At 34.1% G+C, this 72,089-nt stretch overlaps 1 long non-coding RNA gene and 2 pseudogenes across 1 annotated transcript; 2 read left to right on the top strand and 1 right to left on the bottom strand.

Annotated features, from left to right (window-relative positions):
- The first annotated feature begins 34,563 nt into the window (after nucleotides 1-34,563).
- LOC120587981 (uncharacterized) lies at nucleotides 34,564-39,087 on the top strand. The gene is made up of 3 exons (XR_005649112.1): nucleotides 34,564-34,659; nucleotides 37,218-37,326; nucleotides 38,693-39,087. It is a non-coding gene; the product is annotated as an uncharacterized LOC120587981 (long non-coding RNA).
- A 3,997-nt stretch (nucleotides 39,088-43,084) lies between these two features.
- On the top strand, nucleotides 43,085-43,203 carry LOC120588415 (uncharacterized; annotated as a pseudogene).
- Nucleotides 43,204-49,309: 6,106 nt separating this feature from the next.
- LOC120587980 (pyrroline-5-carboxylate reductase 2-like) lies at nucleotides 49,310-50,182 on the bottom strand (annotated as a pseudogene).
- Between the last annotated feature and the right edge of the window lie 21,907 nt (nucleotides 50,183-72,089).

Below are 72,089 nucleotides of genomic sequence, written 5' to 3'. Positions count from 1 at the left end.
CAGGGCAGCATTAATCAAAAAAGCCAAAAACTGGAAGCAACTCAAGTGTCCATCAAGAAATGATTGGATAAACAAAATATAGTATATACACACAATGGAATGTTATTCAACAATCAAAAGGAATGGAGTTCTGATACGTGCTACAACATGGATGGACATCGAAAACATACTAACTGAAATAAACCAGACACAAAAGGAAAACTATTGTGTGATTCTGCTTATATGGGGTATCTAGAATAGGCAAATTCTTAGGGATAGAAAGTAGAACAGAGATTACCAGGAATTGAGAGGAGGGGGCAATAGGAAGTTATTGCTTAACTGTTGCAAAGTTTCTATTTAAGATGATGAAAAGGTTCTGGAAATAAATAGTGGTCATGGTTACACAACATTTTGTATATACTTATACCACTAAATTATACACTTTAAAATTGTTAAAATATCATGTTATGTAAATTTTGTCACAATTAAAATAGTGAAGTAAACTTTCAGAGTAAAAAGTAAAAAAAAAAATAGAACATGTCATTGTTATACAACTAGACACAAAAACATAAAATAAAAAATTTATGAAGTTTGATAAATACAGAGAGCCTTTCAAATAGGCCTCTTTACAGAAAAAAAAGAGGGCCATAAGAATGTATATGCTTTTCTGCTTTGAATTTTTGTTATTATATGTAATCAAGATTTCTTGCCTTACTCCATGCTGATTGGATCACTTATAAATGAAGATCACAAAAATTACACAACAAAAACTCCTTTGAGACACTATTTTCCACCATTTAAAGATGTTTGTGGCTCAATACAGCTGTCTATTATTAAATTATAATTTAATGCATCTGAAAAATAGTGTGGTAAACAGAATAGTGGCCTAGTGTGGTAAACAGAACAATGGCCCCCCAAAGATGCCCCCTCCCTGATCCCTAGAATATATGAGTATGTTATGGTTATATAGCAAAGGGGGTTTACCAGATATGATTAGGATTATGAAACTTGAAATAGAGAGACTGGCCTGGATTATCCAGGAGTACTCAATCCAATCACATGAGCCCTTACAAACAAAGAAATTTCTCTGGCTGAAGTCATAGAGATGAGATGCAGCAGAGGAGAAAGGCAGCAGACAGATGAGACAGAAAAATATGACATGTGTGAAGGGCTTGAACCCCTGTTGTTGGCTTCAAAGATGGGGGAAGTGGATTGTAAACCAAGGAATATAGTCTAGGAGCTGAGAAATGACCCTAGGACAGCCAGCAGGGAGATGGGGACTCAGCAGTACAAACCCATGGAATTGAATTCTGTAAGTGGATGGATTCTAAAAGAATCTGGAAATAGATTCTTCCCTAGAACCTCCTGAAAAAACAGCCCGATGACACTTCATTTTTGGCCTTATGGGACCCAGAGTCAAGAAACCAGCCAAGCCTACTGTTGTTTAAACAGCTAAGTTTGTGGCAAATTTTTTTATGGTAGTGATAGAAGCTATACAAATAAGTCAGGAGACACTGGAATGCTTGTAAATACATCTAAATTTCTTCCCAAAATATTCAGAATTTAGCAGCAACCAAAAGAGCATCATTTCTAAACATTTTCACCTTTCCCTTAGGATGGCTCCTTGACATTTAATAGTCTTTGAAATTAAGCAACATAAGTCCAAAATTTCTGAAATTCAGTTCCTTTTCCCTGGGTATGTTTTGACTTTTTCTAAAGGCCATCCAAGAAAATCAAGTGACAAAAGAAAAATAAGAGAATATTGTTATTTTTTCCCCTAGAATGTTAGCAAAAATCTCAATCTAAATACTGCATATTCGATATTGAATAATAATGACTCAGGAGATGATTTCTCACTTGCAGAATAAAAATACTATCACTTGAGAGAAAACAAATTTGTCCGCTTTACATGATAACACTCAGAGCACTGTTCATTTTGGGATTTGCTCCAAGCCTCAAGGTCAGGATCACTGAGTTAACTCCAGACATCTAGAGGAGGTATCTCAAGGATGGAAATTGCACACAGGTATGATTCAGATGCGAGTGAATTGAAATAGAGATGTACTTTTTCCTTTCTGACATATTCCTGCCAATCCTGAGTCTCATCCAGAACCTTAGTTTTATATTTCTCTATAAAAGATTACTATAAACTTAGTGGTTAAAATGACACACATTTATTACGTCATAGTATTTGTAGGTCAGGAGTCCTGCTACTGGACTGGAATCCCTGCTCGAGGTGAACCAAGGCTGCAGTCAAGGTGCTGGCTGAACTGTGTTTTTCCCTTGGCTCAGCTAGAAATGTTATCTGTGCCTTTCAACTCAACCAGATTGTTGCCGAATTCATTTCCTCACTGCCGTATACCTGAGAGCCCTGACTTTTATTGGCTGTCAGCTTTCATCTGAGGCTGCCCTCAGGTCCTACGATAACCAGTGATTCTTTGCTATGAGACCTGTGGACTTTCTCAACACCACTACTTACTTCATGGAGCCAGCAAAGAGAAGCTGTAAAGAAAATTGGCCTGCAAAACTTATACAATGTGATTTAATCACAGGAGTGTCATCCAATCACCTTTTCATATTCTATTAATTAAAAACAGGCCACAGGTCCCACTCAGGTCCAGGGGAGTGTATTGTGCAAGGGCGTGAGTGCCAGAAGGCAGGAGTCACTGGGATCACTTTAGGGGCTGTTGCTCTCAGTTTAAGATTACATGATTTGTGTGGTTTTTCTATGCTTAGCAAGTGAAATGATAACCAGACTTAGGTTGAGTTTTTAAATACCTATTCTCATTTAGAGGTAAAAATGGCAAGCATTGGCTAAAAGCACTGGCTCTGGAGTATTTAAATAGACCTGGAATCAAATACCAGTTCTAATGTGCAATGTGGGGCTATTTAACTGTTGTAAACATTGACTTACTCTTGTAGAAAATGCAGATAAAATTACGTATCTAATAGTTTTTCTGTGAGAATTAGCGAATGTAACAAATCTAGAAAAGTTATAATACAAATGAACTATTTTATATATTCTCATTTAGATATATGTTCTCAAAGTTAGTATATGGGCAAAAATAACGTGTTTTACAAGGTATCTATAGCATAAAACAGTCTGTCAAACAAATGCAAATAAGAAATACCAAACATAAAGCTCACATTTTAAATAATCCCTTCTCTAGAGTTAGATTAAACTGGGTGGGCTTATTTATTTATGTGTATGTATTTAGTAGACATACAAAATAATTGAATGCCTCAACAATTTTTTCTTTTTGTTTCTTCATTGATTCCCCCTTTAAATAATGACTTTGTCTGCATGAAGTATGAAACCATGGGGGTATGTAAATATACAAATCAAGTGGCAGTAGAAGTATAATTTTTCTAACAACCATTGTTTTGTTATGCCATGTGGGCCCCATTCCATTTCACATAAATTGTTGGACTATAAAATATGCTTTATGGTATGAGTTCATGTAACAACTGAATTTATTTTTGTCAATTAACAGCTGCAAATGCTGCTGAGATCCTTTGGCTAATACACTGCATTTAGTTCATATTACAGCATCCGATGCAGATCACACCAGGCAGGGCATGGCTGTCTTGCAGAGAACAATTTTATTGTAGTCATTATTGCGGTTGGGAAATATATCCTTTAGCTTTTTATTACACTTCACTCATCACAGACATATTGATAACTAGGTAGGTAGGTAGGTATGTAAGTAGGTAGGTACTTCTTGTAGGTGATTTATACTATGTCATTTTGGCAACTGAGCCATATTTAAAGTGCTGTACTGAGAAATGTATTCAATAGAATTTTATAAATCAGAGAAAGTAAATATTAGAATTGGGGAATAAAGTTAATTCTTGATTTGATGGTTTAAGTCTATTCTTGTCTATGTCTTTACTTCTTTTTTTCCCTTATAATTCTTTGTCTTTCACAACTATTATTAAAATGAGCATAAAATTCAAGAAAGAGATTCAGATTTGTAGTTCAAAGACCTGGGACCAGATCTCAAACTTAAAAAGCAATCATTCTGGTAAATCATGGAATTCTTTTTAGCCTCACTTTCTTTTTCTGCCCGCACGCAGTGGTTAGAACGATTAAAAATGCATAAAAAATGTAGTCGGTGTGTCTTAACCTAAGTATATCTTAAGGTCACAGGGGTATGAATATGTAACCCTGGCACTCTGGGGCTAAGTCTGAACCAGCCACACACAAAACAAATTTCTTTGATTTTCTAGTTTTTAAATGAAAAAAAAAAATACATATCACTTTTAAAATCTATGACTTAATATATTGCATTAGCTTCAATAAAATTTTGTTTTATATTTACCTCCGAGTAAAATTTATGTCTTGCAATGATATACTTTGGCTTTAAAATTTTCCTGGCATATGGCTGCTTTGTAAATACAATTGCTTTGTAAATTGTAACATCTTACACATTTGAATTATTTTCATTGATAAAGAAGAAAATACTTTTTCTGTGAAACAAACATAATAATTTTTATTTCTCTAATAAAAGAATATGCTTGAATGAGATTAAGGAAGGCCAAAATATATGATAGAAGGATAAATATGAATATTCTGTAATGGTTACTCAAAATACCCTTAAAGTAGTTATTAGCAACAGACGGAAGAATATCTTAAAAATTATGTATCAGAACCTTATGAAATAAGTATCTTTTAAGCAAGGTAAATGTTTCATACAGCTCGTTGTGAGCAATAGCTTTAGATATCATCTTATAAAATGTCGTGAGCCTTTTACTGATCATGGCAAAGTAACTGAAGGGCACAATTCAATTTAAATAATCCAGTCTTATCGATAGTTATTAGGCTATTTCTAAGACCAATGGTGATATTATCCGCTTTAATTTGACACTCAAGATGAAGAATTGGTTCAAGGTACAACATGATTTGCCATGTGGGAGCTCACCAGATTATTCACAGCTTGTACCACCTATTCCACAGTGCCTAGTGGTGGAAGCCAGGACTCCGTTGCTTTCCAAAAGTGCACATTTATCCAGACACCTTCTTCACCCAAGAAAACCTTAGGTCAGTGAACATTTAAATGTCACCATCTGACCTATGTCCATAGGGCTTCTTTGCACTTCAAAATGATTGAAAAAATACAAGGCCATCTGGAGTGTATAGGTCATGTGTCCTTATGTCCCTGCTCCAGATTTACCATGGTTATGTCATGGACTAGTTTTAAAAATATGGGTTTCCAAGGAAGCTTGATATATGATACAATAAATAGAGGTGAGAGCATAAATATGAAATGGAGAAAATTTACAAGGTGACTATACTCTTTCAATTTTTATGCTTCTACATTATATCATTACAATTCCATTCAGCTGTTCATTCTTTTAAAGTTGGTTAAACTGCTCCATTTAAGGATTTATGGACTAGATTCCCTACAAATATGGAACATAATTATCTGTGAATTATATTCTAAATATGGCAGTTCTAACTCATTTTCACTTGGGCCTCAGAGATAGAAATAGAAGGTCATATTTATGTTTACTTGAGCTTACTGCATCTAACAGATGATTTTTATAAAACAGTAAAAAAAAATCCTATCAAGTGATCTTGTTGAAAGATAAAACTAAGTGTAACTTCTATTATCTTATTTTCTAATTATTTGTTTCCATCTTCAGCCCATTACTGAAAAAATTAAATCCTTCCACGTGTGTATACCAACTGTATCTTTTCCAAAGGCCTTTTTAGCTCAGAGTAACTGCAAGTATAAATGGTTCCAATGAGTGCGTTTATCTTCTTCAGTAATTTAACTCTCCATTATGTAAATTCAAAGACATTGAAAAATACCACCCCCATGTTCAGATATTGTTAAGGACCCCTTTATAACTCACGCATCAGCTGGGAGCATGAACTGTGAGAGCAATTTGGTTCTATCATGATGGCCAGAAACCAACCATTCCAAAGTCTCTGAAGATGTGAGCCAGTTTTTACAATAAGGCTGGTTGGCAGAGAAATTGAAAAAAAAAACACAAAAACTGGTCAATACTGATTTATTTTCACCATCTAGTAATCCATTTGGTAGGAGAAATGATTTAGCTATATTCTGCAGATGTTCTTAAGCATGCTTCTTTCTTTAGTTCCTATTTTAATTCTACTCATATTTTTACCAATATATCATCACCCCTTGGGTCATTCATTTATTAAATAAACAAATGTTTGTTGTGTATCATCTATGCGCCAAACATCTCTAGTAGGCACTAGAGATACAGCAATGAACAAACAAGACAAAAATACCTGCCCTTGTGAAGCTTACATTGGGAAAAGGAGGGCATAAAGTAGTAATATAATTAAACAAAAGTGCTAGGTCAGAAAATAAAGCAGGGAGGGAGGTTAGGGAATTTCAGTGTGGGAGGTGGGGGTCACGGTGGCCAAGGAAGTTCTCATTGAGAAGGAGGCATTTGAGGGGAGAGCAAAAGGAAGAGTGGGGTGATCCATGTGGCTATTAAGAGGAAAAAAGATCCAGGCACAGATACAAATACTCTCAAGTGACAGCATGATGTTTAAGGGATAGCAATTAGAGCAGTGTGTTAGAGCAGAGTAAATCAGCAGAAGTTATCAGGTGATGAAATTAGAGAGGTGATGGGAGAAAGTCAAACCACAGTGAGACTTAGGAGGGCCTTTTAGGACTTTGGCTTTCACTTTGAGTGAGATGGAAAATCAGTGGAGTGTTTTGAACAGTGATGAAGTATTTGACTTAAATTTTGGCAGGATCACTTCGGTTTCTGTCTTGAGAAGATAATAAGAAAAGACTAAAGACAGAAATGGGAGATCATGATTCAGGTAAGATACGGATAGCAGTATAATTGGAGGGCAACTGAGTCTGGGGCTTCTGCTGCCTGTGCCGCTCAGCCAATAGACCAACACAGGAGTTGGGCTATTTAGAATAAGCATTTATTGTCAGAGGATCAGTGATCTGGGAAGGCAGCAGGTTAACACCTTCAAAACTGCCTTGCTTTCTCGGTCCAATTAGCGTATTTAAGGGAAAATCTGGGCATTATTCCAGGAGCTATGTGACAGTTCCAGGGGGTATGTTATGCTTTGTGGAGCCGTTCCTCTGGCAACATGGTCCTCTGGTGGTGTCAGCAACAGGAATAAAGACGGGAGTAGTCTGGAAAGAAGGTTCGATCAGAAGGATTGTGATCAGCAAGCCTAAGGGCATTAATCTTAAGTTTCAGGGCAAATTTCTATGGCAGGGACGTTCCAAACTCTGAGTCAAGCTGATGTGGACAATCACTTTTCCTCAGTAAAAGTGAAGCCAGGAATGCTGTGAGGCCCCTACTATGGGGGTCTCAACTGGGACCTTCTTCAGTAGCAGTAGGGCTAGAGAGAATGGGTCAGATTCTGGAAATATTTTGAAGGTAGAATCAACAGGATTTGCTGATAGATCTGATATGAGTGTGAGAGAAAGAAAGATATGGGAGATTCTCAAGATTTTATCCCGAGTCTCTGGGAAAATGGAACTAAAGAGTAAGAGAAATAGATTTGAAGGAAACTCTCAGAAGGTCAGTTTTGAACATGTTAGGTTTGAGACATTAGTTAGATATACAAGGGAAGAGAATGAAGAACTAGTTAGCTATATGTCTGCAATTCAGGGGTGATCTAGATAAGCTATTTAAGACTTGGAGAAGAATCTAAAGATGATATTTAATCCACTGAACCTAAGCAGTGAATGTAGATAACGAAAGAAGTTCAAGGACGTATTAAAATCTCTGGTTGATTTTGGTTTGGTGTCTTTTTGTTTCTTGAATTTTTTGTGTCTTTTAGCTTGATTCTTTTTTGTGGGGATGAGGGAGTAGTACAAGCATGTTTTTTATTATTTATTTTTAGGCTGGCTTAATTCTAAAATCTCATTTGGTATTTAATTAGAGCAAATATATTTTATTGTGAGTTGTATATATATATATATATTGTGTGTTATATATATATATAATATATATATTAAATTCCTAACATATACAAAAAGATGGTACATAACATTTTAATATTGTAGTAAAAATTCCCATAATATATATGATTATCTTATCACATGGTAAGTTATTTTCCATTACTTCAAAAGCAACAAAGGAGAGATTCCTTATTCAAAGCCTGGCATTTTGTGTCTTCAGCATCTGACATGTCTCATATATAGAATGTGTTCATTACATGTTGATTGAATGAATAATGTGCATTCTAATTTATTGAGCATATTAGAAATTCAAAGAAGAAATTCTATTTGTAAAATTGAATAAATAGTATTGTAATTATTCTTTAATAATAAGATTTTTAAGTTATTTTTAATTTTGAAACCTATACAATTATAGAAATATAGTTAATACAGAAACATAAAAAGGAAAATATAACCCAGTTTAAAGAACACTTAAAAACCACTATTAACATTCTGCTGTTTTACTTTCTAATCATTTTATCTGTACTTTAAAAATAATGATTGTTATATATATGTATATTAGTTTAAGCTTGCCTTTTTTAGCAACATTGTAACTTAAAATATTTTCTAGCTATTTTGTTTTAAGGCTATACAAATTTAACCAAACCATTTTTCTCTCTTTTTAAAGATATTCAATTTTTTCCTCTTTACATTTTTTTATTATTAACAAACAATGCTCAATAAATGCTCAAAAACTTACTTTCTGAATTAAAAATTATTTTCTTAGTTGGTATTCTAAATTTAGAATATAATAAAACTTTAAAAAGTATTTCAATATTAGGATCTGTATATTATATCTTTGTTTACACAGTCGCTGCTAAATAGTATAACTTCAGAGGTAGAAAATAAGTTTTTCTAGGCACGAAATCATCATATCTTTATAATATTTTTCAAGAACAAGGTCTAATATTCTGATTTTACCTTTAAATTTATATGTTGACTATATCTGTGCCTAGATCTAGATCTATATTTATCTATATCCAAGGTAATGCAAACATAATGCTTTCAAGAGAAAGTGATAAGTATAATATTTTAATTAAGATTATGAGGTAAGAGTTACATTAGGACCCCTCTCCAGAGCCACTAAACTGAAATGTAGCCTCGAACAATAGCTTTGACGTGGTCAAGCAGTTTTGTGGTTTAAAACTTCTTGTTAAAGCAGAAAATAAAGGGGATAGGGAAGGACCCCAACATAGGCAGGCACAGAAGGACAGCTGGTATAACCTAGAATTCACCTTTGCTTCATTATACGATCATTATAATAAATTAGCATTGCAGTTAAGGCTGTACCCATCATGCACCTGATGTCATGACAGTTCCAAAAAGTCCAAACATGGCAAGAAAAGGAGCGTCCCCCTGATTCCAGAAAAAATCACCTCATTTCCACAAAGGGACCACCCGAAATCATGAATATTCCATCCCTTAGTTAGATTAATGAATAAAATCCCCAGACCCACAGTGAGATGACCCAGCAGCTCTCTCTTGAGCCTGCCTGCTCTCCTGTCTGAGCGTGTACTTTCACTTGTACTTCTGGGCTGACCACTTTTGGCAGCTTGCTCTCCCTTCTGAGGGTGAGTGTTCTTTGTTTTCAAAGCTGACTGCTCTTGGCACCCTACTCTCTCTTTTAAAAGTGTACTTTTGTTTTCAACAAAACTAGCTTGCATGCAATTGCCGGGCTTCTGCCTTCAATTCTTTGTCAACCAGATGCCAAGAACCGAGGTCCAGGAATTCCAGGACTCCTGAGAACCAGTAACAGTATTTGGAAACACCAATAGCAAATGAAGTAATTGCACCACCAGCAAGGGCCAGAAATCAAAGATGAATAAAACAGAACTGCCATGAGAAGTTTAAAATCTAGAGAGGGAGAAATGCAGATAAACTTAGTATAATTACAGCCCATAAACCATAAAGGATTTCAGTCTTTAATCATGTCTCTTGAAGGGCCCAGGACGACACATCTCAAACAACCCATTCATTCATCAGAACTGATTTGGACTCTCTCACACCTCACGCCAATCATTCTTTCCATTCCAGGTTTTCTTTTTCTCAGTTTCTCCCTCTACCTCCAGCTCTTTATTACATTGATTGATTTAGCCTCTGAAATCAAGTCCTACACTCTTGCCTCCACCCTCTCCCAGGATCCTGTTTCTTTATTTACAAAATATCCAAGAAGTTGTATCTTTCCATTGGGGGGAGAAAAGGGGAGTAAGGTAAACAAGAATGCAGAAACATTCATATGATAATGAATGCATAAGCTTCTCTTCCAAAATGTATGCAAATTGATGCCCAATATGCATTTAATTTTGCCACTAAAAAGCACAAATCCCTTTATTTTGCAGTAAATATAATTTCATGTGGTCATTTCTGGAAGTGCTGCCAACTTTGGCCTGTTTGCAGCAGTCGAAATCCTTTTTCTAAGATGTCGGGTATAGAGTAGGGGGTGTTTGAGTATCATGGTTTGAGTATTGGAGTTTTTCAGGAGGACATCCTATCACCATAGGACTTTATAAGTCAAAAACAGACATGTACAGCTTTCATTGCTGTGGATTTGGGATTTGCCACATGCTTATCTCTGAGAGCAGACCTGTTTTCTAAGCCACACTGCCTCACAGGAAGCAAATGAGCAGGCAAAGCTGTCGATGGCTATTTCTAAGAACTCCTATTGGAATTACAGTTGACCCTTGAATAATAGGGGTTTGAACTACATGGGTCCACTTATATGTGGATTTTTTTCAATAAATGCTATAAATGTATTTTCTCTTCCTTATGATTTTCTTAATAACATTTGCTTTTCTCTAACCTACTTTATTAAAAGAATACAGCATAACACAAATAACATACAAAATACGTGTTAATCCACTGTTTATATTATCAGTAAGGCTTCCAGTCAACAATAGGCTATTAGTAGCTAAGTTTTCAGGTAATCAAAAGTTCTATGTGATTTTCAAATGTGTGGGGAGGGAGTGGAATCAGCACCCCTAACCCTGGTATTGTTCAAGGGTCAACTGTACTTATTGTGCTTTTCACCTCCCTGCCTCGCCCTCCCCTCTTGGGCACCTCACTTAATAAAAGTCCAACCACATGTCCCACATCTAAACTATTCAATCATCCTATGTCAGTAGTTTCCTTTACCAATGACTAGAACAGATAAACCACTGATATGACAAAACTGGATATGATAAGAATCTAGGATTCCTGTTTTTTTGTGTGTGTGTTTCTTCTATAAGAATTTACTAAGCCTATACACTGGTTAAATTCTAAATGCTTCGAATTTGTTCATATGAAAAGAACTATGGGAGAATTTTAAGAGTGGATTAAGAGGGCACTGAAGAGAGGCACAGAGGTGTGAAATGTTTTAGAATAATCTAAATTTTAGAAATAAGTGAAAAGGAAATTCAGTAATAAAAAATTAGAAATTGGCAGCTAAGTGGTAAACTTAATGGGTTTTGACTATATGAAGAGATATTAAGTGGCTTGCCAAAGAAGTCAATAAATATTACTTTGGTGAATAAATAAATCTACTGTCACAGCTTAAAAAAAAATCTCTTCTTTTGGAGGTTTTCCATGATTAGGATGGCCAAAGCTTCTGTGAAGTATTTGATATAGTTTTTCTGAGAAGACAAAAAATAAAATATCCTTAAATCTAATTTAGCCTCGTGATTTTATGTATAACTTTATTTATTAGCATGTCTGCATAACTTTCTAGGAGCAGATTTGATTTCTCAGGATTTTTGTAAAGTCTTAAAATAATTTGCAAACTTGTTTACATTTGTTATCAACTATGAACTTTCCATATTTGTTTTTAAAGCACAAATTTCTAAGGACTAAGTTGTTACAAAAGAAATAATAGTTATGAGTACAGAGAATACCTGTTTATCTTTCTTTATAATTCCTCTAGGAATTTACAGGATTTTAATATGTTAATTATCTCAGATCCCCACCGAAATATATGTAACAATAAAAATACTGCAAATGCTGTTAATCGATAACCATTCAAACCATTATGAATCAATTACTCCAGCACTAAGATTTGACACCCAGTGAGTGTTCAATAACATTTGTTGAATTTAAATGACTGGATTCAACAAACTTGGATTAAGCCACCTGTGGTTGTTCATTTCTCTTCACAACATGCATTTTATAAAAAAGCAACAAATTCCTTAATGAAAGTGAGTGTCCCTGAAATCACAATTCTAGCTGAGCCAGTCATGATTAGATAAGATGGTATTTTCTTGTATTATTGAAATTATTGGTACCACCCCTTAGAAAAAAAATATGAATAATAAAAATGCTATCATTTTAACTTTTTTAAATAATATTTAAATCAAATTTGTAGTCAAAGTTTATCATTTGGAAATAAAAACTCAACATAGGAAAAGAAAAAAAACATTAAATGAGCTTATAGCTCTATTAATCCTTGGATAAAAATTTTATTAATTATTTTCTTCAAGTTGCTTCCTGTAATATATATACAGGATATATCCTCTTTTTGTGATTGAGGAGAAAAATAATGCAATTAACATTTTTTTCTTTCATTGCCAGGTTCTTTTAATTATTAATGATACTTTTGTTATAAAAATCAACTGATGTATCTAGCCATCTTAGGCTTTTACTCCAGGTCTGTATCTGGCACAAAGTAGATTGTTCATAAACATTTCTTGGATCAATAAATAGAAGAGTGACTTAACACTGATTTCTATGCTTTTGATAAAATATGAGTTAGTAAACCTTAGCAAAATTATTGAGATAAACTTTTGATTTTTGCAAACTGATCAATGTGTTTTGCACCAATTTTAAAACTTTGAGAAATGTTAAAAAAACAAAACTTTTTTTCCCCCCACAGGGGTAAAGGTGGACCTAGGAGAGCAGTTCGGGTTTTTTAAAAAAATTTCTTCATCTTTGCAATAGCTCACCCTGACAAGGGCAGCATGAATAGAACTTAAGAACTTATTAAGAAACAGCAGTCCAGTAAGGTTTAATTTACCTGCTAATGTCAGGAAATTATATGATCCATTTAAACAGGCATTAACATGTACAAAGTATGTTGTTATTATTACATGGCAAAGTACGTTGTTATTATAACCAGGAATGATATAATACTTGTCTTCTACCTGTACTTCTTATATACTGTTCAAAAAGTATATAAATAAGATGCATTGATTATTGAACAATTAAGAAAAGTAATAAAATTATACATTAACTCAAATTTCACTACCTACAGATAACTAACAAAATTTTTCATACATATTTTTCTATTTTTTTAATGAAGTGTGTATTTTAAAACTTCTTACTGTATGGGAGAGAAAAAAAACTTTTTTCCTCTACCCATCTAAGTTCTGCTGGCTGGTCTAATCAATTTGACATGAGATAGATTCACAGGAGAAAAATGACCACATTTATTATGAATGTACACATGGGATTTCTGTAAGAATATGGGACTTGAAGACAAATCGGGCAGACAAATAGCTTATATGCTATCTTGAACTAAGGAAAAAGGTTGGCATTGGGTTAGTGGTTTGAATTTTAAAGGGAAGGTAGCTAAGGAGCAAACATTTGGTAAACAAATTCTTGCCAGGCCACCCCAAAACAAAGGGACACAGAAGGGAATCTGACAAGCAGATTTTGCTAGGTTCTTTCTCATCTATCACACTTATTATGCAAAGGTGACTTACCTTCCTGAAGTAGGATTTTCTATCTGAATTCTTTTAGGCAAGGAAGGGGAAGGTAAAAGCCTTTCATGAGTTTTTTGTTTCTTAAAAATAATCAGCTAAAAAATAATCAATATCCCAAACAGGAAAATTTGGGGGTAGAAAACTCTTCTTTCCCTCATTAGAAAATGGGACTATTCCACGTGGATTGTTTAAATCTTTTTTTTTTTTTAATTGAACAATGTAGTATGAAAATCTTTTCATGTAATTAAATCAATTCACCATATTATTTTTCTCAACTGCATTATAGTCAGTCCATTATATACATGTACAATGACTTATATCCTTGAATTTTATACTCTTGGAATTCTTTTTTGCTATTACAATTGAATCTAAAATAATGCTAGGGTTAGGGATCTAACCCCTGAACAGCTGAAAATTCAAGTATAACCATTGACTCTCTCAAAAACTTAGTCGTTCCTCAGTATCTGCGGAGTACTGGTTCCAGGACCCCATTCAGATACCAAAATCCATGCTTGCTCAAGTCCCATATATAAGATGGTATTGATCAATGTATACAGTTGGCCTTTCACATTCCTGGACTCCTAAATGCGGATCGAATACAGTACAGGTATTTATTGAAAAACTCCACATGTAAGTGGACCAAAGCAGCTCAAACTAGTGCTGCACAAGGGTAAACTACTTAAGAAATTTTTAACAAACAATCTTGTATATATACTTTTCATTATTTTTCTATTTTTTATTATGGATTCTACATATCAAATTAATCCCTTATTGATTCATATTTCTAACTGTCCATCCAGTGTGGCTAAATGATTCATTTGGACTTCTACATGTAATGTGGTTTGTTTATTTCTCAAAATCATGCATTGAATAGCATCATTTAATTCTCTGACTAAATAATAAATGAAGAAAGCTATTTCGTTGTTAGCCACCAATGCATTCTCTTTTTGAATTCTCACCGAATGCTATGATATAATAACTGATACTATTTTTCCTTTATAAATAAAGATACTGAGATGCCTAAATATCTTGCCATAAACAAAGCTAGAACCCAAGACTCTTTCATTCATGAGCTGGTGCTTTCTAAACTGTATGTCATTCAACTTTTTCTGCTAAATAATAACATTTCAAAATTTTGTATCCTAGATATTGGTATTTTATAAAAATCTATTCCCTACTTGTATCTTTTGCTAACTGTGTTTTCATTAGATCAGGGATCCCTAATCCTCTGGTCGTGGACTGGTACCCGTCTGTGGCCTGTTAGGAACTAGGCCACACATCAGTTGAGCGGCAGATGAGCAAGCAAAGCCTCATCTGTATTTGTAGCCACTCCCCAACGCTAGCATCACCACCTCAGCTCCACCTCAGATCATCAGGCATTAGATTCTCATAGGAGAACCGGTCCCTGGTGCAAAAACAATGTTGGGGACCGCTGGTTTGGACCATCATTTTTTTCATTACTGATTTGCAGGAAATCTTTAAATGTAAAGCAACAACTCTGTTATACTACATTTTCGTCTGCCTTTGGATCTTATTCAACTTTGTTCAATAAAAGTATATCCAAAGGATTCTGCAAAGTTTCCATAGGTTGCAAATCACTGGGTTAGACTGTTCAAAATCTGTGACTTCCAAGTAAGTAAAATACTACTTGAGTTAACATGGCTTAACACATGAATTCTTCTGAAGGATCTCTTCCAACTTGGTCCTGTTTCTCAGGATGTTCCAAATTACAATCTGTACATTAAGCAATTTTGCTTAATTTCTCTTCCACAATTTTCCTTTTTTGAACAATAAAGGTCCTTACTGGCCTTTTTTATCTTTCCAGATAAAACATGTCTTTCTTTGTATAAAGTGCTTTAACACACACACACCCACACACACACACACACACACACACACACTGGCTAAGAGTAATATTTTATTTTGAAAAAATCATTTCAAGGCATTCAATTTTAGATCCAGGAATAATGATCTTTAAACTCTTTTACATAAAACAAAAAATGGATAAAAGATATATATTTTGAACAAGTATAGAGATCTATGTCATTATCAGATTAGAACTTACTTTGATGAATTGTCCAAATAAAGGGAAAATAAAGGATAGTAAGTGTCATAAGAACTGCTTAGCCTTTTCATGAGCTCTTGAAAGCAATTTCTAAGTAAAATGAAGTTTTTCCTTTTTTGAGTACTACCTTAAATTTATTGGAAAGCTTCCTAAAGTTGTTCAGCAGGAGTTCTATAAAATATATCTTTAACACCATTTTTCCTCTTTTCTCTCATCTAAAAACAGCTTGAGGATACTTGCCCAGTTGGTTGTCATTTTGAGAGGGCCTTTTAGTAAACATGTTCTGAACAGGAACTCTCTGGCTCTGTAAGAGACAGCTGGCTCTTATTAACAAACTTTGCATTACAAATAGAGGCAGGCACATCACACGTGGGGGCTTATGCATCTACTTTCCTCGCATTCTAGGCAGGTGTTCTTCCCACAGAGGCCAACTCTAAGGCACTTTTATTTTAACTATAGATGAATTATAGGAAACATATGCTTTCCTTTTGAGAGCACTGAGTAGCCTAGAAGCATAGTTACCCAATTTTAACCACAAATGTGGAACTGTCCCAGAGCAGAGGTAAACACAGGATCGAATATTCTTGGGAAAGCAAAAATAAATAACTAATAAACTTTATGAAAAGATGCATAATATTACTAATAATAAAAGAAACACAATTTGGTAGAGATTTTGCAAAGATTTCTGGTAAGGGTTGGTATGGAGAAATATACAGTTCGGTGTAAAATTTCATGTTTATATACACGTACATACATATGTGATATGCACATGATACGCACACAATACTTACATGATATATATAAGTGTGTATAAAATCTATTTGTAAGAACATATACATACACTGTTTAACATATCTACATGTATATATGAAATTTATCATCAAACTATATGTCTTTGTACATACTGTTGTCAATCTTTTAGAAAACAATTTTATTAATTTTATTAGGTATATATCCACATGGAATATATGTGTGTGTATATATATACATATATGTGTGTGTATGTGTATATATATATACACACATATACATATGTCTCTCGGTCTATCTCTAATCTCCTAGAGCCCAGCTAGTCTATTTATCTTAGGAAATAATTCTATGCATATGATTGAACAAATATACAAAAATACATGAACAAGAATGTTTATTGTGACATCGATTGCAATAGCAGAAGTAGTTTAAATGTTCATCCACATGGAATTAGTTAAATAAATCGAGGTGCATTGGGCTACCAGGCAACTGTTAAAGATGAAGTCCTTTGTTATTGTACTTCTTAATAATGTAATCCTGGATAATTTACCTGACCTCTTTGCACTTTATTTTTCTCAACTGTAAATAAGGATAATAATTGTATCTAACACACTGGTTATTATATGGATAAAATGACAATTTATGTCAAGTGCTGATTAAGATGCCCAACATATAGCTATTGTAATTGCTGGATTTAATTATCTATAGTACGTTATGAAATAGAGCTGTATTGCATAATTAGTTATGAGAATAAATCAGATTACAGGATGATAAGTATGTATGTTTTTATAATTATACATTTAATGAATGTTTTTTATGTATATTCAATTTTTGTTTACATACAGAAAGAAGTCTGAATGGATATTTACTGACTGTTAAGCAGTGATCTCTAGGGTGATTTAAGGAGCAACTTCATTTTCTTCTTTATACATTTCTTCTGTTTAGACATCTGTATATATGATGTATTTAATAATAATTATACATTATTTTTGTGAAAGAGAAAGAACAAGGTTACTTTGATTGTAGAAACAATCTGAAGAACAAAAATATCTTCCAAATAAGGGAGAAAATGTAATTACATATGCAGAACAGGCCCAATAATTACCAGTAATTTAACAGAAAATATTTGTGATCAGATATTATTCTAAAGATGCAGATATTACAATCAGATGTAAAATCTTTTGATTTTTGTATACTTTATCAATTTCCATCAATTCTTTTTAAAAGACGTCAGAGTAAAATATTTTTCTGCACATTGGCTTCATACAGCTGTACTTATTTATTGAAGAATCATTAGGGCTCTTATGTTCCATTTTTACATAGGATCCCATTCTTTTTTTAAAAGATTTTTTTCTTTAATATGCCATGTAGTATGTTGATTGTACATGATAACCCGTTTTTTTACATTTATTCTTCTTGCTTGATTATAAGATATTTAATTAATACTAGATGATTTATTTATTTTTTAACCATGCCAATGTTCCATTATTTAAATTACAACTGTGATTGTGAGTTGACAACATTAACGACATTCATTCCCGGAACCTAACCTTCCCTTATAAATTTCCAGTCGTTAGAGTGATAACTTCAGCATTGTGGACTCCTGAGGAAACCGAATATATTTTCCACCTCTGACTCTTGTACTATTCTGGTAATGCTATAAATTAATTTACTGAGGATGAAGGCTAAAATGGGGAGCAATTGTAAAAGAATATTCCAGATATTTCAGAAATAATCAAATGATAGAATTGATCAAAACTCCAACGAGTAGAAATTAATTATCAGTGATCACGAAACATAAAAGAACATTGCTATATCACATTAGAAGGACTAATCATTTCCTTGCGCTCCTAAAGTAAATACTCAACTATGTGCTGTAGCTCTATGCCCACAATCTTATTTCCTGATAGCACCTGAAAGTTTGCCAGGCTGATAACAGTTCTGCATTGCGATGAAGGGCCATTTAAAAGTGCGATTTTATTTCCAAATATTTTCCCGTGTTCTTGATATCTTATTGTCTTTAATTTCTAACTAACATTATTGTGGTCAGAAACACTATTCTGCATTATTTTGATCCTCTGAAATTTATTGAGACTCATTTTTTGCCCTCAGCATATTTTCCTTCTTTGTGACTTATTCTATGTATGCTTACAACAAAAGTGTGTATTTATAGATGTTGGATGTAGTGTTCTACAAGTACCAATCAGGCCAACTTAGTTGATAGTATTGTTCAAATTTTCTATAAGAATACCACTATTTTTTCTACCTATCCTTTTAACTGAGAGCATGTTCTTAAAATATTCAACTGTATGTGATTTTGTCTATTTCTTCCTTTAGTGTTTAAGTTGTGCTTCATGTACCTGAAAACTGTTTTTGTGAACTTATAAATTTAAAATTGTTAGGTCTTCTAAATGCTCTTTTATCATTATGAAATGTCTTCAGTTCGAGTTAAAATCATTGTCTTGACATTAAGTCCGATGTTAACATAGCTTGACAGCTTCCTTGTGTGTAGTGTTTGCATGTTTGTATCCTTCTATGCTTTTATTTGCGACATCTGTGTTAATATTTAAACTCTATTTCTTAGAAATGGCATATCATCAAATTCTTTTTTTTAAATCCAATTAAACAACCTCTGCCTTTAATGTGGAATGATTTTAATTTAATATATTATCATTGAGTTTGTACATCATCTTCATATTCGTTCCTATTTATATACTTATACTTCATTAACAGTGTTAAAAACAAGACAGTATAATTCCATTCTCGGATTGTAATATACTTTACTTGTATATGTTCTAGAAACATATTGCTTTAACAACTCAATATTATTTTTAAACCCTTTAAAGATACATTTGTATGTGTGTATATAAATTAAAAAGATATTTTACACTTATCCATATTTTACCCTATCTGGTCCCCTTAATGGTTTCTGCATATCTGACTTCCATACAGTATCAATTCCTATAGAGCATTTATTAACATTCCATCCAGTACAGGTCTACCTGCAATGAATTTGCTTAGCCCTTGTCTGTCTGAAAAATGTCTTCCCTTTGCCTTCGTTTTTGAAAAATATTTTCACTTGATATGGAATTGCAGTTTGAGAGTTCTTTTTTGTTTTTTTCTTTCGGCACTTTAAAGATGCCATTCAATTGTATTTGGTTCTCATTGTTTCTGATGAAAAGTCAACTATAAATATATCTCTATGTAATGATTCTTTTTTCTTTCGTTGTTTCTTTGACAGGGATAAAACCAATCATGTATTTTTCATGATACTATATGGGATTTGTTGAGCTTTCTCAGTCTACAGGTTGACATAGTTTATTAATTAAGAAAAAAAAATCTCAGCCATAATCTCTTCAGAAATTCTTCTGGCTCATTTTCTCTTTTCTTCTAGGACCTCAATTACACATAAATTACATCATTTGATATTCTTCTGAGATATCAGGTGTTCTATGCCTCTTTTCCCAATTTGGGTTATACTTTGAATAATTTCTATTGACAGGTCTTAAAACTAATTCTTACTTCTGTTGTGTCTACTCTGTTATTCCCATAGAAAAAAAATATTTCTGATAGTTTTTTTTTAATTTTATTTATTTTTATAATGTCTACCACTGTGTTAAAATTCCTCATTTGTACATCTGTTTTGTCCACCTTTTCCACTAGGCACATTTCTGCTAGTTATTTTAAAGTGTCTATTTGAAAACTCCATCATCATGGCCAATTCTAGTTCTGTTTCCATTATTTCCTCTCTTCACCAAAGGTCATATTGCTTATTTCTTTATGCCTCATTATTATTATTTTTTATGACAGATTTTGCATGTAGAGATCAAAGTAAACAATATTTATCTCCACAAAATGGTTGCTCTTCTTATGTCAGCTATTAGTGATGGGAGCTAAATCAGCCTAATCTATATTTGACTTCAGTCTGAGTTTTCTTGCAACTCCAGTTAAATTAGTTCATCACTGACTTAAAATACTTGGAAGAATTGACTTAAAATGCTTCCCTTTAGCAAGGTTTAGGCTCTGAGCCTTAGCAAAAGTCTGATAATTTTTTCATTTACGTCCAACTTCCACCTTTCTGGGTCATTGAGTGTTCTCTTGGCTCTCTGGTCCTGCTCCTTGGTTTCATCTGTCCTGCAGCCCAGCTCTGAGGCTTTGGAAGCCTGCTGCAGAACACTTGCTGAAGGACCAGAATTTTTTAGAGAGGTTTCTCTCTGTTGGCATGCTGCTGCAATGCAGGCTGCAAAAGCCCAGAGTACCTCTGTGAAGTTTCCTCATCATTCCCACCCAGATCAGCTTTTAGCAGAGAGATGCTTTGCCCTTGGAAAAAGCCCATGTACTTCTCCCAACTTTCCTGCTCTGTCTCTAGGCTTCAGTGTACCCTATCTTGGTGAATGCTAGGGGAAAGATTGGCAAGTGGGTGCAGACTCACTCTTTGGCTGAGGTGCTGTGTGATTCTAATCTGTCATTCCAGTCTAATAGTGCTAAAGGTTAATTAAGTTTCTACATGCCTTGTCCTTATCTCTGGATGATTCCTTCACTTCTCGTCCTTGTTAGCAGTAAAAACAGCTGCCCAAGTGCGCATAACTTTCACGATTTTAGTTCATTCTGGTTTCTTTGCATACTCAGTTCTCGGATTTTTAAAAACTGATTTTGTGTTTTACCTAGGTTGTTCTAGTTGTTTGGATGGAGTGACATTCACTTTTGACTTTCTATATACTAACTCCAGCTGGTGATTAAAAATCAGTACTACTAATTTGAACACTGGGGCACTATGAAATTCACAGCCAACCTCAGAATATTGTAAGGTTAAAGTGGAGCATGCAAATTTATCTATTTCCAATCTTCTTCTTTGTTTCATACCATGGCCCCCGTTCATGCTCAGTGTTTGCCTTTGAAAATTCTAATTCATTTTCTTTTAGTATTTTTCTGTGTGTTGCCTTCCTCAATTGATTTGAATTTATAGTTCCTTTCTTTAGGCTAGTTTTTCTTTATATAAAGACATGTTACTCCTCTGGATTTTAAATCTGGGTCTTAAGCTAATTCTCTTTTCCTTTTAAACCCTTTTCATCTCTTGGCAACTTCATGCAAATTGATACTCAACACAGTTTCTGCTAAGAATTTTTTATAAATTACGTTCCAAATAATGCATGGCCCCATCAATCTATCATATAAGTACATTGCTATCATTAATTGGTACATATTTTATCAATTGTTTTATTTAATTCCCTTGAATCTATTTACTGAGAATGACATCAAAGAAGGTGATTTGCTCCAGGGAGTTTCTATATATTTTATTGTTATATTTGTATATTTCTCTAAATCTCATAAACACATAGTTGAGCACTGATTATTTGATGATTTATATATTAAGAATTTTTAATTTTTATTATTATTGAGGTGATTAAATATTTGATGCAATACTACAAGCAGAGACACTCATTTCAATTATTATATAATTGAATCTAAGTGTGAATTTGTCAAAATGAATATGAGAAGATGAAATTTTCTTTTATTAAAGATAAAATGTAGCTGTGCTGGAAAGTTCACCCCACTCTACAGAAAGTCCAGATTCTAAAACAGAGTAGCAGGTAGTAGCAGGATTTAAAGATTAAACTGCACAACATCATCAGTGCTACCTAAATATGCGATGTATTTTCACATATTTTGGAATGAAAAGAAAGAGGGGAGAGATTTTGATTAAGAGATAAAAAAACATGTAATTTCAATAAGACATCACCTAGAAAATTCTTAATCTAATCAAATACTAAAATTTAAATATTCGGTTCCCCCATGTAGCCTGTTATTACCCATATGCAGAAAGTAAATGATCCAAAAATATTTAAGATTTGAAAAATATGTGGTAAAACTGCGAAATTTGTCTAAATTTCACATGTCTAAGCTTCACTGATTACTATTCAAATGGGTGTTTGAATGCGTGTTTGTGTATGTGTGTGTATTTTAATTACATTACAATCCTCAGTTAATCAGAGAGTAGAATGTCTAGTATAGTTTTTTTTAATCCTTCAGTTTAGCATTTTTGTAATCCTTCAGTTTTCAGAAAAAGGCAGAAGAATCTCATCTCATCTCACTATGTCACATAGAATATTTTGAGATGAACAATTCCTTAATGAAGAGTAGAATGAGACTTGTGATATATCGTTATCTAGGGAAGTGTCCTAGCAAGGAAAATAGAAGTTGTAGAAACATCTGGTTTGGATTTTTGGCATAAACAACCAAAAGTTGTGCTCATGAGGAGCAAACCTTCCCAAAGAAAACACAACTGAAGCTGTCTGCTTTTATTAATGCGCCTCAATGGCGAATCTCCAGTGGTGATGGATCACTCTCATTTAAGAAATGATGTGCTGGAAAAATGCATTATTTTCAAGAGTAACAGAGTGGATTAATGCAAGTGTGTACCAGAAAAAAATTCAAAACTCTCTTATGATATATGCTGATTTTCGGGTGTTCCCCATTTGCACGGCTGTTTAAGCAAGCACTCTAAATGGAAATGCATTTGACATTTTTGCAACTGGATGTGATCAAACAACATTAGAATTTAGTTGATTTCTCAGAAAATGATTAAACCAATTTCTTCCTCATTTCCAATACTTGCATGAGGAAAAAAGAGGAATAAAAGACATTTAATAATAAAATGGATGCCCAAATGAAAAGCTTCCTGGGAAAAATGTAAGGAAATACATATATTTTTTCTTTTTCTTCTTTCCTTCTTTGTCACAATAGTCCTGGACTGCATATATCAACAGAGGAGAATTTTGATCACCTGTTTCCAGGCCTTGGTAAAGTAATTCAGGATAAATGTTCCATAGTGTACCTTGAGACTGAATTATGCTTTCCATTAATGTTTATGTCACCAAGAACTTGTTAATACAGAAATATTTTTAAACCTTCTGTAATAAATGATTTTTGCCTTGCAGTGCCTGGTAGTAGACAATTGAGCATTAAATTATTGGAGGTAAGAGATAACACAATAAGATAACTATTTCTCTTGCACGAGATCATGAGGCACAAGTGCTTATTATATTACTCAGAACAACAGGTTGGGGTACCATACAAAACAGAATGTTGACAGGAAATATAATTATTAGATCTGTTTGTAGCTTTTACCTACAAGAGAATTCTTGTTGTTTTATTTAAAAGAAAATGCATCAATTAATATTTTAGTTATCTACTGCTGCATAGTAAATTATCACAAATTTAGCAGCTTAAAAGAACACATTTATTACCTGACAGTTTCTGCAGTCAGGAAGCAGGATGTAGCTAAGCTGGGACCTCTGCTTTAGGGACTCACAAGACTGCAAAAAAGGTGTCCACCATGAGTAGGCTCTCATCGAGACTTGACTGAGGAAGAACCCATTTTCAAAGCTCCCGTGGTGGTTGACAGAATTCAGTTCCTTACTGGCTTTTGGCTGGAGATCTCCCTCAGTTCTTTGTCATGTAGGCATTTTGGTGTGGGAGTTTGTTTCATCAAAGCCCGCAAGAGACAGAGCCAATAACAAGAGTGGGCTAGAAGATAGAAACCATGATCCCATGTCACATAATAACGGAAGTGACATCCATCACCTTTGCTGTATCTGTTGACTAGATGCAAGTCACAGGTCCCATCCACACTCAAAGGTAGCAGATTACACAGAGGCAGGAACACCAGGAGGCAGGGATCATTGGGGGCCCTTTTAGAGTCACGATGACTAAGCCCTAAAGTGTTTCTTTATTTTCAAATCCAGTTATGTTTAAATAACTTTGTATTCTTGAAAAATTCTGTATAAATATTTCTGTGAAGGAGAATTTATAGGTTTGAGGAATTCTAAGTGACATATTACTAAATCAGTCTAGAAATTAGAGAACATATGTTTTTAATCCTTCCTCATCCCTTGCCAGTTATATAACATAGAGTCATTCTTAGCCTTCTAACCCTCAGTTTCCTATGTATGCAATAGGGAAATTAGGGATGTTCTCTCTATTTCACAGACATATTATTAAATGACATAAACCAAAAAAAGTGCTTTAACCAAATAAGTTGGTTATAGCCATGAGATATATATACAGGTAGCTTAAATTTCCCCTCTAAACTATTTGTGAGTTTCCAAGGAATGTCTCTCATGTTCTCATAAACATTCTTGATCAGCTGCCAGAAACCAACCACAACTTCTTTTTCTCCTGCCCTGGACTTCCTGTGTGGGGTCCTGGGAACTGGCCAGGTTTATTGTCTTCTCTGGGAACAGTGGCCTGGAGCTTTGGAGGTGGTGAAACTGTGAGTTGCAGGTTTAAAAAAGGCCAGTATAGTACACACAGGCTTCCCCTTCTCCATGTTTAGAGCAAATTGAAAAGCAGACATAGGAGCTTTATAAGCACAGACTAAAATATCAGCTTTATCGTTAGTGGAAGAACACTGGAAAAGACAGCTGGGGTTTGTGAGTGTACATGGACTTCCTGATAGCCATTGCCTGAATTCTGATCTTGCAGAACTCCTTTTAGGAATACAAGGTATACAGGTTCTTTACACGCAAAAGCTGCCAGGGGAAATTAGTCTCCTAGCCACTGAGGCCTCATAGCAGGGACAGAAAGAGTGAGCCCCGAGGTCATGCACCCACTAACCAATGGAGGAACATGGATCATTGGGTGCCAGATCCTCTTTATCTCACCAATCAAACCAGTGAATTCTTTTTCTGTAGGGAGGAGGGACTAAGGGAAGGACAAAGAGGCTGGAAGAAGAACCTCACATAAACATGAGGGAAATAGAATAGCATATCCCCTAACACTGCGTCGTGCTCTAAAGCGAAGCTGGGCACTAACTGGTTTCTTACCTTGAAAGGTTGCCCTAAGAAGGTATCAAGCAGTGCTCTTTTTTACAGGTGAAGAGTCTGAGAAAAGAGTGAGTCAGCCATTGTGTAGCTCTGCTACTTGTGTGTAATAAAAATAAAATTTTACTGGTATATTGAGATGCTTACACTCTGTGACATGGACTGCACCATGAGCTAGAAATTGTTAAAACTACAGTGTATCAAATGGCATCACAATCCAGCAATGGCTGCAACAGATCTATTTTTGTAGCTTCTTTTTGCAGGGTTACAGGCCTTGGTTAGTTGAAAGCTAGTAGTCACAATTAACTGAAAACCTGAAAATAATATAATAATGTATGATATGGCGCTGTTTATGAGACGAATTTTCTTCTTGTATTACCTAATTTGTAAATGGCTTAATGTGCCTCCCAAGAAGTTTTGGAAAATCACAAAAGTGCTAAAGAAGAAATACAAAAGAAAAGCAAGATGGTTTGCAAACTATTTTCAGAATACCAGGTCTGATTCAGACAACAGAAACAAAATAATAAGTGAACCTGCTTTTTAAACAAAATAAAATCAATTTTTCCTTACCCCTATTAAATATACACTGGATGCAAAATGTTTTAAACCAGTTTGAAAAAGTAACAAATAAAAACAGTCCAGCAAACTCTTATGTCCCACTCTGGTCTGCCTGTGTCCCATCAAAGTTCTTAGTAAATCAGAATTCTAGGTTTTTATTTATGGGACACTCCACTTAGTTACCTATCCATTGAAGCAAACTCTTAATAACTAATTCTCTTTGCTCTTGCCTTCCAAAGAATATTGGTTTGTGTCTCTAGGCCTGAATTATTCAGGAAATTTTGAAGCTCTCATAAACTTGGACTTCTCTCCCCTTCAAGTTTCCAAGTTCTTCCCAAAAGTGCCAGCAGCTTAGGATCAAGTCAGCAATTTTCCTGTACTTCATTAATTACTCTTCTCCACTTCTCTTCAATAATAACTTGGAAATATATAGTGGAAATAAGTGAGAGTTCTTAAGATTTTAACTAACTTTGGTTTTAAGTCCTGGCTCTAGAAATGTTCTCTCTCGCCTTCTTTCTTTCTTCCTCACCCTCTCTCCTCCTCAGAGACCCAGCCTTTCCCCAGGTATTCAGTAACCCCCGATGCAGCAGAGGACAGCAGCCCTGACTAGTGGTCACACTGTCCAGACTTCTGCACGCTAAACACAACATCTTGACCTAAGTTGTGTTTCAGTTCCTGAGCCCTGAGGTGGAACGACCCCGTGGCTACTTTCCCAAACCAGACAGAGGAATGCTGCAAAAGACCTCAGAACTATCCTCAACACCTGAAGAAATGATCCATTACCCTTATCTCATCTCCAACCAATCAGCTTCCAGCCCAGCATGACCTCAGACCCCTTAACCCACGGTGTCTTGTGATTTTGCCCTATATAATCTGTAACCTACATGCCACAAAGGAGTCGGGTTTTTAAGAGCACAAACTCCCGGTCTCTATATTGGTGAATTCAATATTTAACTATTTTTTTTCTTTCTATTTGACAAATTCCTGCTTGTGCATTTCTTTGGACCCCTGCACGCAGGCAGGCAGACTCAAGGACAAAATATTAGGGTCCCGATAACAAGAACAAAACTGAATTTAGGAGTCAGGAATAAAATGTGCTCACCCAACACTTTTTCTGTATTTGCTGTTGAGGGAGAAGTAAAGGTCTGTCATTTTGATTAGATCATTTTATCTCTCTATATAAACAAGTTGGGATTACCAAATGCTAAGAATTTGTCATAATTTGCCTTACTCTCTTCTTGTGATGCCCAGCCCCGTGTGTTTTGCTAGGTAGGTACATAATCACAGGGGCTCCCCAAAGCTGAGGGTGGAATCTGAATAAAGATTTTTTTCTTGAATAGAGGATCTCACATTTGAGATTTAAAATGCATTACATTGTAGGTGTTAACCTGACTCTGGCTAATGCAGAGGAAAATGCACCCCCATGACAGGAAAGGGAGCTAAAAATGTTTCCTGCTGTGCTTATAGCTCTGTCATCACTGTCCATTATTCACTGTAGATGGTTTTATTGGCTGGTTTGCTCCATAACTCTTCTGCTAAGCAGTTCTTATCTCAAAAACAACTCAATCATCCACCTGTCCATCACCCATCATGAGTTCCATTGTGTCATGACTAGATGGAAAATTGCTGAATAAAATGTCTTACTTTAATATAAAACCAAAACAAGACAATAAACACTGTGTTTTAATCTTTCTCTAAAACTAACAGTGCTGATTTTAACCAGCCTCAGCAACATAGTTTGCAGCAGCTAAAGCTATATATACTAATGGCATAACTCTTTGAATTACACTTCCAATGTGCGCCTATTTCCCAAATGCTGGGGGCAATTACGACAAGAAGTTCATACATAGAGTGAATAGAATGTTTTGGCTTAGGGTTTCGGAGCTTTTGTTTATTTTGTGTCACCTAAAATCATACCTCAGAACAATGACAAGGGCCAGGATAGCATATGGAACTGGGTCAAGGGTCATTCTATAGTCACTCATGCTGTATCTTTCTGATTGAATAAATGTAAATTGGACATTTAGAGGAGATGGATGAAAAGTAGTAGATTACCAGTAATATCAAAAAGTTTTACTTGTAAAAAGAACTACAAAAACTATTTTTTCTTATTTTTAATCTAGATTACAAGTTAAATAAATATATTTAGGCGTTATATACTTATTTTCTTTTCCTCAAATGCTTATTTTCTGAAAAGGATTCATATGAAGATTGCAATCATCAGAGTTTTAAAATTTGTGACAACAACCAGGTTGTCCATGACTACCCTCCGTAATTCTTATGTTAAGTTTTAGTCACTGCTTTCCTATTTCAGTGGTACTACATATATAGAAACTTGCTGATATGCTGGATAATATAATCAGAGCACAACTCTGATTATCAGTCATGGGCCCTATGAGATTATTTATTTATTTGCTCAAAAGAGTAATACTTTAATTAAAATATGTTTATAAATCGTTGACCACTGTGAATCTCATAAGTAATCACATTTTCTTTGTTGCCATTAGAAACCTAAAAATCCATATTTAGCATGTGAAGAAATCTTTATAACTTGTGTTTTTAGCCTCGCCTTAACATGGCTTTATTGATGTGTGTGTTCTTGTATTTGCCCAGCTTTGCAGTGTGTATATGTATATGGGCACTCTCACACGTATACACATACATGCACACATGCACATGTATTTTGTATATTTTGCATACGGGAGAGGTGTTTTGAGTTTAAACTGGGCTACAATTAAAAAAAGACTGTGAGGCATTCGAACAGTTCAACTCATCACCTGGAGCTTCCATTTGAGTTCCGTCTTTGTGCTGGTGCCATTGTTTGAAATCTCCTGATAGATGGTGCTAGTGCTTTATTTTAGTACGCTAAAAATGGGTCAGATATTTCTTTCTTTCTTTTTTTCCAATCTCAGTGGTTTTGTTTTGTTTAATAGATTCTTTCAAAAAGGTGGGATCTTGCCCTTGGTTTCTAACGAAGCTTTTTGTTAAGTTCAAGCCCAGTAATCACAAACAATGTAGAAGGTAATGGTGCGTGATAGACATAGTTTGTTCTTCTAAGGATTTTAGTTACACTTCAGTTTTTATATTCAGCAAATGAGAAGGCCTTTAAAACCTCTCATCTGTATATAGAAGTGAGCAAAAAGTAGGGGAAAAAAAGGAAGTGAATAGAAGCTACGACCACAGAATTTATGATAAAAATATAGAGAACAAGATGACATTCGTTCGAGAAAGAAAGAAAAATGCAGTTTTAATATTTTTACAGGAAAAAAACCGTTTAGATTACAACTTGCAGCACATATGTTTAGTACAGATAATTTAAAAGAATAATAGCAGTGGTGTCATAGTCTGTGAGGAGAGAATGCAATGACCGGATTTTGCAGTGACTTTTGCCCTCTCACTGCTGCACACAGACTCTAGGGCCACTGTGTCTGAGGGCTTCCCTCTCCCCCAGGGCCCAGTGGTACAGGCAGCTCTGTCCATGTGAGCACCTTGTGTCCCATCCCTCTCCCTGACCTAATACTCCCAGGCTCACTGCAGATACCTAGATACCAATGGTCCCCTTAGTTATTAATCATGCACAGGGTTATATTGTTGTGTTTGGATTTCAAAATTCCTTAAAAATTAGGAGTAGATATTTTTAAACTGCAAAATTAGTTGGAAAATAACTGAGGCAAAGAGAATTTTGGCCAACTTAAATGATTTATAATTCTTCTCCATGAAAAACATAGAGAAATAAAGGAGGAAAGGGGCAAGGACAAAAGCTGTTAGTCCATTATTCAAAGTTAAAATTGGAAGTGAAATCTATCAACTCTTAAACTGGATGTGGTAGTCACCCAGTTACAAAGTGAGAGCACAGAAAGATTAGGTTATTATTCTTAGCTTTAATGTGCTCAGCAGAGTGTCGATCGTTTCCTCTCTACTTTTTTGTTGAGATCCTGTACTCATCTTTCTACTCTCATGTTGAAAGAATCCAGAATATGTTACCATGGCATAATAGTTATTTTGAGCTGGAGACATTTGAGTTCCTGAAATCCTTTATCTGCCTAAAAGCAGACCTCCCACAAGAACTCAGTTGTCATAAGTCCCCTCCCAAGAGCAACCAGGGAAGTTTGATGATTATCACCTGAGACCAACAATGAGCAGTCAGCAGTACACCTAAAAAACATTGTCACAAAACTATCCTATTTCCCATTTGTTCTCCTAAGAGCCCATTTATCTTATTGTTTTCTCTTAAGTGGCTTTCTATACCCTTCCCTCTCTAAAAATTTATTTGTTTTCCATAAGTGTTCTCTCCATCTTCTTTACCTATGCTCTAAATTCTAACCACCACTTTGAGTTACATTTCTTGGTGAACTCCCTTATGTACATAGATAATTAAGATCTCTCTCTTTTTTCTTTTGTTAATCTGTCTTGTCGATTTAATTCACAGGCCCCCAAGAACTCAACTTAAGAGTGTAGAGGAAAAGTTTTTCCACAGAGACAGGATTTTATGCTTGTGCTAAACGATTTTAGCAAAAGTTCTCTTTGTCATTTTGTTTAAGGTGGCTTCTAGAGGTCAATGTATTATAGAATTTCATGCATATGTATTTATTATAAAGTTATAACATGTATGCTCATATGTATACATAAATTTATTCCTTATAATTTTCACATACTCCCATTTACATAAAATTATTATTTCTGAGACACACTTAAAACAAAAGGAATCATGAGAAAATGTTTTGTTTAGTAAAAACTATGAACTCTGTAAATGAGGATGTCTCCCAAATCCTTTCTTACTGCAGAATCCAGTGATTCAAAGATGGTTGCATTATTTTTATAATGCATAGGAAAACTTTAAATTCAAGTTCATATTACCAAAGAATTATTGATTTGGTACTTCCTTTCCCTTTCTATTTTTTTTAGCTTGTTGCCCAAGAGAAATGTAGAAACCTGACCCTCTTTTTTATTCCTTTCTTGCCATTTGTTTGTTTTAGATCCTGGGTGGTTAATTTATGGATGGTGATTAAAAATACAACATCCAAGCAACACCTAGCAAAGGTCATATGGGTATGGATATAAAAAAATCTGGACTTAAAATTTTTAAAAATTGATGCTACACTGTCTGAAATATTCTTCACTCTGCAATAGGATGCTCTATAAGAGTCTTTTTTTTTTTTATTATTATTTTAGTAAAACGTCTAATCATGTCACTCCCCTATGTAATGATCTTAATGATATTGCCAAGTCATTTAACATGGCATTCAAGCCTAATTATTTCTCTTCCTCTGTTCCTTTATAGCTCCATCATAGTACCTATAACATTCTAGTATGATTATCTGTTTATTTTTCTGTCTTCCCCACTAAATTAATATTTCATCAAGACAGAAGCATTAATGTCTCTATACCTCCAAACTAACACAAATTATATCTGTATGTCAGCACTTAACTCTTAAGTTTAGCACACAGCAGGTACTCAATATATGTGTATTGAATGGGCTTGTATCTGGAATGCTGCCTCTGATCTTTCTGCATGGTTAGCTCTTATACTTCCATTAATATGAAGTTCAAAAATCACCTTTGTAATGGCTAGCCTTAATCACATACTAATCTATGCCTCCATGGTACTCTGGTTCTACTGCTAATATCACATTTAAACATGTTTGTTTGTGTATCTCCTTTCAGGTAAGAATTAGGCCTAATTAATTTTTACTGATTAAAATCTAGCATTGTATCTAACAAAAGAATTGCTGAATAAATGTCTATGAAATAAATAAGGAGCAACCACCCTGGCAGGAAATGTATAAGATTTTGTTTCCCTAGTGCTATAGGTGGAATTGTGTCCCCCCACACTCCCAAATAATATGTTGATGTTTTGGCTCCCAGTCCCTCAAATTGTGACCTTATGATTAAATAGGGTTGTTACAAATATAACTAGTTAAAGCGAGATTATGCTGGACTAAAGTGGGCCCTTAATCCAATATGACTAACGTCCTTATAAGAAGAAGAGAGACAGACACAGAAGGAAGGTGACCATGAAGACAGAGGCAAAGACTAAAGTTATGCTGCTGTAAGCCAAGGAAACGTGGGGCTACCACAAGCTGCAGGAGAAGGGAAGATTCTTCTCTAGGAGCTATGGTGGGATCACAGAATCATCAACAACTTGATTTGAACTAGTAACCCCCAGAACTGTGAGAGAATAAATTTCTGTTGTTTTTAAGCCACCCATTTTATGGTTTTTAGGGTAGTGCTAGGAAACTAATACACCTAGTATGTTCAAATTATATTTTTGTTAGTCAGGGTTATCTTTAAAATGGAATTGGTTTAGGTAAGAGAATAAAAGTAAATGGGATATTTAAGCATTGCTTCTGCTTTGTAAGGTACCATATAACCTTGTCTCCCAACATGGCATCCACCTGAAATGTAAGCTCCTTGAAGGGAACAAACAAATAAATGAACATGTGTTTACAAGTTACTCAGTAGTAGTAATTTATGGAATGTAATGCCCTTTGTTTCCAAGTATGTCAAAATTAGGAGCAAACTGCCTTTAGAATCATAAAAAAAAAGTGGTGATGCACTTGGAATCTATAGTGACTGGAGGAAATAAAAGATAATAAATTCATCTATGCATCTATTTCAGGGATATAATGGTGAAGAATACAATGAAGGCCTCTTCTCCTGGAAATTACCTTCTATTGAAGTAGGGCAGAAAAAACAAAATATAGGACACATTGCTGAAGGGAAAAAATAAAATAGGAGAAGAAGATGAAGAATATTGGCGTTGGGTTGTTCTTTTAGTTGGGGTTGTCAGATGATGTGTCTTTCATAATGTAGCATTTAAATGGAATAAAGGAATGAGCTATATACATGGATCTGTATGGCTATATATGTGTACATATATGTATACATCGGATTTATACATATTTACGTACATGCGTATATATGTATAATATGTCTAATCTGTGAGTAATTAGTTGAAGGAAACACCTAATAAGGTAGAAATGTATTGTTGGAATAACAAAGGAGCCGACATTGCCTATCTAATAAGAGAGAGGAGAAATATATGACATGATATTAGAGAGGTGATTAAAGACTAGATCACGTAGGCTACGAAGGCCATTGTGAAAATTTTTCTTTTTTTCTGAGTTAGCCTGTGGATAGGTTGTCAGCAAGGAAATAATATGATATGATGTAGGATTTCAAGTGTCCTTCTGGCTGCTAATTGGGGAATTTACCATGGGATGAGCAAAGGTAGAAGTCAACACACTAGTTAGATGGAGATTGCGGTAATCTATTTGAAAGGTCATAGTGACTTAAACTAGTGTCAGAAGTATTGAGAATCTGAATGCGTTCTGAAAATGAAATACAAGATTAGCAGATGGAATATGCAGCTAGACCTGAACTGAATTTTTTCAGACAAGCAAACATTGTGGTGGAGAAGAGAGGTGAAAGCGGGATTGAAAAGGACAGCATTCCACACTCGTAGAAGATGTGGAGGCTTAAGGAAAGAGTACATGCACGAGGAACTGGAAATCCTTTGGAGGAGGAGAAGAAAAGCAAACAATAAAGATTTCTGAGCTCAGTAGGACCCGGCTTCTGCCAGATCTGTTGATGTGTTGTAAAGGTTGGAGTTTATCCTTAAGGCAGCGAGGAGTCCTTGAGGGATTTTTGAGGAGTGAGGCAGTATCATATTCATGTTTTAGGATGGTAAAGCTGACAGTAGAATTGAGAATGGGCTGGAGAGAAGACAAGGTCTGAGATTAGAGACCAGGTTGGAGATTTTAAACTATCTCATCTGAGAGATAATAGCAACAATGACACTGGGAACAGAGAGGAATGGATAGATAAGAGATATTTAATGAATAGAAGTGGCAAGAAAGGAAGTGAGGGAGAGGAGAAAGCAAGGATAACTTCGAATTTTCTGATTTGGGTAACTGTGGTGGGCTGTGTTTAGGCTTGTCCATAATTATCTCCTAAGAGGCCATAAATGAAACATTCCTAGGACCTGATATCAGAGGCATAGATTAAAGAAGATGGCTCACATTCTGGCACAGCAGGAATGTCAAGGCCAGAAAGCCTAGGTGGTTCAGTAGCCTTATATGTTAATGTGTTTCAGAGCCCTGAAAGTTCAGAGTTCTCTTTTCTCTAAACCGCAAGATGTCTCTTTCTCTGTGGGTAGTCAAAAAGACCATATTTGAGCACCCTTCCTCACAAGAAAAGAGAAGAAAGAAGGAACTATGTCTATCATGTCTACCAAGTATCCTTTGCATGTCCTATGTGGCTTCATGAATAAACCAGATAAAAATACAAACCGACACATGTCGTCACTGTCTCTAAGCTTTCAACCATTACTAAACCAGCTCATGGGTGATGATGGTGCCATTAATCAGGCTTGTGGATAAAATATATGTATATATGTATATATTAAATATATTATTTTAAAAATATATAAAATATATGTTATAGATAAAATATATATAATATATAATATAATAATATATATAATATAAAAAATATATAATTATATATAATATATAATGATTTTTTTCAGGAGTGAGTAGGAAGAACAGAAAGTCCAAGAAGAGAGTTCTTGGGTCTGTAATTCACATTTAAAACTTATGTCTGCAGCCCCAACTGAAGCCTGTCTTCAACCATAGATATCAATGCCATTACAGATCTTAAGAGATGCCAGGAAGAGGTCAAAATAAGGAGAGCAAAGAGTCAAGGATTGATTTTAGGAAACATCAAAATGCAAGTTATTAATGCAGAAAGAAGAGAAGACTAAGATGGAAGTGCCACCAAGATATTAAAAATGGGAGAGAGTGGAACTCGGAATCCAGGAGAGAAGGAATAGTTACAGAGTTGCAGAGAGGCCAACTGAGGTAAAGAATGAAAACTTCCCACGAGATTTAGTAACTGGGAGTTGCAGTTACTTTAATCACTGTGCTAGTGAAGTACAGAAGTCAGATTTCAATGAGCTAATTAAATGGTAGGTGAATCATTAGAGACAGTGAATGTTTAACACTCTATCTTTTATAGGCTTTTAGAGGAAAGGGAGATCAGATGCTGGCTAGAAGAGAATGTAAAATCAAAGGAGATTTGTTATGCTAAAAGATAAACTGAGGCATATTAAACATTTTAAGAGTTTATTTGCGCAAAAATCGATTTGGGCAGCATTCAATCTAGCAGATAGAAAGGAGCTTCAAGGAGCTATACAAAATAGGTAGAAGGGAGTGGGAACAAGGAAGTTATACTAGTAATAGAGTGGGTTGGTTATTGCAAGGTTACGTTCCTCCACCAGGCAGTTTCCTCCGCTCTCTGATTAGTGCTGATAAGGTGATTCCTGCTTGATCATTTTAAGATTCCATTTGTAGGAGGGCCAAAACTGTTACTAAAGCTTGGTTTGGTGACATGGGGCTTAGCATAAGGGACTTCATATTAGGCCTGTTGTCATCATTTTTAACAATTGTAAGTGGGAGAGACTGCAGAATGTGTGTTGAGAAGAGAAGCAAGTCTTGAGCAAGTTCTAAGAGGCTTAGTTTGAATATACTACAAATAGGATAAGCTATAGAGCAATGTAATAGAGAAAGCAGATGTTTCCATTATTCTAACATTTAGATTTCACCTAGTGAGTTTGCTGGAGGAATATTTGCACCTACTGTTAAAGTCGTTTTTAGGAGAGTAGTTTTATGAAATGGTTTATGTAAACCAAGTCTAAACTACTAGAAATCGAAGCATGGAGGGAACTAACTAAAATTATTCCTTCATCCTCACAAATGCTGAGTAGTAAAAGTGAGAAAATGATAATGTGGCACACAGTGCATGCTCAATTAATCTTGTTCTCTTCTTTTCTGAAAATTCTGAAAAATATGTAAGAATATGAGACCTCCCAAATGTGTCACAATTAGAGAGCTCTAAGAAAACTGGTCTCAAAAAGGACACTGTAGGAACTGGGCAAAGAATTCTTAACAAAGGAAAATCAGTAATTCAAAGGTCTCTCCCTGCCCTTAATAAAGGAAGGGGCTTGAGGAAATCCATGGCACAATGGCACAGGATTCAGACACCTTATTAAGAGTCTGTGAAAGGCTATACTTTTTAGTTCTCTTCGAAGAGGTTCTATAAATGCTAGACTCGTAAAAGAAAAAGAAGTGCTAGAAATATAGTAATTTCTGAGACAAATAGAGCAGACCAACTCTGTAACTCTGTCTTGATTTTTAACAATTATAGGTCGTTCCTATTTCTTATTCCTATTTCAAGGCAAATGCTACAAATATGGGCCCAATTCAGTCAACTATGAATTCCTATGATCATGTATGTTTTTTTAAAATATGCCTTTTTTTTGGTTATCTTTACTTTTTGTGCTTTCATTTTTTTCACTTTACGCTTTTTCACAGAGCTTCGAAGAATGAGCCTTTGTTGAAAAAAATCTAGATTTCAAATAATATGTCTCTATCCTCCTTCAGTTCAGTATTACTTTCTTTTCTTCAGCTGTCCTCTCTCAGTCCCTCTGGACGACTTGCATCATTTTAGTCAGTGAGTCTTGCCCTTTTCACCTTTCAGGCCATCATTAGTTATTTCAAAGATTTTACAGAAGAATGATAAAGGAAACTGTTATTTGTAGGACTTGGGGCTCTGTATTATTTTCTTGGTCTTGGCAAATACCCATTGGTAATGAAGACTTCAAAAGGCCTTCATTAGGGCCTCAGAAAGGAACAGAAGAAAGTTAATTACCTAGAGCCAAAAATCATATTTCCCCTTTGACAACCCAGGGCTGCACTTTAAAGGCAATCAAATGGAGTGCTGTTTGGCAAATAGTCAGCCTTTCTTGCAATGCTGAGTGTAATTAGATGCTCTCCTGTCTGTCATTAAAAAAGAATTGTTTGTAAATGGTTAACATTTGAGTACTGCACTGTCTTCAACCTTTATCATAATTATATTTCCGATATTGACTGAAATATTCTAAACTGAGAAATAGGAGCTTATTGCAAAGCTAATTGCTTGATAATGAATTATTGCTGCTCTTAAAAAAACTTGCACTATCTATTTATTTATTTAGCCTTCATTTTCTTTCTGGTTTTGACATTTGCAATTCAAATATACTCAGAAGAAGTCTTCTGTGAAAAGAATCATCCATCCCTGATAGTGGCTAATATTCTTCCTTATTGGGGCTGTGAACCATTCAAAGAAAAAAAAGAAAAAAAAAAAACAAAAAAAACCCCAAAACACTCACTAACTCTTAACCCTGTCCAAAATGCACTGGTTTGAAAGAAATCTAGATGTCATAGTGTTGTCAGTGCTCCTTGGTGAGAGGTAATGATGAGTAAAGCATTTTTGATGTTTAGAGGATGCTTTGAGACTGTGATGTCATCAGCGTTTCCCGTGCTTGATAGCAATTTATTTCATTATATTGTTATCTATATAATGCACTATTTTTATTTAGTCACTAATCATCCTGCATAAGACTAGAAAGTCCAGAAAAATAGGACACAAGAATCAGGCTCCTGACCTAATGATGACACCGATTTAGACTCTTCTGCATCTTTCAAAAGGTAAGTGTTCAAATTGCCACTTGTGCCTATTTCATGATGAGACATTACCGTGCCTATTTCTTCAGTACTATTTCAGTATTTTCATTTTCAGTATTGGATACATGAGAAGAAGTTTTTTGCTCAGAATTCTGAACAAATTAATATAGATATGTTCCTGGTTATAAAATTTAGAAGATGTTGTTTTTAAGTAGTAATTATCATAGCTAAAACTAAATATTTCAAGGGCAGATATCAAATCTATTACAGAGATATTAGCAGAACCCAAATGTTTATTTCTCCATTGTCTGTCTAATAAAACTTTTATTTAATAATAAATAAATAATAAGCTATAAACAATAACTTAGACAGTTATTTAGAGGTTACTACATGCTAGAGACAGGGCTAGCTCTGTTTATGTATTTTCCATTTAATTTTCACAATAACCCCATGAAATAGATATTTTTTTTTCCCTTTTATAAATAAAGAAACTGAGACTTGGAGAAATTATTTGCCTGGACCTATACTAGTAAATGGCAGAGCCAGAAATCTGAACTATGTTTACTTCCAAAGTTACATTCTTTCAAGTAGACAATTATCTAATTCTCTAAATATTCTATGCTATTATTTTCAACTCTTTAGAAAATAACATTATAAACACTATAGAAATACAACATTGGAGGCTCTTGATGAACTAAATACAAGAAATAAGTAAGGTACCTTCTTTGTTAACAAAATTAATTTTAACTGCATTATCTATATATAATATGTGGGTCCTGAAATTATAGAGAAAGTCTAGAGTTGGAACCCGCAAACCATTGCCCCTAGCTGATGTCTATGTTTGTATATAAAGTTTGTTGAAACTAGCCATCCCCATCATTTATACATTGTCTATGTCTGATTTCATGATAAAACTACATGGAGCTCCAGAATGTACCACTGTGGCATAAGGATTATTTTATGCTGAAGACATTTGACAGTCAAGAAATACAAGAAAGGCTTTATCTGAACTCCCCTTATCTGCCTAAAGCAAAGGCTCCCCAAAGAATTCAACTGTAATAAATACCATCCCCGGAATTTCACAGCCAGCAAAGACTATCAACAGCGATGAGAAGTCAGCATTGTGATAAGGAATCGCCTAAACATAAATTGTCACAAAACTATCATATCTCTCATCTACTCTCCTAAAGACCCATTTATCTTTTCTAAAAGGAAATCATTTTCCCATAAGTGTCTTTTCTCCTCCACCTAGTTCCCTATTAAGATGGTATATAAGCTCTAAATTCTAACTCTGTTTCGGCCATGTTTTCTGTGAACTGTCTTGTAAACATACATGAGTAAAATTTGTCTTTTCTCTTGCTAATCTGTCTTTTGTCAGCTTAATTTACAGAGCCCCAAGTAAAGAACCTAAGAGGGTTGAGAATTTTTTCTTCTTCAACAAAAGCAATGTCGATCAGATGCAACAGAGACCCTGTAGCCTACAAAGCCTAGGATATTGGCTATCTAGCATTTAAGAAAAAGTTTGCTGATCCCTTGAAAGGCTGAAAGATTATTCAGAAAGCGGATATAGATTTCACTACCTTTTAGCCCACTTCACATGAATATGAAGTTTACATGAAAGAGAACAACCACATTGTCTGTTTGTAAATTATCACATAGATGATGAAGAAAATATATCAGCTCGTTTATTGCCATTTTGGCCATGTGGTCCTCAGCAATGAGAACCTTTTTCTTGTCTTAAAGAAAGTAACTGTAACATCATTGTAAAATTTCTTTCTTGTTATATGTGCCTAATTTAAGTTCCAATTAGATATATAGAGTGTAGTGTGTATGTGATACAATAAATATCCTGGAAATAACCTGGAAAATCGTCATTATTTAATTTCTACTTTTAAATGTTTACCATTTGACTTTTTAATAATTAGCTATGTATGATTCCTCTTCTGTGAATTGTCTGTTCAAATCTTACTGATCTCATAACTATTTACAAATACTATATATATATTTGCTTTTAATGCTATATGCTTCTTTTGTAGAAAGCAAAAATATTTTTATGCTAGTAATATTTATCTGTATTTTTGTTTATGACTTTTTCAATCATTTACACTTCTAGAAATTCTTAACCCATCAACATGTAATTTTCTGTTAAAATATTTTCTTCTGATAGGCTACTGTTTAAATTTTTCCTATTAGTTATTTATTAATATATATGGACTTCGAATAGGAAATTATTGGTGTGAGTCAATGCTAAAACACATACATATTTTGCTTCCTCCTTATGCCACCTACTACTACTACCGCCACCACCATAATCAAATAGTTAAACAAATGCCATTAATAAAACATGGTCTTACCTTCCACTTCTAGAAGAAGATGGATTGGCTAGAGACCTCAGAATCTGACGAATAACATAGTGGTGACTGTCCTTGTTTTTTTTTTTTTTTTTTGTCCCTGGTATCCCAGACATGGAGCAGAATATGTTGGCAATTTAGAAACAAACTTCATCAAAGTCGAAAGAAAGGAATCATGCAGAATGTGTTTTCTCAGTACAATGGAATCAAACCAGATATTAGAGACAGAAAGATAATAGAAAAATCTCTAAACATTGAAACTAAACATACTTGTAAATAATCCTTGGTCAAAGAAGAAGACTCAAAAAATACATAGAACTAAAGCAGTATAGCCCTATAACCAATTAAGAGGTACGATTCATTTATTTTAAAATTCCTTAAACAGAATCCTTATGCCCAGATTGTTTCACTGGGGAATTCTACCAGAGTTTAAACAGGTACTAACACCAATTCTGTACAATCTTTTCCATAAAACAGAAAAGGAATCTATTCTATAAAATTAGTATTACCCTGTCACCAGAACCAGATAATGACAGTATAAAAAAGAAAAAAGAAAGAAAACTATAGACCAACATCTCTTATGGAAATCAATGCAAAAATCCTTTAAATCATTTACAAATAGAATCCAGCTATATATAAAAAGAAATATACATCACAACTAAGTGAAGTTTCTTGTAGATATGCAATGATGGTATGATATGCTAAAATGAATCCATATAGTCCACCATATTAATAAACTAAAGAAGAAAACAATTGTGTGATCATATTAATTAATGCAAAAAATAATTAGACAAAAGTCAATACCCATTCATGATTAAAAACAAAAAACCAAACGAAAAATACCTCTCAGAAAAGTAAGCATATAGGGCAACTTCCTCAACTTGGTATTGAGCATCAACAAAACAATCAAACAAAAAAACTCACTACAGCTAACCTTAATGGTCAAAGACAGTACTTTTTCACCTAAGATCAGTGACAAGAAACAAGGCAAGGATATTCACTCTCACCACCCTTATTCAACATAATGTTAGATATTCTAGCCAGTGTAAGAACGTAAAAAAGAAAATAGAAACAATATAGATTGGAATGCAATATAACTGTACTTATATTCAGATGCCATGGTTGTCTACATAGAAAACTCAAAGGAATCAAAAATATATTCCTAGAAGTAATAAGGGGGTGTTCAGTAGGGTCACAGCAAACAAGATAACATCAGCTGTACTTCTGTATACTAGAAATAAGCACATGGATGGCAAAATTAACAGTATAATTCTGTTAGCAATCATCCTGAATATTAAATTCTTTGGTGTAAATCTAACAAAAAATGTACAGGATTTGTAGGCTGATAACTTTACACAGCTAATGAAAGAAATCAAAGGAAATCTAAATAAGTGGGGAGACATATTGCGTTCATGGATTGGAAAATTCAACATGGTAAATATGTCAATTCTCTCCAAACCGATATATATGTTTCAAAATCTCAGTGAGATTGTCTTTTTTCTTAGATATTGGCAAGATTATTCTAAAATTTATATGGAAAAACAAAGGAACTAGAGTAAAACAATTTTGAAAAAGAAGAATAAAGTAGGAGGAATTACTCTATCTAATTTCAAGATTGGATATGGTATAGCAATCAAATAAGGTGCTGGAGTAATTAGACATTCATAGGCTAAATGAATACATACATAAATAAAAGAATCTTGACCAAAGTTTCACATCATATGCAAAAAGTTAACTCAAAATGAATGATGGACTTAACTGTAAAACATAAAACAATAAAACTTAAAAAAAAATAGGAGAAAATCTCTAGGATCTAGGGATAGACAAAGAAATCTTATACTGGACATCAAAAGCACAATCCATAATAAGGAAAATGTATAAATTAAACTCCAAATTAAAAAAAAATTGTTTTATGAAAGACCTTGCTAAAACAATGAAAAGGCAAGATATAGACTGGGAGAAAATATTTGCGAATCACACATTTAACAAAAGACTGTTATCTAGAACATGTAAAGAACTCTCATATCTCAAATAATCCAATCATAAAATGGGCAAAAGACATAAAGAGTCATTTTACCAATAAAAATATACAAATGATAAATAAGTTCATGAAAAAATGTTCAACATCATTAGTTTTTAGAGAAGAGAAATACAAATTAAAATCACAATGAGATATAACAAACACCTATCAGAATGACTAAAATTACAAAAAAAAAAGTGACAATAACAAATTTTGGCAATGATATGAAGAAACTGGATGGCTCACACATTACTGGTGGGAAACTAAAACAGTATGACCTCTCTGGAAAATAGTTTGGAAGTTTCTTAATAAACTAAACATACAACTACCATATGACCCAACAATTGTACTCCTGGGTACTTATCCTAGAGAAATGAGAACTTATGCTCACACAAAACTTGTATGTGAATATCTATATCAGTTTTATTCATAATACCCAAACCTGAAAACAATCTAGATATCTTTCAATAGATGAATGGTTAAAAAATGTGTGGTATATCCTTGCTATAGAATTCTACTGAGCAGAAGTAAAAACAAAACAAAATGCAACAACAATAAAAACCCAAAAAACTATTGACACATACAACAACCTGGATGAATCTCCAAAGTATGCTGAGTGAAAAAAGCTAACCCCAAAGTTTACATACAGTCCCAAAAGATATGATTTTGTTTATGTAACATTTTAAAAATGGCATACCTATAGAAATCGGTAACAGATTATTGGTACCAGGTGATAAGGAGGTGGTTGTGGAGGTGGGAGAGTAGTAGTTGTGGCTATAAAAGCAACAAGAAGAATCCTTGTGATGATGAAACTCTTCTGTATCTTGATTGTATCAATATCAAGATCCTGGTTGTAATTTTGTACTGTAGTTTCACAAGTGGTGCCATTGGGAGGAACTGGCTACCTCTGTATTGTTCTTACAGCTATGTGCAAATCTACCACGAAATAATATTATCTCAAAATAAAAAGTACATTAAAAAAAAAAGGCCTTAACTAGCTGCTCTAGGAGAAGAGTTCCTGGGTGAGGCTTACCTTTAAAGCTACATAATTTATGTAAAGCTGATGAATTTCTCTAACAATTTTCTAACCCAAATTAATGATTCAGTTTAACAAATGTTTGTTGAGTGCTATTATAATCAAAACATAGTGATAGTTAATACGGTTTGGGTGTGATAATGAATGCAAAGTTGTGTGCTGGGGGCTTGTCATCTATAGAGACAGAGATGTGCATAAATAAGTATTGTAAAGAAAGTAGCAAAGCAAATGTGATGGTTGAAATCTGAGGAAAATATAATAAAATAGCATGAGATGGATAGATTATCTACATCTGTGGGGTAGCAATGTCATATAAATTAGGTATGGAGGAGAGTAGATGGTATAATCTGAGCAGGGCTTAAGAAGATCAGAAAGGTCTACTGCCATGCCATCCTGAACAAGCTCGATCCTATCTGATCTTGGAAGCTAAGCAGGGTCGGGCCTGGTTAGTACTTGGATGGGACACCACCTAGGAAGACCAGGTGCTGTAGGCATAAAAAATAAGGGATTGTAAGCTGAAAAGGTCCTTGCAGTCTGTGAGGTCAATAAGGGATTTATAAAAAAAAAAAAAAAAAAAATTAGAAGGATATTCTTAATTAATTATAGAAATATTTTTATTCGATTAACCTGGTTGGCTCACAGATGCTTCTGAGAAAATCTGGATTGTGCCGAAATTCTTGTTTGATGTTTTGTATTTACTAATTTTCATTCATAGCAGCAAGTAACATGTGCCATGATGGCAATGTTACAATTCCCTTTCTAGTTCTTGGAGAAGGAATGTTGGTAGTCTCTCCTCATGTACAACTTTCAAGGTAGATATAGTGTCCAAAAGCCATTTTAGTAGCTGTCATGCAATCAGGTGTTAACATGGTCAGTTAGGACAATGAACCAAAGTGAGAATAACAGTAGAGCCTTTATTCACTTACTGCAACAATACAAGCAAAAGTCAGGAAGAGAGGATTCCCTAGTGTTCCATTCTTCCCCCGAGAACAACACAGGGGGAGGGTCAGCGGGACGCAGCTCAGATGGGGGGAATTATCTCACTGCTGAGGAGGAGACTCACACAAAAGACTCCCTGGGAAGAGAGTGGGAGAAGATCTAGGAATAGAAAAATACTGAGTCAAAGTAGAAAAAATGCCTCAGCTCAGGCTTTCAGTATGGAGGCCTCCAAATGCAAGAGCTTGGGCTAGGAATACAGGTATGTAAATGAGTGTATGAGCGTGTTTGGCCATGGAGATGGTAGGGGGCTGAGTCATTCCTCCACACCCCCATCCCTATGAGGGCTGTCAGGGAAAGCCTTGTAATTAATTGCCTGTGCTTGGGCCTGAAAGATCAAAAGTATCCATAGGATCTGGGTCTAGAGCTAGACTCCTCAGTGTTCAAGTAGCATTTTGACTTTAGAAAAATCATTTTGGGTGTACCTTTGACACTTTAAAATGGAAACTTCTAATGTGGACAACGCAATTACGGGTAATGTGCCTTATTTTAATGTTTTCGTTTTCAAGAAAATGAATTCATAGTAGGAAGCTTGTATAAAATTGGTCATAAAATATATGCTTCTGTACCACCCACAGCGTAATAATTATGGCTAGTACCAGATGTTTATTGGTAGGAACCAAGAAGTTATTTTAAAAATAAGAATCAGATGGTTCTCAAATGTGAGAATACTAATTTTTTCCTGATATATACCAAGAAAATTAATGTATAATTGTCCAATAAGTATGTGTTGAATAAATGAATAAAACTTTTTTCCACACAGGTGATGAAATCCTTGATATTGAAAGTGAAAGGCAGGCTTATCTTCTCTTCTACCTCCTACCAACCCTGGCTTACTTTGATTAATGTTTATTTTCCTTTCTAGGACAATGCATAATAAATTTAATTCCTCTTTCATATATAGCTTTTCATATAGTTTCAGACAATTTTGATTTCCTCTGGAAGATGCTTAATTTCTTCATATGTAATCTCTGTGTGAATTGTATTGAATTTCCTAAGCATGATAACTAGAATGTCTGGTATATGGTAGATGCTGAACAATTTGAAGGATGAATTTTAGAGACTCGCTATATTTCCAGTATAATATATTTTCAAAATTTCGAATACTATGTTTTTAAATCTCCATGCAAGTAATTTTTTTGTGTGTTCATGTTTCTCTTAATGAGTGGTACACAGAATTTGAGAAATTCTTATTTTGATGAGTGTACTTCAAAAGATGCAAACTAAGATCATACTAGCCCTTGGATAAACAGAGTATGTTGTTAGATTAATTACAGCTTCTTATTTACAAGTTGACTTCTGAATATCCAGCATGTGCACAAAGGCAGTGTAAAAAGGATATAAAATTATGTGATTTTGCCTTATTTCTACTCCTGGGCTCTTTGAGCCAAGTATACATTTGAGTGCCTTTGAATTTCTCGAATTTTCTGAGAATAAAAAGAAGATAAATAATTTTAATGTGGATAATATTTTGGCTGCTGATACAAATCAAACCTCAAGTGCCACAAGAAACACTCACTTTTGTCCACATCCCCTATTTGACCTGTGTACTCTAGCATTTATGATTTTTTTTTTTTTAGTTTCTAACAGTTGTTGAGTATTTCAAATATAAAAGTAATTAAATAATGTCATTTATTTTTTATTACACCTGGGGTCTGATAGAAACTGCATACATATAAATATAATGCATTTTATATATGAAAAATATATTAAATATATTTTATATATTCATACATTTTATACTTTTATTTATATTTATATATATTTATATTATATATTTATTATATATTTTACATATTTATATATTTTTAATATGTATTTTATGTATATGTGTGTGTATCTATATATATACACATATGACTGATTTAAAAATATATATATGTCACAATGTTTTGCTCCTAAAAAACATGGTTTAAGAGAACTTTAAAAACTTATAAAATTGGTCATAAAATATATGCTTCTGTTATGATAGAGTGATCCTTTAGCACATTTATGCTGGACAAACATTCTACTTTTTAACTCTTGGTCTCCATGTCCAGTCCTGGGCATCTGTGGTGTCAGCCTTCAAACTGGCTTCAGATCAGGCAGGACTTCTGTGTGTCGACTAGTGGAAAATAAACTCATGGATGGGCACACATGAAGGAACATGGTGAAAGTCTAATCAATCACTGTTACTTGCATAGACCTACTTTCCAAGTACATTACAAAGACTAAGAGGAAATTAACGATAATGAAAGAAACCTAATACTATGAGGCATTTAATTTTTTTGTATTTAGTTGTTTTTTTTTTTTTGCATTTAGAATACATAGATAATTAACAGAGGAGAGTATAAGAATTATAAGCAAAGATGATAAAATGGATTGTTTTGAATTCAAAGAATTTTTCTAAGACAATTGATTGTAATGAGTGAAAGCAGTTTTCTGAGTTCTGAGTTTAATGTCTAGTAAAATTAATATTTAAATTTTCTAATGTCGTCTTATAAATAGCTACAATTATCTCAAATTTATAAGCAGATTGACCACATCATTTCTTCTTGAAACTAAAACATTTTAAGAGTAAATGGGTGAGCTGAGGCAATAGGCATAAATACAGATTGTTCCAGCCTACAACCACCTATGGCTGTGCCCTCTGCAGTGTTCTGTAACTAAAACATAATCACTGAATTCAATCAAGTTTTAAGTCTTTGTTTGCTTTTGTGATTTCCTTACTTTTTGTTCTTGCCTTTCCTACTGCTTGGAATGTTTTTTCCTCAGGTCTTTACATACTGACTCCTTATTTAAATTTTAACTGTAATATCTCATTTTTAGAGAGCTTTTTCCTAGAGCATTTTGTCTCATGCCACTCACCCTACTGCCTACCCAAACCAATATAACATTTTGTTGTTTTCTACTCTTTATCATCATAATCATGATCAGAAATTATCTCATTTATTTATTTACTTGCTAAGTGTCTGTCTCTCCCATTCAAATGTAAGCTCCATGAGAAAGGAATCTTCTAACTGTCAAATATATTGTCAAATCTTTAGAACTTGGAAGAATTTCTGGCTCAATAAAAATGTATTGAGTTCATGAACAATCAACTAACAAACCAGCATTACCAGCTTATACTGGTGTTTAGATCTGGAACTAGACAGAAAAAAATAAGTTATTTACTGTGTAGATTATTTGAAATTTTTATGTTATTATAATTTCATGGTTTTTGAAAATGTAAAGATTTGGTTCTATGTTAACTAAATTAAGAAATTTAGGTCATTTGAATAAAAAATACAGATTATGATTTAGGGTGGAACAACCAAATGGTTTCCATTTTCAATCCGTTCAGATTATAATTTAGTTTAGATTCTTAGTTCACTTTATGGCAGATGAAAATGATTGCAGAAATAACATATGAGGGATTCCAACGATGAATGCCTTCCACATGAAGGCTTTTACAATGAATGAAAACCATTCTGCCATGTTAAGTATGTATAGAAATAGCCAAGTACAATCTATACAAAGGGGGAGATTTAACTCCATCCTTGTAAACCCCAGGATGTTACTAAGTCAGTTTTATCAGTATGTAATTACAACCTTGAAACTCATCTATCAACTACTGTAGTGGGAGACAACCTGAAATTCTAACTGGCAGGTCCCTCTCCTCCTATCTTGAACACACAGAAACGCAAAACAACATGATAACAATTGTGAAACTATTAACCTGTGTAGTAAAATCTCTGTAGTGAGAGCTCACTAGAAGTAAACTAATTTAAATTAATTAAATATATACTTTCTTCTTCTAAGTGATTTTAACTGAGAGAAGCAGCTCAAGGTAAAGAACAATGCTAGGGATCAAAAAAGATATACCAGGAACATATCAATTCAACGAAAAGTGTGATATTGTTTTTGAACTTAAGCAAAATAGAATCTAAAAAAATATCATATTGGTCAAGGAATGGGAATTTTTTGCTTGAGACAGAGTAACTTTGTGAGGATAGTGTGTGGCAAGAGACTGAAGACCAGAGGTAGATGAATAAGCTGAGTGGGAAGAGTGTGGACCATAGGTAGTTGAGTAGATTGTAAGAGCAGAGACTTTATTCTTTCAGGTGGGTCCCACATATCCACACCCTAACTCACCATAGGTATGAAATTTTGTGCCATATTTAGTTTCTCCCTTAAGTGACTAATAACCAGTCAATGTAGCTGATATACCTAGAGGAATATAAACCCACAAGAAAACAGTAGCTTATAAATGAAGAATGCATTAATTGCAATAAAAAATAATTAAATGGATTCATGACTTAATGAGTTTATCTAATGAATATTTATTCATTTTTATCATGTTAAAGTGCAGCGTCAAAAAAGTGAATAGAAAATTACAGGATGGAAGAAAATTGTTGCAAAATGTGTATCCGATAATGAAATCATACATGTAATAGAACATGTAAAGAACTCTTAAAACAACAACCAAAGACAACCAATTAAAAAACGGGTAAAGGATCTAAATAGACATTTCTTCAAAGAAGGTATACAAATGAAGAAAGTTCAACATCATTAGACAACAAGAAAAAGCAAATTAAAATTGTAAGATACTAATTCACAACCACTATAATGGCTATAATCAAAAAGATAGATAATAGTAAGTGTTCATAAAGATGTGGAGAAATTGGAATCATTATACTTAGTTGATGGGAATGTAAACGGTGCAGTAACTTTGGAAAAAAAGTTTGATACCTTATTTAAATGTGGAGTTTGCATATAACCCAGCAATTCTACTCCTAGGTATATGTGCAAGAAAAACAGAAACATGTGCCCACGCAAAACTTGTACATGGATATTAAAAACATTATACAAAGTAAAAGAAGCCAGTCATGAAAGACCACATATTATATGATTCCATTGACATGAAACGACAGATTAGGCAAACCTATAGAGATAGAAAGTACATCAGTGGTTGCAAAGGGCTGAGAAAGTTGGAGGGAAATTGAGAGTGACTGCTAAGAGGCATGGAATTTTTTTGGGGGGGTGATGAAAATGTCTTAAAATTGATGTGGTGATGAATGCACAACTGCACACATACTTAAAACCATTAAATTGTACACTGTAAAAGGGTAAATTGTATGGTATGTGCATTCTATCTCAATAAAATAATTTTTTAAATGAAAAATAAAACTTTATTTAAGCAACTAAACTTAGCAGCACCAACTAATGCTTTCTCAATGGTGCACCTATGAAGCAAGACTTAAATAGGAGCATAGTCTCATCTCATGCATTTCTGATTAACTGTGATAATTCTAAGTTGCTCACTTTCAATTCAAAGAGAAATGCCCTTCCCATGAGCTGGAATCAAACTGACCCTACTTTCGGCTCCAACCGGAGAACACTAGTTGAAGGTTCTCCTCAGACCTCCCCACCTGAGCTGGGCCTCTGACAGGGGAGGCGTGCAAGGGAATCTGGCTTCTAGTATCAACCACCCCTTGAGAGCATCTTCCAGTATGGAACAGGAGGAGAAGCGAGAACTGCTTGGTCTGAAAAGACTTAGGGAAGTTTTGTATCAAGCACTTGCCCTTACCCTGCACGGCCCCCTCCGGTGAGGACTTTGGTCACAGAGCAGGGACAGAGGCTGCCTCAGTCCTGATTGCTGCCCAGAGTCGGGCTTCTTGTGAGGAGCTTCCCTGAGCTGCAGGGGGTCAGTGTGGACACTGTGGGGGATTCCAGCTTCACTCTGTCCAGGAGAGTCTTCGTGAGGGCAGCTGGGGAGATCTTTCCTTGCTCAGCCATGGACTGTAGCTCTCATGTTCGGATGCAGGAGGCCTCGACTGCATTGATGAGCAGAGAGCCTCCACTCCCTAGGAAGTGGAGGGCATGGATGGTGGTCCCTCCGGGGGAGCAGACATTGTCCTTGAGCTGGCCTAGACGCTGCTCTGAGTCCAGCACCATCTTGGCAGCCCCTAGCAAGTCGTGCCCCAAATCGGACAGCCAAGTGCCATGGCAGGCCCATCTTCACCATGCCATCAGCCTGCGGCTCCAGGGCCATAAACACACAGGCAGGCCCACTGCTACTAATCCCTGTGGCACCATCAATCAGGTCCTCTGCCACCTCAGTGCAGAAAAGCCCATGCTGCTCATGAGCTGCTCCAGGAGCTGCCCATCCTCCACCAGGGCGTGGGTGCTTGTGGCACCCTCCTGTACCAGCACAGGTGTGTAGGTCATGCAGTGAATCACCTTGGGGGCCGGCTGGAACGCTGTCAGCTTCTTCTCTACTGAACTGATGGTGACACGGGCTGTTCAAGAGACTCCAAAGTGCCTGGGCGGGACACCGGCACCGATCCCGTCCAGGATGAAGGGGATGATGTGCAGCTTCATGGCCAGGAACAGGACGTCGCTGTTCCTCACTATCTTCTTGTTGCTCCGGGTCAGGTTCATCCTCATCTTCTTGAGCGCAGACACCGCAGACAGGTCCATTTCTGGAGAGCGGGCTATCATCTTGTGAGCCGACAGGATGCCTGCGGCTGTGAAGCTCCGCGCCCGGGCCTAGGCTAGCTGCCCTGCGCCGATGAAGCCCACGCTTGTAGTCCCGGGTTCGGCATCTATAGTAGGGATCAATAAAATAATTTTTTAAAAAAGCACTAAGAAGGATGAATAAAACCAAATAAAAGGTTAGTGACTTGGAAAGTTAGGTTGAGGAATTCTCACAAAGGCATTAGGACCATTTAGGAATAGATACGATGAGAATACATGGAAGATAGACTTGAAAGGGTCAAATCAGGTATAGGAGTCTAGAATAAGAGTAAAAATTCACGAAGTCGTATGTGGGCTTGAGGTGGCGGGGGAGGGGTGTGAATGTGGGTGGAAAAAGAAGGAGGTGAGAGTATGCAAAGATACTTATTTTGTGTGAGGAGACAGCTCATCAAACTATGGGGAGAATAAATGCAAATGTGAGTTATCAATAAGTTATCAATAACCATCATAAGACTGCAAATCAAATGCATAACTCAAATGTTAGTAAAAAAAAATGTTATCTCTAAAGGGAGGGAGGAAAGAAGAAAAATAGATACAAAAACTAAAGGTAATAGAAAATAAGAAATAAGCTATCAAAAATAAATCTCAATAAAGCAGTAATTACAATAAACAAATGTAGGTTAGAGTCAATAATCAAGAAGCAGAGACTCCCATATTAGATGTTAAGTATAATCCAGCAATATGTTTATCAGGAGAAACAAATTTAAAATAATAAGATGAAGAGAGGTTGAAAATGAAAAATGAACTTAAGCTTTAGCTTCCACATATTTTTTTCAAAATCTGTTATTTGACATTGAGTTTTGTGTCAGACTTTAAAAGTGCAAATAACTGACTGCTCACCTCAATATTATTCTGACAATATTATTCAGAACTTGTGCAGGGATAATGATCATGTAGTGGTGTAAGTTACTTTTGTGTATATCCAGGAAAACAATTTGAGACATACCACAAGGTGTGTCATCTAAATTTATTATTAAATCTAATTATTTACTTTGAAACTCTGAATGTAACTTGGAGTGAAAATTCTATTATGACATAAAAGTGATTTTGGAGCTGCCTTGATTTATATTTATATAAGATTTTCAAACAAGATGAAATATCTGGTTTTACATATCTAAAAGATTGCTTGAGGGAAATGCATTCTAGCTTGACAGAACTTATTAACAATAAATTGTTGTTTACATAAAAAGTAGTTTGTCTACATTTCTTGGCCTTGGTAGTATCTCATTTCTTCATGATTCCAGCTGCGCAGGTATTCTTGTCATATTATTCTAGGGAAGATTCAGAGTTAATTTTAATTTTTATCTATTTATTGATTGATCGATGGATCATCTATCTATATACCTACATTTTATATGCAACAATATTAAATATAGATTTTTAAATACTTAGAAATTTTATTCGAAAAACCCACAAAGTCTATGTTGTAGAATTGCACAAATTATATTACACTACCACTTTGTCTAAAGCTGGATTTGAAAATGTGATGAATTTTTACTTTGGTAAAATAACTTGTTGATAATTTTACCAACAGCTGAAAAATTCTGCCATTGGACACTCTTGCTTCTCTACAGCCTCAGAGAAGCATCTATTTCAGTATCTCAAGTATGCAGTATTGTGATTGTAAGGGCAATCTAGCCACTAATAGTGCTGAGAAATTGTTCTGACATCAAACATTTCACTTTTCAAAGCTGACCATTAAATAATTGTAATAGAAGCATTTTGGGTATAAATATTAAATTATTACATTTATTATTTGGACATTTGATTTTTGCCTCAATCTTGGTCAAATATTAATTTTCATGTTTGGCCATTCTCTATACAGTGAAATTGTGTCTTCAGTATATCTCTGTAAATAAATATATGGAAAAAGATATACCAGAAAAATGTCATTAAAAAGAAAATCTAGGGGAGTAATTATAAATCAAACTAATAAAACCCAAATAAATATGTATTCATTTCAAGCACATATGGTCTAGTCAAAAAGGTGACCATGTTTAAGTTTGTAGGTAAAGTCTCAAACAACGACAAAAATATTATATGATATTTTTATCTATAACGTAATAAAACTGGACATAAAAAAGTGATAACAGAAAAGATTATGTATCTGGAAATTGAAAAAAAACCCACTAACTTTGGAGTTGAAGAAAATGGGAAATTTAAAATATTTAAGTTGAATAATATGAAAAACATTATATGCTAAAAGTTATGAGACACAGCTAAAACAGTATGTAGAGAGAAATTTTTAGCTTAAGCTTCAGAAAGATTGAAAACAAAAGAGCCAAATGTTTAACCCCAGAAATAAGAAAATAGTAATCGAATAGACTAACAGGCAAGTAGAGGGGTGGGGTGAGGGGCGGGGAGAGAGAAAGAAATGTGGAACAGATAGAGAAAATTGAAAATTCATTTTTTTAAAAAGTGTCATAGCTTAGGCAACCTTATGGGAAGACAGATGAAGAAAAAGGAAAGATGTAAATAAACAAAATGCAGAATTTTTTACAGAGAACTAACGAAATGAGGTTAAAGAAACATGCCAGACATAATAAGGTTCAAAGAAATATGACAAAAAGTATTGAGAACAGCAACGGATTTGAAAACTAGGTTAAATGAAAACATTTCTTCCAAAATGTACATCAAAGCTTGTATGAGAAGAAATGAACTCATGAATATATCAAAACTATTGAAGAAGTTAAAATGGTAAGAATATTAAGGGGCAAACCTTGTAAGAGACACCATATGCAAAGACTCCAGATCCAGACAGTTTTATGTATAACATCTAATATGTATTATCAACCAAACTTTCCAACAAAAACTCATTTCTAACTTCTACAGTTTATTCCTAGTAAAACTTTGATTCTTAAGCTGATTAAGGACAATGGATCAAATGAGAGAATGTTTAGCGTTAAGTAGCAGAAAAACAAACTTAGAATACTTTAAATAAATAGGGATTTGCTTTCCCTCCTAACAAGACATCCAGAGGTATGATTTTCTTATAGTCACTCGGCTACTTAATGATGACATGAGACAGGCCGTTTTTATCTTTCCACTCTTGTCATCATAGCAAGTTGGTTTTCTTCCTGATCCTAGACATTGCATCTTTGGAAGTGGGCTAGGCAGCTCCACATACCATAATCACCTTCAAGACCTTGAAAAGGGAGAAAGGGAAAGCTAGGCATGTTCCTCTGCTTGTTTTCATCAGGAAAACCAGAGTTCTTCCAGAACCCTCTTTTAGTTGACTTCTGCTTAGGTCCTGTCAGCCAGACTCAGATCACAGGGGCACACTTAGCTCTATGTTATTTAGAAAACAAGGATCATGACTGTTTTGATTTACTTTGATCAGCAGTTCTCCAAGTATGATCTAGGAACTCTCCCCTTTTTTAGGGGATCCGAAAGGTCAACACTATTTTCATAATACTAAGATGTTATTTGCCTCTCTCATTCTCGTTTTTTTTTTTTAATATTTTTTCCACAAGTATAGTTTCCAGACTACATGATAATTATGTTAATAATCTGGTGACTGTGGAATGTATGCTCATGTGTTTTTGTGTTCTAAACATTTCTCTATAGACTTAACACACATAAATAAATGCTCTTTGGGGTCCTCAGTACTTTATACAAATGTAAAATGTCCTGAGAAAAAAGGCTGGAAAACTGCTGGCTTAGACTATTCAATACCCTTGAACTGTTAGGAAAATTGCTTCATTGAATAAATTGGAGTTTTATTAGCAAAGAAGATGTAGGGTTTGGTTTTGAATAGAAAACTAATGAAGTCTGAGAACGTATATAAGATAACAAAATTGTAGGATCACTCTACTTAAAAACAATTCCTAGAGTGAATTATTAGAAAAATGACTACAATATTATATTAAAAATCAATATATCCTGATCAATTAGGATTTATTTCTGGAATGCATAGATGTTTCATTATCAGAAAATGTATCAATGTAACCTAACACATAAATGGTCTAAATTATTAAAATAATATAATTACTTCATATATGTAATAAAGTTCAAAATCAATTTTATAATAAAACTTATCAGAAGATTATGAACTAAAGGGACTTTTACTCAATAAAAAGTATTTACTAAAGCATTTTAAGCAAACATTATCCTAGATGCATTTTTTAAGATGAAGAACAATATAATATGCTATAGCACTGCAACTGTACAATACAGGTTTGGAGATCTTGGCTTAAATATACATAGACTGAAAAGTATTTCTTATTTTCAGATGATGTGGTTATTTACATAGGAAGCCCAACAGAATCAGCAAGTTATTAAAACTAAAAAGAGAGCTTTCGGAATAAAAAAAATGTTACAAACTTAACATTTTTCTGATCTAGTAGTAAGCAACTAGAAACTATAATGAGAACAGAAACAGGCCCATGTACACTTAGGAACATTTGGTCTCTTGTTTTTGCTGTGGCTAAAGAGAATTAATATGTCATTTAATGAACATTTATTGATAAACAAATATAACAAATCTTTGGTGATCAGCATAAAAACTGACAAAAAGTCAATATAGCCTTTTTTCAAGGGAACTGCCTAGTAAATGAGAATGATCTGTACCAAAGAGTAACTTTGTATGTTTGCATCTAATACAATAATAAAGTACATTTTTCTTAACATTATTGCTTTTGGAACTAAGTTTTTGACTCAAGGAGCACAAAACAATATTATATTTATTTGCTCCTTGAGAATATTAGTAACTTTTAAAAAATAATGTATCCAATTATCTGATATCAATCAAGCATTTATTGTAATCTTATAGCTAGTAGTAAGATTACACAGGTCCTTTAGATTAGAATAGAAAATAGAAAATATAATTCCTGACTCTGAGGCCCTTAGAAGCTGTTGAGGAAATAAAACAGGCACATGAAACAACATGACAACAATTGCAAAACAACTATTAATCTGTGTAGTAAAACCTGTGTAGTGAGAGCTCACTAGAAATAAACTACTCTCAATTAGTTAAATATATGCTTTTTCCTTCCAAGTTTATAAAATAACTCCTATCAGGCTAAATAATGCTCCACAAATTAACATGTGCTCAATAATTATGCGTAAATACTTTCTATGGTATAAATATTTTCACTGTGAACAATTTCAAGATACCAAAAGTTTAATAGAATTTCTTAATATTTACAGACCAGTATGAGCTGGCTCCCACAAACTACAGTCTATATTTTAATAGCATATACTCTTTCACTATCTCTGAGTTACTACTTCCATTGCCACTCTGATTACAGGGAGAAGATGTGGGGGTGTTTTCTTTACAGACAATTCAAGTCTAAAATTTCTCATATGTTTTGCTAGGAAAAAAAAAAAAAACTACAGATGTCATCTGAAATATAAGAATCTTTACAGCCTATGAAACCATACCTTTTACCACTGTATGTATTTAAAACAAAGTTTGTGACAAGATAGATATATTGGTTTTCTAATTGTTCATGATATGTTTTCTGTATTACATTGAGACTATTTTTCTCCATAGAGTAAGCCTTATCTGAGAGAAGATTTAACTTCTCCTCAGTATTCTCCAAATTCATTTTTTTTTCAAATGTTCTTTTTATATTTGCTTTAAATGCTCCTTTGGCTATTTCATAAAAACTTAGCATGCACTTGTTGTAAAATATGTTGGACTTGGTTTAACTGAGATACAGCAATGTGGATCATTTGTGATAGAGAGTTGAGCTGGATACTATTCCTTTTGACAGTTGTTCTGTTGATGCTCATGCATTAGACTTTGGGGAAACTGTTCGCTGGGGCCCTTTAGAGTAACTATGTTAGTGTTGCAAGCACGTATTAGTGTCTCTGGCTTTGAATTTAGGGTGCCTTGAAAGCAGGGAGAAATATAGACAGTTTGACTGGAATTCTACCTGTCTGCTTCCTTTCTGTATGGAAAAATAAAGGTTGACACCCGAATTATTTGAGTTTCCAGGAAACACTGTGGGAGATACACTCCTAAATTATAAAGGTAGTTTCACATCAAATTTTTTATTAAAGTCATTACCATTTAGTCTTAATAAACCTCAATAGGACACTTAGATGAAGAGAATAAGGATATGACGTGCAGTAATCTAATGTGGGCAGGGGTAGGGGAGGCTCTAGAGAGATAAAAAGGAGGAAGGAAATGTTTTGAAAATGTATTGAAAATGCATCACATCAAAGAGACTCATTTAAACTGTTCAATTTTGATAAAGAAAGAAGAAAAAATAATTCATTTCTATCAAGGGCCATGAACGAGTGTATGTAATGTGTCTTGAAACCTCAGAGAATCAGTTCCCTGGAGGAAATGTCTTTATTTGATGCATTATAGTTTAAAATAAGTGAAGGTAATGAGGTAAAGGTATGATCTTACATGTATATATTTTAAAGAATATGTAGGGATATTTGGCATTCTTATACCTTTAAAAACATGAATTGATAGAAATGAAATAAGTAATGATGAGATCACACTTTCAACTTAAATTGAACAATGATTCATTTATCATATAACATATGAAAATTATTCTGTAGGTTCTATAGTGACCACAGGTATGAATAAACTGCATGCCCTTAACCATGAGGAGCTTACAATCTAGCAGAGAAAATAAAATCACACATAATTAGATTTAAAATGTGGCAAACCATGATAAGAGCATTATGATGGTACAAATAGGCTCTAAGAATCTAAAGGGAGAAAAAAACCCCTAAGTTCTGGGTGGAGAGGGTACCCAGGAAGATTTTGGTAAACCTATAGCTTTGAAGCAGAATATTGAAAGACATCCAGGAGTTATATAGGAGGTATTTGGGGAATAGGGACATTCAAAATACTTTTTCTTGTTCACTTATTAATCAAACTTTATTGATTGTCCTATTACATGCCAGAAACTGTGTTAGATGCTAGAAGGAAGAATGAATAAAGCATGGTTTCTGCCCTCAAAGAAATAATAGTGAGTGCACAGATTGTGAAAGCAATTTATCTTTTTCTCTTTCCTCCTGTAGTATAAGTATATTGATATAATATACTGACATTTTTTTAAAATTGTGTTTAACTAGTCAGTTATGATTATAAGTGGAGAAGATAATATAGAGAAGATAATATAGATAATATAGAAGAATATATAGTAGAGGTTTAAAATTAATAAATCAGGGCAGATAGCACATAAACGTGATAAAATGGGGAAGAGCCAACAGAATTCTTCAAATTTAGTACCAGCGCTGTGAGGTACCTAGCATACTTGACATCTTTTAATATCCTCTCTTCTCTGTGACAAAATTATTTTGAGTAATAATTATGTAATATTTAATAATCATTATTTTATTGATTTGTTCTTTATTAATAAAACAATTTTTAAAAAGAATTACTTTCAATTTTAAAGATATTAAAATTTATTAAAATATTTTATGTGAACTAAAATTATACTTAACAAATTATATTAGTTTCCAATAACTACTGTAACAAATTACCACAGACTTAGTGACTTAAAAAAAACATAAATTTATCAACTTATAGTTTTGGATGTCAGAAGTACAAAATGGGTCTCATGGGGCTAAAATTAAGATGTCGGCAGGGATGTATTTGTTTATTTTTTCTAGTAGTTCTTTGGGGTTTTCTATATAAAGAATCATGCTGTCTGCAAAAAGTGACAATTTTACTTCTTCATTCCCAATTAGATGTCTTTTATTTCTTCCTCTTGACTGATTGCTCTGGCTAGGACTTTCCTTCTATACCTATTTTATTGAGTGTTTTAATCATAAATAGATGCTGTATTTTGCCAAGTGCTTTTTCCTTATCTATAGATATGCTCATATAATTTTTATCCTTTATTTTGTTAATGTAGTGTATTACACTGATTGATTTGCATATGTTGAACCATCCTTGTACCCCTGGAATACACCCCACTTGATTATGGTGTATTTTTTTTTTAATGTATTGTTGTATTCAATTTGCTAGTATTTTGTTTAGGATTTTTGCATCTGTATTCAGCAGAGATATTGGTCTGTAGTTTTATTTTTTGTGTTATCCTTGCAAGGTTTTAGTATCAGAGTATGTACCTGAAACATTTGAAAATATTTATTATATTATATGTACTGCTGTGTTCATTGCAGCATTATTCACAGTGGCCCATACAAGGAAACAAAGGAAGTATCCTTTGATTAATGATAGGATAAAGAAAATGTGATACATATATATGATGGAATACTACAAGGCCATAAGAAAAGATGAAATACTGACATTTGTGATAACATTCATAGATCTTGAGAATATCATGCTAAGTGAAATAAATTAGATGGGAAGTCAAGAATCATATGATTTCACTCATATGTGGGATATAATAATTAAAATAAGAAACAAGATAAACAAACAAAAATTCATAGACACAGACAACAGTATGGTGATTATCAGAGGAAAAAAGGGAGAGGTAGAAAGGGGTCAAATTATATGGTGACAGAAGGAGATTTGATCTTGGTTGGTGAACACAACGTAATATGCAGCTGATGTATTAGAGTTGTACACTTGAAAACTTTATAATTTTATTAATCGATGTCACCCCAATTAATTTTTAAAACTTCAAATGCTCACATAAATGGACAGAAATGAAGGAATTCGAGTTGTTTTGTCTTTACAATCACCGTGCTCTATTTATTTATTTCTAACAAATTAAACATAAGAATATGTTTATTTCTAATTAATTTATTAAACACAGGGTTTTTCCACAGGTATTACATAAATGAACTGAGCCACAAATAAGCTTGAAATATTTTGAACTGCAGTGAATTTATACTTAAAATGAATTTGCATGTAGTTGAGCCCACCTGTGTCAGTGTCATTTGTATAACTGGAACTTGCCTGGAATAACTTTAATGTAGAAAATAATATTTATTAAAGAATAAGCAACAAAAATGTGCTAACGTTAAACTTAAATGTACATTAGTTGTACATATTTGTGAAACTCAACAGTAAATGGAAAAATTGTTCAAAATTTAGACTATCAAAAGATCATTTTCACTTGTTCCTAATGTTTAGGATGCTGGGGCATGGTGATAAGAAAAAGCAAACTGATATGCATGCCTTCATTGCCTGACTCAGGGAGTCTGTTCCTGCTGCGGCATTTTGGTTTGCCACTGAATCAATTACATTCTTTCCAGATGTATTTTTTTAATGCTTGTTTATCAAAGTCTGATCGGGCTATTTCAAGTACAGTAAGTGCTGCTGTAATGAGACATACCTGTGTTCCAAAAAAATCACTGTACAAATTCATGTTGTTGTGACTTTGTTAAATTCACATTTGTTAAGTAGAGCTCTGGAGTGTTGGATGGGGAGCCTGGTTCAATAAAAGACCACAAGGGAATTGAAGGAGAGTTTATTACTCACAGGTCCTGGAAGAGTTTTCACAGCATACCTTGAGGAGCCAGTGGAGCAGGTCAATGCAGGGTGAGGCAGGGAGCACAGCAGAACCTCTGGGGCACATGCCTTTATTAGAATGGACTGTTTGGGTTTTAGGGCTAAGGCCAGCTTGGTCAATTCAAACCCTAAAGACTGAAGTTTTAGTATACTTCAAGGGAGTCTTATATAAGGGGCACACAAGAGGAAGGCCTTGGGAGATGGGGAGGACAGCACTTACCACAGGGAAGTTGGGAAGTCATAATAGTAAGTTATACTTGCTTGTGACTCTATAAAGCTGTTTTCTAGGGCATATGCTTATTTGAAGGACTAGTGTTAGTTCTCAGGCCCCTGCAGGCTGCTTGGCTACAGTAAACAAATGGTTCTTCAGGGTACAGTTTTCTACTGTCTCAAAAATGTTCTCACTGATTAAATTGCACATAAGCAAATGTGAAATTCATATCGTGCTCAGATTGTTCCTTAATATATCAATCTTATTGGAACAAATTTATGTTTTGAAAGCAGGCATTATAGCAGGTCCCACCATAATGTCACTTCAACTCTGAGGAGCAACATAAAGAAATACAAAAGCTCGTTTTCCAACTTGTAGATCAGAGATGGGACCTCATACTAGGAGATCGTATAGTTTCATGTCAAATACACCACACCTGTGGGAAAACTCTCTCCACCACATTTTCAGATATCACTAACAGATCTCAGTCTCTTCCTGTTTGGTTCTTAACTTGACCTCAGAATCTTTCTAAAGACATATTTCCAGAGTGCCACTGACAATCAGTTGGATCAAGAGATGAAAAACTGCTTTGCCATCTTTGATAGTGAAAACAAACACACAAACATGGGTCCCGAAGTCATTTAGACCTGGGTTCAAATCTTGACTCTTAGCTCTTACTTGTAAATTATGAATCTAGAAGAGTTACTTAAACTTCTCTTGGCCTCTGTTTTCTGTATCATAAAACTGAGCTAATAATGCCCATTTCAACTGGTTATTGTGAGAATAAAATAAGGCCATATAGACAGAGTATCTAATACAGTGTCTGTATCTGTTTGTCTTGAGTAGTTTCCTAAACCTCTTGACCAAACAAAGAAGCAGAGAAATAAATCTAGTTTGATCCTCAGTTGGTGTAGAGAGTAAGTTTGAGGTGTATCAGGAAACTCATAAATCAAAACGATCGCCTTTCTTTCAGGGGTGCATGGTTTTCCTGCCCTGTACCTGAAGAAAGGCATATCTGAGTGGAATGTTACAAACCACAGACACATGGCCCACGTTGCCTGGGTTCACATAGCAATCCTAGGCAAGATAGAGAGCCAACAAAATTTTACTTATCTCTTCTTATCATCTGCCCTAGCCACCAGGCAATGTTCTATAGAACTGAGATTTGAGCAAAATGTTTCAGCTACTCCTCATGGTAGGCTGGTGTATGTGAGATGAATTTTAAAGCTAAACCTGAAGGCAAAGATTTCAATGGAAAATGCTTCATTTTTCTCTTGATAAAAATACTTAATTCTTCTCTCTAGCAGTTCTTCTCTTGATTTATGAGATAAACTCTGGCATGCTGGACTGAAGGAAAAAAAAAGCTTCAATTCACAATCATTTCTTCATGATATCACATAAAATTAAGCACAGAAAGCAAGGAAACTCTTGCTTATTTTATTCAATAAAATAGTTGGGTATAAAGTAATTTCAAAACATGCTGTTGAAAAGCAATCTGCATATTTCTTTCAACTGTTAAAATAGAGACCACTTAAAAAGTGATTACAATCTGGCAAAAATGTGGGTACTATTGCTATAGGATGTAAATTGCCCAGCTACAATTTTTCCTATTAAAGACACCACATTCTAAAGCTTTAGTCCTCATTTCAGAGGCAGAGACCTGCTTTTTTTTGTATTGTAATCTTCAGACAAGAAGATTCATGCCCATAAACATGAACAACAATAAAGCTACCCAGGGCAGATGAAATGGGAACTTGGCAGGGGATGGTGGTGTTTCTGCCATGTTTATGCCAGTTACATGATTCCTACTGGAAGCTGCTCGTTGGCTGAGACATTACTTTAATTCAGAGGAACTGAATACCAGAGAGGTCCATGTTCTGGTATAAAAATGGAAGTGCTGAGCTAAAGTCAAATAAAAGTCAGAGCTCTAGGAAAGTTGATGAGGAAATTATTTCTACTCCAAGCTCTTGCTAAAGATGTACAAATTCATTTCAAATTTAACCTGAGTTTAGACGGAAGAGAGTATCACATATACTTTCATTTAGTAAGTATATAATACTGCTGAGGACATATTATGTTATTAGTATTTTTATTATTTTGGCTGTACAATTGCTTATCTTCCATTATTGTAAGCAATTATGTTGCAGGGGATACAAGGAATATAGTATGACTGTTTTTTCAGCCAGACAAAAAGTGTAGATTGTGTGTCTAATGATATAGAGAAGATACATTGTAATCTAAACCAGTTCTTTCAAAGCTAGACCAGAACCACACTCGCTTCTCTGTTTGAACAGTTGAAAGGCAGAAATTCACCTGTTTAAACATCCCAATGACTACCCAAGAGTCCCTATTTTCATGTGTCAATGGCGACAGGTCTGACAGACAGCAGCAGATAGCCTTGTGTTGTGTCAAGGTGGCACTACTGTCCAATGAAATTGACTTCCTGCTGGAAAATGTCACTTAATATGGCATTATCTAGACTACTCACCTAAACCCAGTTGACTTGCCATCTGCTCCACAGTGAAACTGGCACAGTCTCTAAGAAGAGACATACTGTCATTCTATATAATGGCCTTTGGGATGGAAAGCCAATTGACCATGGTAAGTTACATTGATTAATTGTCGATGTTAAAATCAAGGTTGCAAGCCAAAAGAAGAAAATATTGTAAGACACTAGTTCATCCTGAGATTTTCTTTTCAATCTGATTTTTTCTGCTAAAAATAATTTCAGGTTATCTGCTAAGGTGCTATATTTTTAGAACTCACATTTACAGTAAAATATTTATATTTGTAGATCTTTGAGACTAAAATCAGGTTTATAAAAATAATTAATTACATCCTGCCAACTCTTGAGATAGAATGCTAATTTTGTAGTTTTCTAAACAGACACACAGATACACAGACACGCACACATATTTGTGCTTGCACTTACCAAACTATGACTTACCCGAACATTTTAAGATATTGTCCTGATAGCAGTTATTCCTCTGCTAAGAAAAAAATGACCTCTGTAGCTATGTCCATTAACTCACATCAGAATATTCCTCTCAATATAGTTCCCTTTCAAAGAGATTGAACTATCATAGCACCAGGAACACAGAATGAGCCTAGTGATTTTCATTTCTATATATTATTACATAAAATTATCATCACGAATGTCTAAGGCTGTAATTTAATGACACCTTGGATTCCGCAGCTGCCAAAGCTATAGCTTTTCTCATTGTGTGTCCCTTAACCACCTCTCCATAATATGCTGCTATGTCTATGTCAATGCCTGCTTTATCATATGGTTCATAGTTATTCTCATATTATAGTTTAAGTCTATTCTCAGATTATAGTTTAGGTCAATGCCCAGTTTATAGTTCATATACAGAGATCAGTTTTTTTTGCCTATATTATGTTTAAAATTTGTCATATTGGTTTAAGAATTTTGTAATGTATCTAAATCTAAATTATAGGTGACCTATGTTCAGGGTAGGAGGCAGCTCTACTCTGTAAGAGCAGGGGAGAGACAGAAAACAAATCTGAATGGCCCTTGGTCAGACATGGGCAGGTGCACCAATCAACCCCACAGTGAGAAAGCTATAATGATGAGATATGTTATGGACTTGTTGGCTTTAACTCCATCAATCGTGGAAAACACTGAAAGCAATTAGATTTGACATTGATAGACCCTCATACTCAAAACTCTAAGGGGAGGGATCCCCTCCGCCAACTGCTTTTCAAACATGACCCTTAACTATTTGTATAAAATGTCTGGCTCCTTAAAGAGTAAAGTTATCCAAATTAAACCTAAGCAAGAGGTCCATGTTAATTCTGAATAATTAAAGAATTATTCTAGGCAAGAAAACAAATGGGGTTTGGAAAAGGATTGTAAGATGATTTTGAAAACCTTTCTGCAATTTCTCTCTCTAGAATTTCAGAAAGAAATTTGTAAAATTAAAGGGAGGCAAACTGTTTTGGCAATTTATCAATTTACTCTTCTGGTTTTATCAGTGTGTTCCTGCCATCCATGGATTGCAAAATTTTTCATGCTTGTTTTATCTTTATAAGTGTACAGTTGCTTTTTGTGTACAATTTTATTTTTTAAGCGTACAATTATAGAAAATTTTGCAAGTACGCATTTGGAAAATTTGCTTATGTATAACATAGATGTATTATGGAATGAAGGCAGGAAAATATCTTTGGTAACTGCTGAAGTTATGCATAGTATTTCAGTTTAGGAATTACTGTGAAGATAAGGTAAAATATTTTATATATTGAAAATATATTTTAGTGATTTTGGCTCTTAAACTTTTAAGGGACATCTATTCCAAAGAAAAAATTTAAAAAATAAAATAATCCTAAGAATTATTTCATTTTGTTGTTTGCTTATTAAGATTCCTCTTTAAGATAAATCATATTGTGTAAATGGTTAAAAGATGATTTATTTTTAAAATATGATTTCTCATTATTAATATTTTTAAAAGTTTGAATTGTCATTTTTAATTGTCAATATTTTGAACATGTGCATTTTTCCCTATATGCTCCTATTTTTGTATGTTCCTATTTTATTAAATAAAATCCAATTCAAAGGTATTTTTGACTTTTTTTGAACATATTTGAGACAAAGTATATAATGCTGAAAAAATTTTAAGACCACCTGATCTCTACTTCATAGCAAAACTGATGTATGTGAAATTGGAATCTAGTTTACCACACAAAAAGGACCCAAGTCAATCCAACTTTTTGCACCTTCAAGATCATATTAAGAAAAGATATCAAAATAAGAAACAATGTTCTTGCTTACATAATTCTCTTCTCTGTCGTGAAATCCCTGAAAGCAGATATGGTCTCTTTCATAGGCTCTCCAAAACAACAGTAGAGAAAAAACTTCTCATCTGTGCCCTAGGCAGGAACCCCTCCCTACCTTTCCTATCTCTGGCTATTCCTATTATAGTTGCTGGTGTAGGTTTGGCTGCATATTTTTTAAAATAGCAGTGATATAAACAAGATAGGAGTTTACTGCTTTCTTATACAAAAGAACACTTCTTTGATTCTATCATTTAGTTCCTAGGATAATGTCAGCATGTTAGTGTCATTACATTTGAATTTTGGGCCCAAAGAGGGAGAATTAAAAAGGCAAAAAGGAACTCTCTTCTGGAAAAGTTCAGAGAACTACTTAGATCACTGAGAATAATCTTTTGCCTAAAGATATGTTGCATACTATATTAACCTCTTTCACTAGAATATTTATGCAAATATTTATTAATATATACTAAGGTGATTTCCTAGAACTCGACAGAATCTATTTATTCTTTTTCTCATCCAGATTAATTAAAATTATTATTAAAAAATTAAAATATGGAGCCTGTGGATGTACATAGTTGTTGTTTTCTGTATATATTTATGTTTTTGTGACATAAAATGAAAATCAGTTCATCTCAAAATAACAGATCAATCCTTCTTAAGTTTTTTTTTTTTTTTTTCATTTCTCACGCAATACTAAGTTGGGGGAATGAATCTCTTTATGTGACTGTAAGAAGAGTCACTGTGGACAGAAGCTCACTACCCAGTGATCTGGATGGATTAAGCAAATAAATACCACACCTCAGTGTTATCCAAGGAAGTAAGACTCCTTTGAATTAGGTGCCCTCACACATGAAAGTATTCTCTCCATTTTTTCCCGTTTAATGCTGAAGCTTGAAGTAGAAACAGAACATATCTATTTGTAATTTCAAAGACCTAGAGAAAGGAAGATTCTCTGAGAATATATACAAATCTAGGAGTTTGCTGTAACATAGAGTTTCCTTGAGAAATCTCTTGAGAATCTGAGTTTACATGGAGAAACTCCTGGGGATAGGGTCAAAACCAATATTTGTTTCTTTCTTCCTATATCAGTTACAAGAACATCCAAGATGTGTTGATCTAGCTAGAATCTCTATGTTGTCTTTGATGACAGTACTCCTTCATTTTAGCCAAATACACCGGTTAAATGATGGCAACTATATCAGCAAATTTCTCGGTGACAGAATTTAGAGCTATTACATTGCATAAATAATTAATCTAGTTACCCACATAAGAAACTATGCAAATTTTGTAAAAAGAGCTATATTTATGCATATCGTTCAGTAGAATTTATATGCTTAGGAATTGATATCTATAAAGGAATCCATAACACTAAAGTACACTGCCTTGACCGCTGGTGTCCTCAGAACACCAAATTCTTGAGGTTTTACAGTGCAGCTGACTGTGAATGCACTGTCAATACTGGCACTTGTCCATTGTATTAATTTTGTAAAGTCAGAAAATCTGTCTTTTGTGGATTAGAGTCAAGTGGACACAAGTTTATAATCTTTGCAGAAGTATCAATTTTATCATGTGCAACTGCGAAAGAAGGTTAAGTGCATTTAATTAAGTTATTTGCACAATGTTGTTGTACCAATGGATGCTCATTTAACATTCAACTTTATTATTATTTTTTTTTAGATCTGCATAGATGTCTGGGGTGAATCAAATGTGTAGCATAAAGAGAAGATCTTTATCCTTCGAAATGTAAATTTTTATTGCTTACAAAACATAAATCTGTTAATCTAGGAAGACATAAAGTTGATACTCATTTGCACTGAGATGAAATTTATATATATTCCCTTAATATATAAATTATGAAAAGTCAAAATGTGCATAAGGCACTACTGTGTTTGATTAGAGATATTTTATTATGTTTCCTTGCTTCTATGTTTCTTTTTTTAAGACATTCTAATGTGTGCAAATGAAGGGGCATACATAGAATCTTAGTTGCCTATCTAATATCTAACTCTCACTTTTTTCTTTTCTGTTACTCCAATTTTGTTCATGTATCCAATTATTTCCCATGTGACTAAGGGGAAGCCAGTTTAGCCACCAGAATCTGATTTATCTACGCCAAAAATGCATGGTATTGCCCTGGTGACAATTCTCAGCCAGAAGTGGACATGTGAACTAAGTTTGCCCAATTATAGTCCATGATTGGGGAAGAGATTTCTCCATCTCTTTCACAAGATGTGAACAAAGGACAATGATTTACTTAATGTGCCAATAATCTTAGGGCCACGAGGGCCCAAATCAAGGGAAAGCTAACAGATAAAAGATAGCAGAGAAAATTTTAAAACCTGGATTCTTGATGACATCACTAAGCTACTGAATCTACCAGCCTGGGAACCATCCCTATTTCTTACTATGTAAGATGTTAAATGTTCTTATTGTTTTCGTTAATTTGAATCATTTCATTTTAGTCAAAAGTAACCTTTTAAAAAAAATTATAATGCTAATAGATGCTTATAATCATGTGAGAAAATACTGAAAAATAAATCAAAGAAAATAAAAGATGTATAACAGAGATACCTAAAGATGCCACTGTTAATTGAAGTTTTGTTGTTGTAGTTTTGCATATACAGGTTATATCTTTTGCAAATGTGATTTGAAAAGCTCTATTTTAATATATTTATCAGATAATTTTACTGTTTCTTCTATATCTTTCTTTCATTTTTATGATGAGTAGTTTAATGTTTCTTTTTTTGATTTACAAGTATTTTAAATATGCTGAAAATATTCATTCAAACAAAACATTCCATTTATAGTACGTTAATACAGATGCAAACATAATCTATTTGGTAATAAATAACGGCTCTGTCTTATGTACTCTTTATCCCTCTCAGTGTCAGCCGTGTGCTTTTTAATATAGTAACTGCACAATAAATCCTAATTGAATATACGGTGAAAGTGGAGTGAGAACTGACAGAAATTGGTGACTGATTGTACATTCGTCATCTCTTTTGCTGTTTAGAAAAGCCATTACATTTTAAGATAGATTTTCTAATGGTGTGAGAAATTTTTTAAAAAAACAGTAGCGAAAAAAAAAATTCTTTGAATGTCCGTTTAGCTCAAATCTAAAGCAAACTTTCCCAGGCTGAACTTTTTTTTAACATGAGCCAGAAAACTCATGTGTTTAAACAGAGAACTTGAGTGCTTTGACTTCTTATGCCAGACCTCTGGATAACCTTGGGCAGCTGTTCTTCTGTCGTTATTTACTTATTCCAAAGTAAGGGTGTGAAAATGTGGACAGTTAACTTAAGAAATGCTTTTGTTTCTTTGGTAATTGTTTTACAGGCTATTTCATGCTGGTTTTGAATAGCATACGAGGCTATCTCAGACACACAGAATAAATAAATCTTCAACTAGGCTACTTAAAAATATGTATATTTTAGTATCTTTAACAATATTTTTTTTCCTGCTTTTGAATTAGGGACTTTTTTTAAAAACAATAATAATTTGTTATCTTTTTCAGTTATAGTTGGCATACAATACTATATTAGTTTCAGGTGTACAATGTAGTGATTAGACATTTATATAACTCACAAACTGATCACCCCAATTAAATCTAGTGCCCCTCTGGCACTATACATAGTTACGACAATATTATTGGCTATATTCCTTATGCTGTACTTTCTATCTCCATGACTATTTTGTAACTACCAGTTTGTACTTCTTAATCCCATCTCCCTTTTTCACTGACCCCCACCAAACCCCCTGCCATCTGTTAACCCTCAAAATGTTCTCTGTATTTTGAGTTTGTTTTTGTTTTTTCATTTATTTGTACATTTTGTTATTTAGATTCCACATATATGTGTAATCATATGACATTTGTCTTCTCTATTTAATTTACTCCACTCAGCAAACTACTCTCTAGGCCCATCATGAAGTATCTTTTTCCATCCCATTACTTTCAGTCTCTGTGTGTCTTTTAACCTGAAGTGAGTGTCTTGTAGGTAGCATATGTAGGGGTCTTGTTTTCTTATCTATTTAGCTCTATCTTTTGATTGGAGCATTTAATTCTTTTTCATTTGAAGTACTCGTTGACAGACATGTACTTATTGCCATTCTTTATTTAGACTTTCAGTACATATTTTCTATTTTCTTTAGGAAAAGAAGTCCTTTTCCTAAAATACTGGCTTGGTGATGATGAACTCCTGTAACTCATTCTTGTCTGGGAAGCTTTTAACCTGTCTTTCGATTCTACATGACATCTTTGCTGGGTAAAGTAATCTTGGTTGCAAGTCCTGGGTTTTCATCATTTTGGATATTTTGTACTAAGCCCTTCTGATCTGTAGAGTTTCTGCTGAGAAATCAGCTAACAGTCTTATGAGAGCCCCTTGTATGTAACTAATTGCTTTTCTCTTGCCGCTTTTAAGATTCTTTCTTTGATGTTAACCTTTGGCATTTTAATTTTGATGTGTCTTGGTGTGGGCCTCTTTGGGTTCATCTTGTTTGGGACTCTGAATTTCCTGGGATCATATGTCTATTTCCTTCACCAGATTAGGGAAGTTTTCAGTCATTATTTCTTCAGATAGGTTTTCAATTCCTTGCTCTCTCTCTTCTCCTGGTATCCCTATAGTGCAAATGTTGTTACAGTTGATGTTGGCCCAGAGGCTTCCTAAACTATCTTCATTTTTTTAGATTTTTTTTCTTGTTGCTGTTCTAATTGGGTGTCCTCTGCTACCCCATCCTCTATGTCGCTAATTCGATCCTCTGTTTCAGCCACTCTGTTAATTCCCTCTAATGTACTTCTCATCTCAAATATTGTATTCTTCACTTTTGACTGGCTCCCTATTATGTTTTCCATCTCTATTTTTATGTTTTCTATCTCTTTGTTAAAGTTCTCACGGAATTCTTCTACTCTTTGCCTAAGTTCCTTAAGCATCCTTATAACCAGTGCTTTGAACTCTGTATCTGATATATTGCTTGTCTCCATTTAGGTGAACTCTTTTCTGGAGCTTTATTCTCTTTTTTCATGTATGACATGCTTCTTTGTCTCCCCATTTTGGCTGCCTCCCTGGGTCTGTTTCTATGTATTAGGTAGAGCTCCTACGTCTCACGGCCTTAGTAGAGTGGACTTATATAGTAGGCGTGCTGTGGGGCTCAAGGGCACAGTCCTGGGATGGTCAACAAATATTTATTAATCATCTACTATATGCTAGACATTTTTCTTGACCTGAGGGTACAAGAGTAAGTGAAAACAGGTAATGCCCTTGAGTTCATAAAGCTTCATTGAGCTTAGAGTTCAGAGAAGACTCATATTCATAAAATAATCACAAAAATAAACACATTGTTACAAGCCAGTTGTCATGAAGGAAAGATAGATGATGTTAAAAGTGATTCTAAGAAAATACAACTTATTGATAAACCATGGAAAGTTTTGGTGAAGTGACCAGAGAGGCGTGATTTGAAGAATGTGGATAGGCAAGAGTTTCTTCAAATCTCAGTGGTTAGAGGGTGTGTGGTATTTCTGAGCAATCGAAACAAGGCACTAGGATTGTAGAAGGGAGAAGAATGCTGTACAAGGGAAGTAGGAGGGATTTGATCACGCAGGGCTTGGAAGAAAGCTTGTCTTCAGTTTTATAGTAAGCAGTAAGGCTGTCTTTCAAAAATATAATATTTATAGTTGTTTAGTTTGCTTATATTAATCATAGAAGATTTTGATATTATAAAGAGTATAAAAAGTAAATAATTTTCTAAATTATTAACATGATCCCTCATCTAAAATATTGCTGTTATGCTGTTTTTTTTCTAATCTATTTCTACTACATATAATATTTTTTAGATAATTAAATCCTGTAACATATTATATTTTATGTTGTTATTTTCACTTTATTTTATGTTGTGAGTGATTTTCCATATGATTATTCTTTAAAATGTGATATGTATTAGTGTTATCTTTATACTGTAAGATTATATCCTAAATTGCTACTTTATGTAGCAAATGACAGTATAAATGATATTTTATTGAAATTTTGAGTGACAATATTTCTACTCTTTTTTTGAGTAGATTTTTGGTTACTTGGTCAAAAAGAGTTTTATGTGTCAAGCATAAAATGCTGATTTGTATGTCTTAAAATATAGATTTTTATACTTTACTCATAAGGGATCTAGTAGTATATAAAGACATACACTTAATATTTAGTAGTTGGGCTAATGTAAAATTTACTTATATTTTCTGAATTTAAACACTATAGGAAGTCAAAAGGTTATGTGGCTCTTGTCCTTAAGTTCAATATGTAATTTGACAGTGAATGTATTGATTATGACTTGTCACCATCTCACTGTATGCTTACGTGATCTTTCCTTGATGCATGTGCTTGGAGAGAGAGTAAGCTTTCTGATATCTCTTCTTACAAAACTAATCGTATCAGATCAGGGGCTGACCTTAATGACCTCATTTAACCTTAATTACTTCTTTAGAGGGCCCATCTTCAAATGTAGCTCCACTGGGGGTTAGGGCTTCAAGATATTTGAGGGAGTGGGCACAAACATTCAGTCCATAACACCAATCAAATGGTTTCTCTGTCGTATCTATACAGATATGCTGTACTACCACACGGACACAGAAAACTAACAGGAATTCATTATCAATAAGATAGAAAACAACAAAAAATGAATAAAAATAAAGTAAACCAACAAAAAAAGCAAACCTGTAATTGTTCTACTTCTTAAAAATTCCACTGCTAACATATAGGTGTAATTTCTACAAGTCTTATCTTCTATGTATATGTATTTTAATTTTCTTCCTTTCTAAAGTTAAAGTTATATACTCTATATAGTGTTTTATATACAAATAAAATTTTACTTTAAATATGATGCTGGTTGTTGAGTTGTTTCAATTATTCTTGATGCTGTTAAGAACATATCCTTATATTTATAAAGGTGGATATTAAATTCACCCCTTCATTCAGCTAATATTTATTGGGCATCTAACATGTGCCAGACACTATTCTAGTGGAGCCTACAGATACATGATACATAAACATAAAATATGATTTCCATTGATACATATGTTATAAAGAAAATAAAGCAGGGTTGGGAAGTATATTTATATGAGGACAAAGAGAGAAAACCATTTCTCATAGGGAAGTCAGGAAGGTTTCTCTAAGAAGTATTACTTGAATAAAATTTGAATGAAGTGAGGGGGCAAAATTACATGAAAATATAATGGAGTTTTCAGATAGAACTTCAAGTACGAAGACCCTGATGTGGGTACAGGTTGGTTGGATCTTAGAATCAGCTAGAGAAGAATGAGATGAAAAGTAGTTAAGAGATAAAACCGGAGGGATAATTTGAGGCAAGATCACGCAAAAATTTTTTAGACATGGCACAGATTTTGAAATTTACTCTAAGTATGTCAGAAGCCATTGGAAGATTTTGAGCGAAGGAGTAATATAATAAGCTTTGTGTTTAAAGAGGATATATGGGGCTGCAGTGTAGATCAGGAA

Source organism: Pteropus medius, unplaced genomic scaffold (genome assembly GCF_902729225.1).
Source record: "Pteropus medius unplaced genomic scaffold, Ma_sr-lr_union100, whole genome shotgun sequence".
Taxonomy (NCBI): domain Eukaryota; kingdom Metazoa; phylum Chordata; class Mammalia; order Chiroptera; family Pteropodidae; genus Pteropus; species Pteropus medius.
The sequence above is the reverse complement of the archived record's forward strand: the minus strand, read 5'-3'. Positions and strand labels throughout refer to the sequence as shown.